At 39.7% G+C, this 72,089-nt stretch overlaps 1 pseudogene; it reads left to right on the top strand.

Annotated features, from left to right (window-relative positions):
• The first annotated feature begins 20,894 nt into the window (after nt 1–20,894).
• Nucleotides 20,895–23,114, top strand: LOC104875249 (annotated as a pseudogene).
• The last annotated feature ends 48,975 nt before the right edge of the window (nt 23,115–72,089 follow it).

Here is a 72,089-nt window from a genome sequence, read left to right on the forward strand (position 1 = left end):
AAGTTATGTTCTTAATGTGTAAGCAAAGGTCATCTGACTTATAGCTGACTGACCACTCTGAGTTCATCTCTTCTGTACATCTAGTTGGCTAAGATTTTAGAGCTGGTAGCTATCCTGATACCTAGGAGCACAGATGAACTTTTATTGAAATTTTCCATCTCCTTTTGTTTCTTTTGTTATAAGAAAGTCAGATCATCAATTTTGTTTGCCTACATTTTACAATGATTAGTAGAATACTGACATAGATTTATCTTCACCTGACTCGTGTGATATAAAATCCTGCCCCTTTCCCTTACACACACACACACACGCACGCACACTTTCTTGATATCTCCATTTCCATAGCAGCATTCAGGAAATGTGTGTTGTCAAATTAAGAGTAACAGGATACTCAGGAAAGGGAAAGTGTTGCTTATGCTGAGGGACCAGAGCATGAGGCACTGTTGGTATGAACGAATGGTCTGAGGACTGGGTAGCGTCGCGCTGCTGTATTGGTGTGGGATGGGACCTGTGTCTCTCACACAGAACGTTTGACATTTGCAAAGTTCTTATTGAGTCTTCAAGAGCTGGATCTGTCATTATTCTGTGTGAAGCGCTTCATGGTCTGCAAGAGGAGTGAATCACACTCTTTGCTTGTTTCCTAGAATATATTTTGAGTTCAAATGCAAGACTTAAGAGGCCCAGAATTCCAGAAGGTTCCCAAACCTCTGGGATCATTCTGGGACTCCTGGAGGTAAAGCCAGGAGGAGAATTTGCTTGAGAGTCAGGAAGGAAGAGGGAGTTTGGAGTTCTGCGTGCATGAACTAGCCAGAGAGAGAAGCAGGTTAAGCCCATCTTCCTTAAGTCACCAGTGGTCACAGAGAACCGGCTAATGGCCAACTGTGGTTGCGCTTAAGCAGTGCTGTGGTTATCTGCTTGTGCTTCATGTCTTTGTGTTAACCAGCAAGAACCCTAAGAGCAGGGACTTGTTCACAGTATGGCCCTGTCCCCCAGTGGAGGGGGAGCTGGAGCAGAGCAGGCCCGTTTGGATGCTGAATGAGCGCATGTGGGCTGAAGATGCCATTCCCACCAGCACGCTCGCTCGTCAGTGAGACAAGAGAGGCATTAAGCCCATTTCTTCCACTTTCCCTCCAGAGAAATCAAGTAGCGATGTGATCTTAAACTCTCCTGGATGTCACAATTCCCTTTCCAAGCAGGGCCCTTCTTTACCCCTTACTGAGGATTTGCAACACTGTACATATTTCCCCCAGCTATCACTGCACGTCCCAGGCAGGTCCTTGGAATATTTACCATGTGATTGGTGAACTGTTAGCATGTCTATCATCAGATGAAAGAACAAGGAAAATGTGGTATTTATACACAATGGAGTACTACTCTATCGCAAGGAAGGATACATTTGAATCATCTGCAGGAAAATGGATGCACCTTGAGACCATAATATTAAGTGAAATAAACCAGACACACAAATTTAAATATCTCATAGTTTATCCTATATGAGAAAACCAAAAATATAAAGAACAAAGTAAAAGATACAAACAGGGAGATAGATCTTTTGCAAATGTTGCGGGGACAGAGAGATGGAGAGAAAGGGAGAGGAAGAGAAGGGAAGGGATGAAAAAAGAGTTGAGATGTGTTCTGTGAATGTGCCAACTCCCCATGAGGAATGTGATCATTATGTACTGCAAATGTACCATTAAACAGGAAAAACAGGAAGAACGCCCTGCAGCATTTAATTCCCAGAGGAAGATGTTAAGTATGTAGTAAAGGCAGTTACATTTTCTTAAAAGGCTCACAGACTTAAACACTGGAGTTGGGGAGCCCGGAGCCACGCCTCTTGGTGAGCTGGGGCTTCTCGTACTTCTGCTATTGATCAAAACACCTTCTCAGATGAAGTGGAAAAGGAGACAAGGCTTGAATATTTACATGTAATTCTCTAAAGAGTGTTCCTTCATAGTGAAAGAGTGTAATTCGTTTTCTCTGAGGCCCTTGGGCCTGTAGGGGAGTTTTAGTTCTTGCTTGTTTTTTAAACTTCAAGCGAAAGCACCATTTCTGGGCTCAAGGGGAAGGTGGGAAGAAATGAGGAGCACAGCTGAGGATGGTGCTGTGAGACTGAGACGCTCCGGAGAGCGGCACACGGCCAGCATCCTCAGCCTTGGCCTGGCCCTTCTACCTGGGCAGAGAGCAGTGGACCGGAGAGATCGGAACTGTTCACTCCCAAGCAGATGTGCCTTTCTCTTGGGACAACCCCCGGGGGATGCTGGGCAGTAGCCCAAAATGTAAGAGGTGAAGCCGTGTTTATATTCAGATGTCCCCTATGCATCTGATGTGCTTACAGGTGGGGCTTTGGGAAGGTGATTAGGCACCAGGCACATAGCAACTTGGGTAGCCCAGACCACCCAACCCCAGAATCCACTACAGACTCTGTTCATCTGATTCAACTGCCTGCCAGATGTTACTCAGATCTTCTTTCAGTCCCTCCATGTTTCAAGCAAGCATAATGATAGCATCCATTCTAGAGGGCTGTGTTTAGTACCTCATGAGAAAAGCTAAATAAGAAAACTTAGTACGCAGCGAAGGCTTAATAAACAAGATGAGCTTTTTGGGTGAATGTAAGGAATGAGGTTCACATTGTTTGGTGAACAGCCAAACAGGAGGTCAATTTATATATTTGGGCCTAGAGAACTATATAGTTCAGGAAGAGGTGAGAGGTCAATGTACTTACAAAAACAGAAATCCAATCCCAGTGGATGTGGTGAGCTCCACCCATGAGGTGCACTGAGTCCCCAGGAAATTAAGCAACAGTAGCAATCCCCTCCCACCAGAGCACAATCACCATCGACTACGCTACCATAACTGCCATTACCACCACCACCGCCCTCAATACAAGCATCCGGACCACCACCAATGTAACAATTATTACTACCGTGCATCCCAATGTTTCTCAAAGAATGGTCCCTCACCATCTGACTCAGAATCTTCTGAGGCTCTTATTCAAATGATAGCATCCTGTGCCTCACCCTGAACTCTCTGAGCCCTGAATTTGTGGGTATTTTCCACAACTCTACATTTAATCAAGCTCCCTAAGGATGTGCAGGTAACTATAATAGGAAATCACTAATTTGAGGGAATGAGTCTCGGGTGATCCCGCCTGATCCTTGTCCACATCCTGTCCTGGGAGTCCTTAAGTTTCTGCCAAAGCCTCTTCTGGACAGATACTTGATAAGGTTCCAATGAGTGTCCAAGAGCAGACTTTCTAGGCATTGGTGAATGAAGGAAAATCAGAGAGCAAAGCTGAATGTGTGAGTGAAGCTTACACTGCACACAGACCAAGAGCGTCTACATTCTGACAAGCTACAACTGCACTCCGTCGCTCTGGCCTTGGGGTAAAACGAGGAACTACCCAGAGCTACATATTTGCTAGCAGAAGAGGCAGGACTAGAAACCATTTGTTTTGACTCTCCACCTGCTCTCACTGGGTTTCCAGTGAGCTGGTTTAGAATACAGGAAGTAAAGAAAACAGTAGCAAAAAGCAGACCGATTTGGAGGCAGCTTTGACTCAGGCCACGGGCAGGGCTGCATTCGTAACATATGGACAATAATGAGGTGTAGAGAGGGACCGGTCCTGGACAGAAGCACATGAGGGCAAAGAAAGGCATCTCAGCACATTTGGCTTCTCTTCCATTTCAGTGTTTCTGTTGAATTTGCCATCCTCGGCAGTCTCTCAGTCCTTGTCGTTAGTGCCCATGGGCTGGTTGCCCCAGTGTCCACCCTCCTGTCCAAATCAGCAGAGCCCTTTCCTACCTGGCTTCCCTTCTCTACTTCTCAAGCCTCAACTTCCATTGTTACTCCCTGGGCCTTGCCACTCCAGCCACGCTGGACTCCTCCCCATTTTCCTGGATAATCACACCAGGAGCTCCCCAGGTCAGGGCCTTAAGCATCTGGGTCCTCCTGCTAGATTTCTGCTCTCTTGCTCCTCACTTCCTTTCAGGGTTTGTTCAGAGGCCCCTTATTTAAAAGCTTTGCTTTGAAAAAACTTTATAAAAATAGTCATACCCCAGCATTATCTCTTCCTATCCCTTTATCATGCTTTATATTTCACTATCTGACATCATCTAAATATTTGGTAGGCAGTTTCTCTCTTTGTCTCTTTCCTCGTTAAAAAAGTAAATCTTTGACAGCAGGAAATTAATGTCTCTTTTATTTGAACAATGCCCAGCACACAGTAGGCACTCAATAGATATTATCTACATAAATGATTTGTCCATTCTGTTGGAGGTGTAAGCAATGCAACACACACAGGTAAAAGTTAATATTTCACACCTTTCCTGGCAATCCATGTGTACTGGACAATGACTTTCAGGAGAAATTGTTCTAGTACATAGAAATCAACCCCATGGTGAATATTACAATATTCTTGTCAGTCATCTGACATTGGCATTTTGAAGCACATGCTCAGCCACCCTGCAATTACCTCACAGTCGCCACTGTAAATTCAGCACCTTGTCCAAGCCTTGGCACATGATGGTTGTTCAGTAAGAGCTTGCTGAACTTGGCTGTGTGGGAGACCTGCTCTGTGTGTACCAGTCCAGCCTCATATCCATGATGTGTTCTGATGATTTCTGTTACTTCTTTTGCTTACAAAACTGTAACCTCACATCCGGACACAAATGGAGGTCTTGCGTCTCTTTGGACAATGATTTTGAGGTCTGTTATTGCCATTTTACTTCACGTGATGTAAAAAAAAAAAAAATGTAAGGTGGTTGTGCAAAGAACCAAGAGTCTAAGAGAGCCAAAAACTGTATATGTCGATGGGCAAATAAGAATTTCAGCTCAAATTCCACATTTTGCATGAGATTTTCCTAGTAAGCCATTTCCCTAAAGGGAAAGAAAACAGTTGTGCTAAGCAGTTGCACCTTAATTCATCTTATAGTTCAAAGATTCAGTTTTTAATCAGTGCTAAATTTATCAGATCTCACCTGGATTTGCAGTAGAACAGCTGCCAAGCAAACTGTGAAGGAACGGAATGTATCAACATTCAGCTAACACCAGCAAGGAAGTCCTTCCTAATCAAAAGCAGCAGTCAGCGTCAAAGTGAGCAATTGCCTCTGACAAATGGAACACCTTCCACCCAAAGCTTCTGTACAACACCCCAGACACACTTCCAAGAGCGATTTTTCACCCATAGCAAAGAATTTCCATTCTCTGGAGAAAGACATCAACATGAGGAATTCTTGTTTTAAGAAATACATCTTAGGTCATATTAATGGTTAACTTAGCTATTGCCTGTGAGTTCTACCTATTAGAAAGGCTCATTTTCAAGATCTAGTTCATTCTATCGCCTCTCAATTAATGCAATTTAATAGCTTCTGATTTAACCATCTCTTTCTTTATGGAACTCAAGGCTGTTTCATTTTCAAATATAATACAGAGTAAGACCTCCCTCTGCTGCTGACTCTATTTTTAAGGTCCCAGTACTCTTTACTGTCCTTTCCCATCTTATTATTCTTCAAGCACTTATCATCACCTAATATTCCCTGTTATTTATTATTCATGCTGAATTTAATGTCAACGCCACCAGGGCAGAAATTTATGCTTGCTTTGTTTACTCTGGGCATGCCTGACCTGTACGACGTGTTCAAAATATTAGTTGAAGGAATGAGTGAATAAATGAATAATGGTTTCAAAAGTTGGTTTCAGAGTCAAGCTATACAGAGTTAGACTCTGCTGCCTTCGGAAGATGTTTAAAGTTTTTAAGCCTCAGTTCCTTTTTTGAAAATGGGAATGATAATTGTATTAATATTGCAACCAATAACAACAATAATGACGGTGACAACAATAATAGTAAATGCTATAATGCCCTGAGTACCAAAGGTTTGATGCAAGAGATCCATCATGGTAGGCTACAAGCAGCAGCACTCGCGGGTGGCTCACTTACCAAAGTCAAGAAGCACACGGCTGCAGGATATGGAGAAAGAGCAGCTACACTGATATAACTTGAGGGAGAAAGTCCACAACTGAAATCCAGAAATGGAGGAATTAGCGGTAGAACAAGAAGCTGCTGTGAAGCTGCTTGAAATGAAGGTTTGAAGAATGCACCCTGTGGGGGAAACGTGCAAATTCCATGAAGAAGTCAAGAAAGGCAGCTGCCAACCAGCATGCAGCCTAGCTGCCTCTACTCTCTGTGCCTGCTAGGCCATGGTGTTCTTCCAGGGCATGCAGAGCATGAGGCCCAAGGACTGATATTTTGTGGGCAGGGCCTCCCCAAGTCAGGGCTCTGTGGAAAGCACAAGCCAGGAAGGCACTCAGAAGGCAGGGGTGGGATAGGACGGACAATCCCCAAGGGGCAGGGAAAAGCTGGAGAGAGGAACAATCTTGGCTCGGGATGGCACTAAGCAACAGCAGATCTATGACTCAGAGCAAAGCACGGAGACTTGCAGTGTGGAGGACCTGTGAGGACACATCACATCAGGTAGATACAATGCATATATCCATGTTGATAGAGACCCAATCACAATAGCTAAGCTCTAGAGATAGCCTAGATGGTGGTCAACTGATGACTGCTAAAGAAAATGCTATTATTCAGCCATAAATAAGAATGAAATCGTGGCATTTGTGGAAAAATAGATGGTTCTGAAGACCATCATCCTAAACAAAATAACCTAGACTCAGAAAGTTAAATATAACATGTTTTCTCCTACTTGAGAAACCTAAAAATAAGTAAATAAATACATTGATGAATAACATAAAGGACAGATGCTAGGGAACTAGATGGTAGATAGGAAACAGGATCAGAAGGAGGGAGGAGGAAAGGGAGAGGGGGGTGATGGGATTTTGAATGATCAAGTTATGTTAAATGCAAGAGCCACATTGCCCAAATGAAGCCCATCACTCTGTATTACTTACATGAGATAATCCAAAAAAGAAAGATACACTTATGTTTCTTAGGCACCTCATACGCCTGATTGGAAGGTGTCTGTGGTGCAGCTGTGTTTTCACTGTGACCCATCGTGTGAGGTCAGATGTGGGGTCTTTCACCTGCGGAGTCACACGTGCCAGCTCTCAAGAAGATCAGGATGTTGGACCACAATGAACTTCAGGTTAGGGATGCTCAGCCTGTGCTTTTATATTCTAGGAGAAATAAAGTCAAGAGTCACCCTTGGAAAACAACCTAGCATCTGTTTCACTGCAAACCGTACCTAGTAATTTCTAACAATCTGTGTTATTTAACTGAAGGTGATGTGTGAGCTCCCCCAAGGCTTGCTCACTCTCCCTTTTCTTCTCTCTTGTTGTTCTCTCCCCCTCCCCAACTCACACACGCTTGAATCTTTCCTTTTTCCTTGAAAACCTTTTCCGAAAAATATTTATATTTATGTATATGTAAGATGATATATGAAAATGTACATATTAGGCTCAGTTATAACCCAAGTGATATCTAGACATCTCTTCCCTTCCCTTACCTGTTTAGTACAGATAAAACCATATAATCACAAAAACTCAAGGTAATCTCAATCAGCTGACTCTTCAGAGAATAAATATTAGAAACAATAATCAGTAGGCAGACACGATACAGAGGGGAATCATCACACAAGGAGCCAGCAGAGCAGAATATTGCTCCTAATTACACTTTCCATGGCTGCAGTTAGCAGCATTCCCCTGAAGCTTACTCAGAGTACCGCCAATTTGGTCAGCAGGGAAAGCCCAAGCACACAGAGGGCCTCTTCCAGATACGCTGCACCCAGAAAATTCCCAGGACCCCTGTTACGAACCCTGCCTTTGGTCCTGGCAATGCCTCTGTAGCCACACAGGGATACTCAGACCTGGGGCTTGTCCGCTAGGTTCCACTTCCTGTCCTCACTTTGCAGATGCAGAACTAATGGAATAGGGGTGGCTGAATCTGCACGCCACACAGTGGGAAGGCAGGGCCCAGACCTGGGTCTCCCAATGCTGCATGTTCGGCTTCTCATGGTGGCTGTCATAACATTGCATATGTCGCAAGATTCTGCAAAATTATTAATTTTGGGGGACATATTTCTTTATGCTCACAAGAGTGTGAGGAAAGTGCCACTTGAGTTATACACATGTGGTCACAGTTTACACATGACTCCGCTGTACATGGAAGAAAAAAATTAAAACCGTGCATGTGAATGGCCACTCATCATGTTTAACAGAGGCTTGGATGCACAGGCCACAGGAGTGGCGATGAAGGCCATTCTTACTTTGATGATCATTATGGTGGGAACGAGAATGTTTTATACCCACACAGACTCACAGTGAGATCCAGGCTTGTTCATTTTCTAGATGAAGGCCTTTGGGTGAAACCAATTCTAGCAAGATAAGAGGGTTGTGTAAAACTACCTGTGGGCAAATTTACATTAAATGATGTATGTCCAGAGGGTGGGAGAATTGGACTAGTTGTTTCCCCCCACACAGACACACACTCATCTTCAGCATCTCCAGTGAGTGACCAAACAGGAAAAGCTGCTCAAGATCATTCTCCATAGAGCAAGAGCATGCTGTGGTGAGGGCTAAGCTTCCTCACTCTCATCCTTCCACACGGCTGTGGTGGCCATTCGTCAGTTTTATCACCTTGAAGACAGCATGGCTCATCCCGGGGCCTCACTCTTCTCATTAGACACATCCAGTGCATTTGCAAAAGGGTAAAATGTTAACATCCCTACTGTTATAACTTTGCTCTCCCTGGTTTCAGCTACCTGCTATGAACTGTGGTCTAAAGATACTAATGTTTGTCTTAATGCTTAAGACACAGAGAGACCACATTTGTGGAATTTTGATTGCATATTATTACAATTGCTCTATTTTATTATTAGTCATTGTTGTTAATGTCTTACCAGACTATATTTATAAATTGAGCCTATTCATAGGTGTTTGTGTAGAGGAAGGAGTATAGTGTGTAGAGGACTTGGTACTTTCCATAGTCTCAGACGTACGCTGGGTTTTTGGACAGTGACCCACATGCACTAGAGCTGTACTTATGGTCTGTCTGATTCTTGAGTTGAATGAGACTTGCTTTATGGTCTGATGTGTGGTCATTTTGGTAAATGTTGCACTTGAGCCTGAGAGCAAAAATATGCCTAAAAATTGTCCAGAGCACAGAATTCACAATATTTTGTTGGCCGGGTGCATTGGTGCATCTATAATCCCAGCTACTTGGAAGGTTGAGGGGAGAGGATCAAAAGGTCAAGGCCAGTTTGGGCGACTTAGTGAGATTCTATCACAAAATGAAATTTAAAAGGGCCTAGGGTGATCAGATTAAACTTGATTATTGCATTGTCCAAATCTTCCATGTCCTTGGCTGATTGTGTGTGTGTGTGTGTGTGTGTGCAGGACTGGGGATTGAACCAAGGGCCTTCACATAGGATTACATCCTCAGACTGACCTCAGGAGTGCTTTTCACTGAATTCACAAAATAAAATGCGTCCGCTTCTGGAAACGTCTAGATGTCTGGCTAGCAGAGTCTTTGCCTCCGTGGTCCCTCCCAGGCGGAGAGATGCTGGTGAAAGCACAGTGAGCTTTGCCTCTACAGCGTGTGTCCTGTGCTTCAAGCCCTGTGCAGCCCCCCTCCTAATGTCTTTGCTCTCAGAAGATGCCATCAGGGCGTCTAACAAGATTACGTAAATTGCCTGCCGATGGCCCCAGAGCACTTTATGTTCCTCCGCGAAACAGACAACCCACCTCTGCCAGCCTTAATCATGTACCAGCTCCTAAATAAAATAAAACAAAATAGTATCTTCTGGTCTTAAAGGGCGAGATGCTGCGGAAAACAAACACCTTGTTTTCTCTTCGGCACATATTTGAGGTGATCGTTATCACACTACCTCTTATCACTGCAGATTGGGTTTTTGCATTTTATTTTCTAGTTTCTCATTAAGGTCTTTCTGCTCCTCTCTGATGTTTGCATTTATCGTGTGTGAGAGACTGCTTGGGCCTGCATAAGATGGCTGCCCTCAACCTTAGCCTTTGCCTCGGTGGAAAAATCCCACTAGACTACATACGTGACCTTTGGCAGGTCTAGCCCTTGGGCAAACAGGAAATCTTACAGAAAGAATAGCCCTTTGTGCTAACCACAGGGTCACCGGATCTGGAGCAGGAAGCAGGTGGTATTTCCCCCGTCCTACTTGCCCCTAGGGATTGTGCACTTACCCCTCCCCACATTTGGTAAAATACTGTATGGTTAAATGCTTGAATGACTCATGTGATTGGTAGAGGATTTGCTTGAGCTGTCCAATAAGCTTGCTGAACCTTCCCCCTGGGATAACAGTATATAATCGTTTTGCTGAGCCAATAAAGCGCCTTTGATCAGAAACCAGACTTGGGCCGTGTACTCTAACTTCTTAAAGATTTCCTTCACAGACATTCAAGATCGGATCGGCCTCTGATGACCCACGAATAAGAGGCGGCTCTCACCTCCTATTCCCCGCGGGACGGGGTCCCCCCAGAGAGCCGCAATCGTGCAGACTTTATTCCCAAAGCACATAGGGTTTTATGTTATTCTTGAGACATGAAAATGATCTTTTGCTTTTTTCCCTTTGTAGTTGCCATTTCAAGTAAATGAATTAAACTAATGCATTAGTTTTTGGATGTGTAGATAGCAGGCCAAAGCAAACACTGCTGCCTTTCCGCTGGCCCCTGAAGGGTGGAGGTGAGGGAGAGACTCCCAAGCTCCTTCAAGCCATCTCTGTCTCCCAGCGCTGGAACCAGTTGCAGGCAGGCCTTTCTTACGTAGTAAATAAACTTTCCTTGTCTGCTCCCCTGAGATGGCATTGCTAACAGTCACAATTTGTGTACAATATAGTTTTTGTTGACTATTTATGATTTACAGTAGTATTTTTTTCCTCTGAAAAATATAAGTACGATAGCTAGTAAACAATAAGGTACTGCCATTTGAGATGTCCCGTATGTCTTAGCTTCAAGAACTAGTGTTTAGCAAATATTCAACAAATCAATCTGGGTAGTAGTCAATTAAATGCTACAATTTATTAGGGAAAAAAATCCACCAAGTTTCACCTCAAAGTGTATTGCACAGATATTCAAAAAAGAGAAAAAATATCTCCCTAAAAATAAGTGATGTAAGCAATTCTTTAAAAAGAGGGACAGTAAGGGCTAGGGATTTAGCTCAGTGGTTCTGCTGCCTGCCTCAGAACTCACAAGCCCAAGTTTCCACCCAAGTTCAATCCCAGGTACAAAAAAAAAAAAAAAAAAAAAAAAAAAGTATGAAAGAAAGAAATGTTAATTGAGCCAATAAATCAGGTTAAGTTATTCAATGTTATCTTTCAAAGAACATAAAATTCTTTCCAATAGAAAACCACCCAAGCTTCTCCACTCTTGCCTTCCGAACTTTCTTTGAATTTAACCAACAAAAGCAAACATACAGCTGCCTTTATCAAAACTTTTGGTCTCACTGCTGATGGCTGAATGACAGCAGGTTCAATATTTTCCACTCATTAAAATCTTCAGGAAGATTGGCACGCTGTTCAAGGAGCAATATTTTATTGCAGCAATCCACAGACTCTGGGGAGCCCATCTGTTCAGGACGTACAGACACAAATCTAACACCACCTTCATTCAGTATGGCCTTAGGTTTCCCCTGACTCCCCACAATTTAAATCCTTGTACCTCAGGAAGGAAATCACTCCCATCGGTTATAACATCACTGTTGTTTCCAACCTGCACATATCATTATTCTGCACAAATGGTGTGGACAGGGGTTTGTGGAGCCAAGTTTTTATAAAGCAACCTCAACTTCTTGTCTTGTCAGTCAAGAACCTACGATCTTCTCAAACAAAGTTATTCAGAATCTCAGTATGCGAGATGCCAGATGGCAGAGCTGTCTTGTTGCCGAGGGAAACGGGAGGTAGTATGTGGCGGCCAGGCATAACCCCCATCCTTGCCAAATCCTGAGCAAAGCTGAATCTTTCAGGTGATCAGCGAGGAAGCAGTACCATCTATGACAATGGATTTGCAGGCATTCTTTCCAAGAGATGCTTTCTTTAAGCATCAGAACCCTTCTTCTGGGCAATTTTATGCAGCATATTTTGCAGAGCTTTCCCCACAGTCTAATACTGGTGACTACTGGGAGGGTCCCCACTGGTCTCTGCTTCGCACTTCCAGGCTTAGTCTTCAGGACAGTGTTGATTTTCTTTCCCAACAGATTCTCTGAGAGGAGGCACAGGAGGGGACAAGGTGGCCTATGAGAGGAAGGCACTCATAAGCTGTGCTTCCCATGGAAGAGGCCAAGAGAGACAGGACGGGTGTAGAATCCTGCTTTTTCCACAGTTCAGAGGAAGAGGAGGAGGGATGCATGGCCTTACCTGAGGAGATGAGAGGCACAGATGTGCATTTGACTACAACAGGTAGCAGAGGTGGGATGCGGGTAGTTTTGTGATGCTCCAACTGAAGTTGCCAGATTTAGCCAGAAGGAAAAGAAAAACCAAAGGATGTACTTATGTATTGTTCATCGTTTATCTGAAATTCAGACCCAGCTGGACATCCTCTATTTTACCTGACAACCCAATCCCCTGGTCCCGCTTCTTCCTCCCACTATTCATTTCACAAATTGAAGTCCACGTAACATTGTTTTAACAGGGGGTGAACAAATTCAAAAGGAAGGAATGGTTGAAATTTTCCACCACTCTACAATAGATTTTATTTTTGCGCATATAGAACAATAAAGTGGAATGCATCTATTAAATATGAAATTTTAATTTTGTTATTGTTTTACATTCCAAGATAATCTGCATAGGGTAGATTGAATTTTGGGCTCTGATTCCATACCCTTTTCTGGTTCCATATATATATATTTCCCTGTGGTTTTGCAGTTCCTTCCACTGGAGGCAGAATATGTTTTCCTGCCTTTTTGGGTTAAGGCATTGGCCAGTGGGTGATGACCAGATGTACTGCATGACTGGTCTTGTCCTCGTGCACTCTGTGATGATATGAAAGGAACATGCCTGGACAGAGAGGTGCCCATTTGTCTGCAAAAAATAAGATAATCTGAAACAGACCTAAATTGGCTCAATGACCTGGATTCATGCCCAGCGAAACTCAGATAAGCTGATACATGAACTAGAGGTAAATGCTTTTTGCTGTATGATCAGGTTGGTACGCAGCATTTCTATGGCAAACACTGATTAATATATCTGCCTGATCACTTTCAGAATATCCATCAAGGATACCAGTTACTTCAAGAACCAGATTCACACTAGTGAGTACGACACAGACTTTTCCATTTAGGTAAGAAATTTGGGGGTAAAAAGCTGAGAAACAATGAATTCTCAGAGTTTCCCAAGATTCACAGAGAAACCACCCACTATGAAAATTGTCATCCAGATTGCTAATGGGTTTATCTCTAATCTGCTTAATTTACAAACCAAACGGTTTTTTCCCAAGATTTTAAAAAAGCATTTCAAAGATGAAAATGAGTACTAGCCTCCATGAGAAATTATAATGCTGAACATCTGTGCGGCAACTTACTATTAGAATAAGTGTAGGAATTGGTGATTATCATTCCTCCTTTAATAAATTTAACATTCAGGATGTATGTTTCAATAAATTTAGCATTTACAGGATAAATCCACTATGGGAAAGTTGGAGAATTATTTGTTTGTTCTCCAGAGATACCTGCTGCTAAACCTTCTTTGAGCCCCTCCTTAAAAAAATCAGTCAACACTCTAATTTCTGTGCCATGTTGCTTCTACAATGACACTTTTCAGAGTAAGAAAGCCTGGTACTTGTACTAATATTTCTAAACACCACTAGAAGGATTGGAGCTCTTTAAAAATCACACTTTATACTGTATCATGCAACTGGCCCTCATTGAAAAACCAAACCAAATTCTTCAGGAGGGTTCCCTTGTCAGAAATTGTATCAGGAACCACCACCAAGCAGTCACAGAACATGAGGCAGCCTGACAATTTTTTAACATGAACTATAAAAATTACTCACAGGGCGAGAACACCAAGTTAAATCAAGCAAAAATACAAAGTGATTCCAAAAATACAATGTGTTTTTCAGCAGCTGGTGTACAAGAGCTTAAATATTTCCTTAAATATAATATTCTGCCTAAGCTATGGTATCAAGTTAAGCATAGTAGGTTATTGAATTAAAACACTGCTCCTCAAATATTTCCACCAAAAACATTCTTTCAGGCAGAGGGAAAGGACCTCAATAGATCTTGTGTCCATTTAGACACAATGACTTATTGTAATTTAGGTATTTTATCTTAAAAACTCATAATTTTGCATTACATTTCCTGACATAGCCATGTTGCTTAAATTTAAAATAGCATTTCCAAATATCATCAAGGAAAACAAGTTTCTTTGAGGCTTGTTGGCTAATAATGAAAGATGAAGTGACAATTACTTAGAAATTACTTCATCAATTACTTAGAAAATTGGACTGTGTTTAAGAGCCCTAAGTCTGTGGCTTGGTGTCACAAGATTTTGAGAACTCAAAATCACCTAAATGTGAGATATAAGTGACAGCAGTTTCTTTTCTTTTAAAAACTCTCCAGTATGAAAAGTTAACAGCAATGAGTCAAATCCAAAGAAACTTGAGCATCCACCCTTTCACCCAGCCCACATGAGATCCCCAGAGTTCATGGGTCCAACCTAGGAGACCACTCTTTCCAACACATATCTCCTTGGGACTTTGAAGATAAAGCCCTACTATGGTTTGACATACTCAATGTACCCCTGCAAAGGCTCATATGCTAGAAGCTTGAGCCACAGTGTGATGATGTGGTGGAACCTTTGAGAGATAGGGCCTAGTGGGAGGTCCTTAGGTCACTTGACAATGTCCTATTGGAAGGAGCTGTGGGGCCCCTGCCTCTCCGTCTTCCTGTGTCAGGATGTGATCGTTCCCTCTCTCATGTATTCTGGCCATGATGAGACTCAGCTAAGAGGATCCTCTCCAGAGCTGAGCTTATGCTAGTGCCATGCCTGTGACCCTCAAAGACTGTGAAGTAAATATGATTTCTTTATGAAGTTGCCTGCCTTGGTTAGTTCATCATAGAAATGAAAGACAGATTGATAGAAACCCTGACTTGGAGAATGATATGGTGGGGTGGGAGGAAACAGGGGTGATAGCTGTGGGTTTGAGTGCCTGTGGCTCTGACTCCTGGAGATCCTTCTCCTTATACTCATCAGAAATGACACAAACCCCAATTTGGCCTGGCCTTGAGTCCTTAACAGTATGAGTTAACCCTAGGGATTTATGCCTTTAGGGGATAGGGACTAATCTTTAAAAAATAAACGGACTGAGTAAGGCCTTAAAATCCCAAATTAAAAGTCTAGATAGTATCTTCAAACCTAGTAGAAGGATGGAAACCAAGGAACCTAATAACGTGCCAAAACAGTTAAGAAGGTCAATCTAGAAATACTAATTTTTCCTTACATAACTTAAAAAAATATAATTCACATCCATAAAATCACCTTTTAAAAGTATACAAATCAATGACTTTTAGTATGTTCGCTAAGTTGTGAATCATCACTATCTCATTCTAATCATGCCCCTGCCAAAAAAACCCCTGTACCTATTAGTAGCTACCCTATTTCTCCCTTCTCATTCTGGTCAACCACTAATATGCTCTCTGTCTCTATGAGTCTCTTATTCTAGATCTCACTGGAATGGAATCATATAGTATATGGCTTTTTATGTCTAGTTTCTTTTCACTTAGCCTTGTTTTCAAAGTTCATCCATGTTATGACATGTTTCACTACTTTGTTCCCTTTATGGCCATTGTATAGATACCAAATTTTGTTTATTTATTCGTCAATTGATTGACATTGGTTTATCGACCTTTTGACATTTGTGTGTGTGTGTGTGTGGGTGGGTGGGTGGGTGGTGGGGACTGAACCTACAAAACAATTAAGGTCAATCTAGACATTCTAAAGTTTTCCTTACACAACTTTAAAAATTTTTAAATTTAATTTAACATTCACTTTTTTAAAAGTATGCAAATCAATGACTTTTAGTATGTTCACTAAGTTGCACTGAGCTACATCCCAGCCCTTTTGTAGTTTTTAATTTTGAAACAGGGTCTCTCTGGTTAGCTAAGCTGCTAAGTTGGGCTGGAACTCACCAGCCTACCTCAGCCTCTGAGAGTTCTGGTATTATCGGTGTGTCCTACTATTCCTGGCTACTTTCTGACTAATATAGATAACGATGCTGTGGACATTGGTGTACACTACACATCTTTGTGTAGATATATTAAAGTTACATGGGTATATACATAGAAGAGCAATATGGTAACTTCAACTTTTGGAGGAACTGCCAAGCTCTTTCCACAGTGGTATTTTACATTTAGGCCAATTTTTTGCATTCACATCATCAGTGCTTAAGGATTCCATTTTCTCTACACAATCAACAATACTTCTTAATCTGTCTTTTTAATATTAGCCATCATAGTGGGCATGAGGCATATACCTCATTGCGGTCCTGATTTGTTGCCCTAATGATGAAGGATGTTGAACTCTTTAATGCACTTACTAGCTATTTATAAATGTGCCTTCCTAGAAATGGCTATTCAAAGCTCTTCCTCACATTTTAATCACGTATTTGTCTTTTTAACTTTGATATATAAGGGTTCTTTATATAGTCTGAATGTTAAACCCTTGTCAGATATATGATTTTCAAATGCTTTCTTCTGTTCTTTACATTGTTTTATTTCCCAATAATGCTCTTGGAAGTTCAAAATTATTGAATTTTGAAGTCAAATTTATCTATTTTTAGTTTGCATGTGCCTTTGGTGTCATATTTTAGAACTCTTTCCAGATCCAGAATTACAAATACACCTTTCCTAATATTTATGTAGTTTTAGCCCTTAGTTTGAGGTCTTTAATCTAATCTAAAGTGTATATGATATAAGGAAATGGTTTGAACACATTCTCCATGTGAGGAGATCCAAATATTTCAGTGTAATTTGTTGAGAAACTATTGTGATTTATTGATATCCTTGGTGAAGATCAATTATACATAGAAATATAAGTTTATTTCTGAGCTATCAATTCTACTCCACTGAGGCTTATCTTTATGCCAGTATAATGTAGCTTGATTATAGTAGCTTTGTATTATGTTTGGGTATCAGAAAGTGTGCATCTTCCAACTTTGTTCTTCTTTTCCAATACTACTTTCACTTCTTTTCCAAGGAATTACTGGATTTCTTACATTTTCATATGGGATTAGCTTTTCAATTTCTATAAAAAAGGGCAAAATTTTGATAGAATTACATTACATCTGTACATCAGTTTAAGGAATATTTTCATCCTAATAATATCAAGCCTTCTAACTGGTGAATGTGAGACCTCTCTAGTTATTTTTTTTCTCTTGTTGAGTTTATTGGTACATTTTAGGTATACAGTACAGTTACATTCATCATTGGGATCTTGTACCTTTACATGACAGGTCTTGGTTCTCATTTTTTCCCCTTGTCGTTGCCCTCCCTTCATCCCCTCCTCCCTCTAATTACTTTTTCTGTATTTTTAATGATGCCTGTGAATTTTTTTTTGGTGAATTTCATTATTTTTATATGATTGCACATGAGTTGTTTTCATATTTAATTTTTATATAAAAATGATCCTGCAGCTGGTGGGGTATTGCAGATTCCTGAGGTGCTCTCAAGCCATTTTTATTTTTTTGTCCCTGTACAAAGGACTTGATTTCTTTTTAATGGTGCTAATCTGTTTAGCAGCCACACCCTCTTTGGCTCCAACTTTACATATGGCTCCTTCTGGGCCAATATTTAAGTTTTTCAAAATTTTCTGCTCTACCCCCCCCATTCTCACTATAAATCTGGCTAAAAGCAGCCAGCAGTAATCATGTAACAGCCTAAATGTTTGACTGTGTTGAAATTCCCTCCACTAGATTATTTAGTCTGCTGACCTTAATTCAGTCTCCTGGAAAGTCTCAGGACATGGACACAATGTAGACAAATTTTCAGCCAGAGTATTACACACATGCTCCCTATTTTAACTGTCAATGGCATCCTGAGCCTGGCCTTTACTTGCCACATTCTTAGGATTCCGGTTTTCTGAGCTCAGACCAAAATCACCCATCAGGCTATGCTTACAGCATTCTACAGCTTCTCTAGCGTGCATCTCTAAAGCCTTCTAACCCCCACCCCACCAAAATCAGTTCCAAAGACTTCTAAACCATACGGTCAGGTGTAATCACAGCAACAACCCCACTTCTCAGGTATGAATTTTCTATAATAATCAGCTTTCTTGTTGCTGAAACACAATACTTAACAGCTACAACTTAAAGGGGGAATGGTTTAACTTACTCAGTTTCATTCCATGATTGGCTGGCTCCAAGGCAGAGACATCATGGTAGAAGGACATGGTGAACCAATGTCACTTTTTTAGTAGTCTTCATGGTGGCTAGAAAGGAGAGCAGGGAAAGAGTGTTAGAACAGATGGGGTCAGGCACCAGACACAAAGCTGATGGCTATGCCTCCATGACCTACTCAGACACGACATCAGTGTGTGTTGACCAGTCTCCTGAGCAGATCTAAAGCCATTCAAGTTAAAACTCCACCCTAACCACAGAAATGAGACAGCGATTGATTTTCAGATATTGAAACAACATTGCATTTACTGGCAAAATTCCACTTGGTCATGGTCTATAACCATTTATACTTCTTAGATTTGGTTTGAATGCATTTTCTTGAGGATTCATGAAACTATATTCGTAAGAAATATTGACCTCTAACTTTCTTTTCTTTTGATATCCCTGTCTGATTGTGGTGTGAGGATATTACTGGCTTTATAGAATGAATTAAGCAGTGTTTTCACCTCTGCTATTTTTTGGAAAAAAAATAGAAATCAAATTTTTTAAAACAAGATGAAGTTTATACACATCTTCTTTACTCCTTCTACTGAGTACTACTAAAATCCTTGGATATTTTCTATAAAACAAACGCAAGAAGACACTGAGGCAAACCAGCAAAGGACCTCATTATCAAAGGAATGATATGGTGGTAAGTTCCCTGGGCTTTCCTTTTGCTTCATAATCCCATATTTGAAGCTTAAAAGGTTGGAGACATGAAAATGCCAATAAATATAGACAAAATAGAAAATAGCTTCAACAAAAGCCTGATCTCTCGAGCTACAAGAGCAGGAAATGTGCAATGTATCGAGCCAAAAACCTTTTAACAATAATTGCTCTATTCCAGCCACAAACCATAGAAACAAAACAAAACAAAAAAAACCCCAACCCTACAACTGCTTCCCTATCTACTCCAGCTAAGGAGTGAAGAGCTCACTCTTGTGACACTGTCACTGGCTCTACAGTTCCCGTTCTAGCTGGTGTCACAGACATGAAAGTTTGCAACCCAGACTTTCATCCCTGCTGTGTGGTTATGAAGTCTCCTCGCTATAGTGTCAGTGGGAACCGTGCAGAGACTGCCTGCGGTAGTGAAAAGTCAGAGGAGGTCTCATGAGAACGGAACACCAGCCCCAATCCAGCAGTAACAGGAGCAGCCCCCAAGGGAGTGCATGGAGACTCAGTGGGAATCCCCATCCAGCAGTAACAAAATGTTCTTCTTTTACCTGCTAGATCAGTGTCAGAAGAAACCAGGTAAAGTGGAAATGTTAAATAATATCCAGAGTTTCATAATATTCAAACATCTTGGCTTCAGTAGGAAATACCATCAAACCTGAGGCTAGGAAGATCTCAACTAAAACTTAAAAGGCCATCCATAGATCCCAACACTGAGAAGATAGAAATATTAGAATTACCTAACAGGGATTATAGAGTAGCATCATAAGAATACCTCAACAAGCAATTACAGAAATTCTTAAAGAAAAGAGAAAGTAGAAAATATCAGCAAAAGACATATAGGATATAGAAATGAGCCAACCAGTGAATATTTTAAAATTTAAAGTACAATAGTTAAAATACAAAGTCCAACAGGTGAATTCAACAGAACGGAAGGGGGGGGGAACAATCGTTGAACTCATACAAAGTATTGTAGAGAATGTAGATGGACACACTCCCCATCCTGATAGGAGCATTAATCGATACAGTCATGTTTGAAATCATGTTTTTTCTTGTTAAACACTTGCATACCCTTCAATCCTAGTAATCCTATTCCAGGGTATAAATCTAAAAGATCATCTTTTACTTGAACAACATGGATGAGAGCACTGAGGACAGCAAGATTCGGATCCTGGACAGCATATCGCAAGGAGAATCAATAATAAATCATGGAACATCCATTCAATGAGTTGTTATATCAGAGTGAAAACAAATTATTGCTACATGATAGAAACAGAAGATTCTTAGTAACAGTGTTGGGTAAACAAAGCAAGTACCCAGCAGACGCATAAAGTATAAAAACCTTTTTTTAAAAAAATAAGTTTTAAAGTAAATCAACTGCTGTGCTTTGAATATTCTTGCTTCTCTTTATCTCTTGTTTATTATTTTATTTGTTTATTTTTAAATCAGAGAATCAACAAAATCAGCAACACTGAGGAGAAAGCTGGGTGATAGGTTAGAGAAAACGCCTTGGTAGATGCAGATTTTCATTAGTATTCTAGTTCTTGGATTGAGTGGTGAGTTCATTGGTATTCATCATATTAAAATACATTCGTAAAATCTGGCCCAGGATGTAGAGCGGCTGTGCGTGATGACTCATCTGACTCGAGCTCAGTGGGGTAGAGTACTGAGAGGTAGATAGTTGGGGTGGTGGGAGAAGGAGGCAGTGAATCGCTTATAAATGGCGCCCAAGCAGGACTTGAAGCCCAGGTTCCAGGAGGGTGAGCACTGTGCTTTCACGAGCCTCTTCTTTATGAAGCAAAGTGTGTAAAAGTTGCCATAAAGGACAAATAAGTAAAATACTTCATACAGTACAGTGGTTGAAATAAAAATTGGAACGAATGGGCTCCAGAAGCCAGAGTACTCAAATATGTGGACACCAATCTACAGAAACAGCGAGAACTTCAAAAAGCTAATGAGGAGTGCAGAGGGAAAGATGCGAGGGGCTGCTCCAGGCAAGAAGACATCTATCTGATCTGCAGCAGAAAAATGTTGACGTGAAAACACTAAAGAATAAACCGAAAAACCCCTGGTAACGGAGATGGTGGCGGTACCCGTGAGACAACTCCGCCTCCTCGGAAGAAGGAGGCCCGGGGGAGATCCTGCTGTTGAAAATGAAGAAACTTATAAACAGAGTTGAAGTCAAAGATCTTGAAGAGCTTAATCTGTGGCTTGTGGATGACTAGGAGTTAATTACCAGACAAAAACAGCTCTTTTACGTTCCTACCAAGCAGAATGTGGATTCCACTCTGGAGGATTATCAAATTCTAAGAAATCTCGAGGAAACACAGATAATTAGGAGTTTGCTGTTAATGGAATTGTAGCAGGGTTAAAAGAATACTCCAGTGTAATGCTGGGCACTCAGCTCCTCTACAATTTGAGAGACCACGGTACACTGAGATCCTTGCCGGTCACCCTGATGCACCCATGAACCAGGTGTAGGGAGCCTCACGTCTACTGAGATTATTTGTACGCCTTGGAGCAATGTTGGCCTATTCACCTCTAGATGAGAAGAGTTGTGCTTTGTTACTGAATTATCTTCATGGTTTCCTCAAGCATCCGGCAAAGAATTCAGCAATTTTGTTTAGCGCCAGTGATTCTGAAGTGACCCCTCCTGAGTCCCATGGGGAAGCACTGAGGCTGTCTCGCCAGCGTCTGATCTCTGTCCACACGTTTCCGTTCCTAGTCCTTCTCACGTTCAAATGGTGTACTTTGAAGATGTCAGTGGTTAGCAGAGTTGGGGTTTGTTTTGATTTTAAACAGAAAATAAAAAGGGTTACGGCTCCTTTTCTCTTTTTTTCTTTTCATTGCAAAGTTGCTGCCAGTGTATTCAGTGATGGACAATGAAGAGACGTGGTGTAGAGTGTTTTATTGCTTAGTTGACAAAGCTGCTTTTGAATGCTGGTGGTTCTCTTCCTCTGACCCTACGCACTTTTATAATATGCGTTAATGCTATATGACAAAATGCTCTGACTTCTAGTGCCAAAGGTCCAACTCAGTGTGTATAACTTACTCTTCTATTTGAACTCTTTTTTTTTTTTTTTTTTTTTACAGTGCTTAAAGAGTCCATCCTTTGCAAGCCATCCATGTTGTTGCTTAGGAATTTTTGTCTTTGCTCAAATTGTTGAATGGTGAATTGTTTCATGGTTTTATATTTTTATCTAATGCACATGTCTAATTGTGTCTAATGAGAGATGCATGCATTATGTAGCTACAGTGTTCTGGAAAGTTCAATCTTTTAGGAACTGCTTTTCAAATCTTCAATAAATTTTTTTTCTTTAAATTTCAAAAATAAATAGATAAAACGCATTCTTAACTAAACAACATAAAAGGCCTATGAGTAAATTAAAGATGCTAATTTGACATGAATCAGGCCAATGATTCACCTATATTACACTCTTGAGGTCCATTTAGGAAAGAAATTCTGATAAACACTTTCTTTTGGCTAAGCCAGCCCGTATCTGAGTTATAGCCAGATTTCCAAGACTTTTTAGCTTTTCTGACAAATTTGTTTTTAAAAGAGGAGAATTTTAAACAAGTTGCTTTAAAAAAAAAGTCATACTTTCAAAAGTTCCCTACACTTCCCCATTTGAACACACCGAGACAGCAGCAAACTTCCTCAGATGAGGATTCCTTCAAAGATGTCTGCTGGTCTCTCCCTGGGTGCATCGCCAGTCTGGGTGTGAGTTACAGCTCCTCTCAGCTTCGCCTTTCCAAACATCTCCATCTGTGTACATGGCCATGAATGTTTTTGCGACTGATACAGTCACTGCCTGTCATATATTTTATACATCTTGTTGAGCATCTCTTCACCAGTTATTTTGCCAAAAGTCCCCTTTTAGCATCCTCACAGACAACATCACTATAAATATGGTGACCTCAGAGGAATAAAGCAAACATATTATTCATGTGCATGCCTTCAACCATCTGTAATGGAAAGTACCAGGTTAACCCCAGCCTCCTAGCCAGCTGCTTAAATGTATCTGTTGAACACGTTAAAATATGGATCATATAAAAGTGTCACTTAATAATTATGTCCTTTCAGGTTGGCAGCCACATGAGACCCAAAAAAACAGATTCAAGATTTCATCCAATGGTTGCCTTTTAACAAGAGGAAATGGGAGAGAACAGCAGTAACTATCTGCTCACTGCAGTAACTGAAGATTCAATACACTTTAAAAAATGTTCCTTAGCAGTGATTTTATTGTATGGTCCTAACCGAGGCACATCTGTTTCCAGTTACAAGTACTTTATTTCAAATTAATACTATTAATTTTTAAATCATTGGTTTCACGTTTCACGAAAATAGTGTTGTGGGCTTTCTCCACCAAAATTTAAAGCAACATTTTAATTAAGGAGCTAAAGTTACTGGTTCCACAGGTGATTGTACTCTCAGAAGAACAGTGGGTGCTCCTCTGTCCTAGTATGTGACTTTGAATGTGCCAGCTGGATTAAAAGGAAGGCTTCTAACTTCCTGTTTTCAGCCATAATTTTGTTATCCATTTGGAAACAGAGTGTTGAAATTATTTGCCATTTAGAAGACAAAGAACTATACTAATTTTTGAAAAAAAAAATCAAGGAGCAAGGGGACCTTATGGTATTGATAAAAATCAGTGCAATAAGAAGCAAATGTAAGTACAGTTGCAAGACTGTCGGTTGAATAACATCATAATTAAGGGAAAAAAGTGGAGCTAACTGATAGGAGTCAATGGCTTTTGGACTAATTACATGCTGAAAAACTCACTTGTGTCTATGGCGAAGAAGTACATGAATGCACACAAACAAGTAAAAATCAGACTCTACCTGTGGCTGCCCCCAGTGCTATTGGGAGAGCAGACACTGCAGATTTCTCTTCCCTGGCAGCCACAGCAGCCTGTGGCAGCCAAGGATCATTTGTCCTCATAACTCTCAATACCGGCAGCCTTAAGAACTCCAGGTTTCTTGAGAATTCAAAAAAATTTTCCAATCATTCACTCCTCATGAATTGTCCAATGTACATAACTTGGAGATCTTCCGAGTATACTTGTACATGCATATTTTAAAATATATTATTAATAATAATTCAAATCTGCATTTCTCCAAATTGTCAGGTAAGATTAGTTTTCCCAGGCCTTATACATATCCATTCTGGTACTTTCAGTCACCCTTGGCTAAACCAGAGATGTGCAATATTAAAAAATCAGACTCACAGAACTGCATATTCTTTCAAAAAAAGATTTTAAAAACACAGAGAAAAATGATGCCAGGTTTCTTTGGTAATAGGCTCCTTGGCTTTTAGAGAAATAAATTTAATCAGGGAGGGAGAGAGGGAGGGAGGGAGGGAGAGAGAGAGGGAGAACATGAATACAAATTCAGGACAATAGATAAAAAAAATAAAACTAAATGCTTCATCCAGATGTCCTGATGAACACCAGAATTACCACATAAACACCACTTCAAAAATATTCTATCAGAGTGAAAAGAGCTCAGTGTGCCCTGACATTTTGTTTAGCCTGGGATTTTGTTGTCAGGTAAAGACAAGTGCTTTCCTGTCTTGGAAGTAATTTCCTCCCTCTCTATTCAGATGCCTTGAAACTCTTACCAGGCCTATGACTGCCCTGCCTTACCCTGGGCTTTTTGTCAGTGCTGAATGCTCATGCAGGACATTGAGAAAACAGAATATAAGAAGTTGGTCACTGTCTATAAGTTGAAGTTGGAAAATATGTTTTTTCTGACTCCAGATATACATTGAAGAAGAGCTTCCTCTTTACCCAAAGGGCCAGGTCACTTTGAGAAGTGTTGGGTGCAGAATGCTGACTTGATACAGTTGTAAAGAGGAAAGCAGCAGGCCGGCAGGGTTTGAAAGAAGTACGTAGGCGTTGTCCCTGTGGGAACACATTAACCCTGGAGTTATAAATGTGGGCTACCTCAGGCTACTGTGAATGGGAGGACAGAATTCTAGAGAGATTAGATACATGAGACACAAAAGAAAATAAGTAAGTGTTTAGAAAAGGGTGAACACTCAAATTTTCTCTAACCTCAGCTGGTGCAGAAAATTTCCCAGTGATAATTGGGGCAGGAAGATAACAGGGAAAGTAGGTGAATGTGCTGAAGAACTCAAAAGTCCTCAATCCAGTTTGGGCTCTGGAATTTACCAGCTTTATGGCTCTGGCCAAATTATGCACTGTACGTCTCGGAAGTTGTGTAATAATAGCCAGCTTGTAGGGTTTGTGTTGAGAATTTAATGAGCGAATGCATGACAAGCTCTTAGTACAGAGCCCACTTCCTGGAAATGTCGAAAACACGCTAAGTATTATGAAGTTATTGTTCAGTAAAAATCTCATAAATGAATCTCAAGCATGTCATCAACATGGCACATTAACACGAGAAAAGCAAAGAAATGTAGATTAATGTTTCATCTAAGAGTCTAAGAAAAACATTTTTTTGTTTGTTTGAGCTAGAAGCCAGCAAGGCTGAAATGGAAGCTTAAATAGTGCAGAACACAAAGGGATTTTTAAATAAATGACATGATAAAAAGATATACTCCAGACTTTATGATGCAGCAAGTGCCCTTGTCATTAACTGCGCCTGGTGACAGGATCCTCACCTTCTCATCCAATTCAGTTCAGTCGGCATTTGCTTGCTCTGCCTGCCTTTATGCCAAAACTGGAAGAGTACACCGCAAGAGACAGCTGGATGAAGGTATACATCAAAGAATAGTCGAGGGCAGATAGAGCAGTTTGTAGGATCAAATTAAAATTGGGCATCTTAAGCTTTTCCTCCCCAGCCTATGCAGTGGGGATAATAGCGCTCCCTTCCGAACAATCACTGTCATGATGCAGCGAGAGGAGAAGTGGGTGCACGGCAGCGACGATGGCGATCACCGTAAACTCCGATGGACACTCGCTCCTTGTTCCCATTCTCTCGCTGCCCCTTCTCCATTCCTTCTGTTGGGTGTCATCTTCTGACCTCTCCCCATCCTCCCTCACTGGAGAGATTCATAGAAGACCATCGTTTTAAACGGTCAATAGGCATCTCAACACACAGCAAGTGGGGAACCAACCAGAAATTTAATCATCAATATTATTAAGTAGTCCATACATAGTACTTTTAGACAATATTTTCAAAAACAAAATGAAGGCATGAAAATACAGCATGAACAAAATACTAATATCTTAAGTAAAGACAGATCAGTCTTACTTGATTTTTTCCCCGCTTTGCCTCTGGGCCCAGTGTGGTACTGGGCTTTGTCCACCCCCTCCGGAACTGCAGTCAGGCAGTCGACTGTATGCTAGCTATCTTCATTAGTCAGAAATAACAGACTCTCCACCATTATCACCCTTTCCTCTGTGTGTGTGTGCACATGCGCGCGCGCACACACACACACACACACACACGCCCCACAACTTATAGTCTTCTTGTCTTTCTTATCTTAAACAATGGTGTCACCATTTGCAATCAGTCAAAAACTAATGCCAGAAATCTTCTGAATTCAGTGTTTCCTTCACTTCCCACAGGAATCTCTCAGCAGGTACTAGCAATACTAATTTGGAAGTTGATCTTGAATCAACCTCCCAATCTCGTTTCTCCAAATCCAGTGCCCACTGCAGTCATTTCCTCTCTGAGTTGCTGCACCAGCATGCTAAGAAGTGCCCCTGGTTCCTCTCCTTCCTCCTTGCACAGAGCCAGAGGCTGCCCTCCCAGGACACTTGGACGGTGTTCCCATGCATCCCACACAAGTGGCCCCCGCTTACTTGGAAATGCCGCCCACAACCTGGCCCTCCGGCCCTCACACCCGCCTTCTCCGCTACTTTCCTCCTGTGCATAGTAGTCTGGAAATCCTAGTCTTTCCTTGGTGCCTTGAACAAAAAGGAGCAGAGAGCACACCATACCCCATGACCTCTGAATTTGTGGCTGCTTCTGTGCGGAATGCTCATCCCCGTGCACCCCGGCACTATAGAGCAGTTTGTAGGATCAAATTAAAATTGGGCATCTTAAGCTTTTCCTCCCCAGCCTATGCAGTGGGGATAATAGCGCTCCCTTCCGAACAATCACTGTCATGATGCAGCGAGAGGAGAAGTGGGTGCACGGCAGCGACGATGGCGATCACCGTAAACTCCGATGGACACTCGCTCCTTGTTCCCATTCTCTCGCTGCCCCTTCTCCATTCCTTCTGTTGGGTGTCATCTTCTGACCTCTCCCCATCCTCCCTCACTGGAGAGATTCATAGAAGACCATCGTTTTAAACGGTCAATAGGCATCTCAACACACAGCAAGTGGGGAACCAACCAGAAATTTAATCATCAATATTATTAAGTAGTCCATACATAGTACTTTTAGACAATATTTTCAAAAACAAAATGAAGGCATGAAAATACAGCATGAACAAAATACTAATATCTTAAGTAAAGACAGATCAGTCTTACTTGATTTTTTCCCCGCTTTGCCTCTGGGCCCAGTGTGGTACTGGGCTTTGTCCACCCCCTCCGGAACTGCAGTCAGGCAGTCGACTGTATGCTAGCTATCTTCATTAGTCAGAAATAACAGACTCTCCACCATTATCACCCTTTCCTCTGTGTGTGTGTGCACATGCGCGCGCGCACACACACACACACACACACACGCCCCACAACTTATAGTCTTCTTGTCTTTCTTATCTTAAACAATGGTGTCACCATTTGCAATCAGTCAAAAACTAATGCCAGAAATCTTCTGAATTCAGTGTTTCCTTCACTTCCCACAGGAATCTCTCAGCAGGTACTAGCAATACTAATTTGGAAGTTGATCTTGAATCAACCTCCCAATCTCGTTTCTCCAAATCCAGTGCCCACTGCAGTCATTTCCTCTCTGAGTTGCTGCACCAGCATGCTAAGAAGTGCCCCTGGTTCCTCTCCTTCCTCCTTGCACAGAGCCAGAGGCTGCCCTCCCAGGACACTTGGACGGTGTTCCCATGCATCCCACACAAGTGGCCCCCGCTTACTTGGAAATGCCGCCCACAACCTGGCCCTCCGGCCCTCACACCCGCCTTCTCCGCTACTTTCCTCCTGTGCATAGTAGTCTGGAAATCCTAGTCTTTCCTTGGTGCCTTGAACAAAAAGGAGCAGAGAGCACACCATACCCCATGACCTCTGAATTTGTGGCTGCTTCTGTGCGGAATGCTCATCCCCGTGCACCCCGGCACTTGCTCACCGGGCGTCCCAGTCTGTGCTTCAATGTCACCCCCTAGGCTAGGCCTCCCCTCAGCTTTCTTTATAAAGCAGCGACCTCCATTCTCCTCCTACCTCTTCATGCTGTCATTCCCTCATAGCCCTGCTCATTACTTGATCTATTCTATGTTCACGTCTATATTAGCTAATATTCTGTCTCCTCTGCTAGTTGTCTAAGGGCAGAGACATTCTTGACTTCATGCTTGCAGCTCCTCCAGGCACAGAATAGGGACTGTCACACATGTGAATACTAACAGAGGATCTAAAATACAGTGTTTGTTAAAGCTATTTGTAACAATACAAAATTAGAAACTGTTTAAAAGTTTGGTTACATCTCAAGGTCTAAGTGAAATAAATGTTCAAGGTGCAAATTAATATATATAGCTGCACACATAAAAAGATTAAAAGATAGATTAAAATTTTGTTTAAGCTATGATCGTCTCTGAATAAGGCAACTGAAGATCATCATTTTCTCTTCTTTGTATTTTCTAGTGTTGTCCATTTATTATTACTTTTATTAGATTCTCTTTATTAAGTAATTTGTCATTTTGAGGCTTTAGAATAGAAAAGCACATGCAGCAATGAATAATATTAATAAAACTTTGAAAGCATAAAGTTGTTTGTAGGAGACTGAGGAGGACTAGAAGGGTACTTGTAAAGCAAATCTGTAATTTATAGTCACCTGAGGTATGTGTTTTCAACCCATCAAAACAGGAGAATGAATTAGGCTAGTGATTGAAGAGGATGGCAGTAAAAGAAGCCAGCACAGAGTTTGCTCATTGTTTTATTTTCATACTTACTACTGGAGCCAAAGGGACATGGGTCAATGCGTTAGTATCAGGAGCTGTATTCTTTTTTCAAGAGCTCCCTATGAAGAATTGTAAAATAATACACACATAATAACATTTGAATTTCAAACATAACAAATAACTTTTAGTACACGCATACCCTCAAATATTGCACGGGATTACTTAAATAAAAATTAGTCGTTGCTTACCTGAAATTCAAGTTAAATGGCCGTTGCATATTTCTACTAGCTACATCTGGCAACCAAGCCAGTTTTGAAGGAAAAAGCCCACACCTTTAGAAGACTAGGAGGAGAATCTAACTCCCGAAGCTGGGTTTTCCCACCTGCCAAATCCTTGCTTATACGGGTGCCAGAGAGAAGCACCCCAGAGGTTTAAACCCTAAAAATGTTTTGCTCACCTCTATGTTGGACGTGTGCTTTAGACAACATGGAGAATACGCAGCACAGAGGTCTCTCACCGAAGGGCTCCATCCTGAGCAGGAGCTGAGGATCTGGAGTTTCATTTTGAACTCAATTTGATCTGCCCCTTGCTACCCATGTGTCCATGTGAGCTTGTATAAATTGTGTAACTGCTCTGGGCCTCAGTTTCCTCACATGTCAAATGGTAAAGAAAAAATAGAACATAGCTCGTGTGTGTAGAACAGAAACATAACTTACAGAGAACTGAGAAACAGAACTAAATGCTCACAATTATTTTTAATAATATTTGTTGTAAATGTTAAGTTCTGAAACAGGAAACTGAGTGAGGGAGATGTTATATACAAGTCAATAGACACTTGTCAATTAAAGTATTAAAATAATATGACTATCAATTCTGAAATGGGCAAATTAGACCAAAGAACAAAGATGCAATGAGTAGAAAATAAAAAGTAAGAAAGCCCAAATAACATTGTCAAAGCAATTGTAAATGAACTATAAAACCTGACATGTCATGTTTAAAAGTTTTAACTTTAAGACAAAAGAATACACAAATATTGGAAATACAATATAAAAATGATAGGAAAATACATATCAGAGCACAAGACTCTAAGACGTATTATACACAGAATGAAGATAACATAAAAAGATGGTAGAAAAACATATCAGAACACATGAGAGCCAGGAATAAGTTGAACTCTACACAAGAATACAATAATCTATATCCAAAATGTAGGGTGTATATCCAGAATGTAGGGAGTCTACAGGAAAAAAACAATCTAATTTTCAATAACCAAGCTACACAGAAAAAATAGAACATTTGAGAGAGACTATCTACAGATTATAAGAGACTTGAGAGATGTATGAACCTATTGCAATGTTAGAATATTACTTGGATCCAAGGGACTTAAAAAGATAAGACAATCTGAGATATATGAACAATGACAAACTGAACATTTCTTAATGTTAAATTAAGAGAATTAAAGCATGGTAATGATATTATGACTCTAACTTTTATGAAAGTGGCCTTGTCTCTTAAGAATAAATATTGAACATTAACGATGAAATGATACAATGCCTGAGGTTCACGTCAAAATAATCTGGGTTGAAAAAGTACAGATAAGTAGACGCAGTTATATAAATGAAAAAGTATTGGCACAACTTACAAGATGTGGAAGCTGATTGATGGATAGATGAGATATAAAGACAGATGTGTATCATATATGGCATACATTTGGCAGCAAAAGAAAGATATATCAGGCAAATACCAAGCCAAAGAGGATGGACAGCAGCATCTATATCAATATTAAATAAGACAGATTTTTTAAGGCACACTCTTTACTGAAGATAGAGGTTCGTGGGAAAGATGAACTTACTAGGATATATACCAGACTGCAACTATATTCAACTAATACTATTGTTTCACAATATATTTGAAAATTGGCAAAAGAGGGGAAATTGACAAATCCATCATCAAATGATAAAAGTGGGTTATTTCCACATAAGTCTATGGCAGATAAAAGAAATTAAAAATCAATGAACCTTAGAAAACAATCACTAGTTCAATAAACATATGTTTAGCTTATGTAGCTTGGTTATTGAAAATTAGATGATTGTTTTTTTCCTGTAGATGCCCTACATTCTGGATATACTCCCTAAAGAAGTGAATAATGCATTTTTTCAGGCATATATGTAATATTCACAAGCATTAGCTATATACCAAAGTATTAAAGAAGTCTCATTTTACATGCCTGTATTCCCAGCACTCTGGGAGGCTGACGCAGGAGGATCACAAGTTTCAGCCCAGTCTGGCAACTTAGTGGCTTAGCAAGACTCTGTCTCAAACTAAAAAATAAAAAAGGGCTGGGTGTATAGTTCCATGTGAATGCTCCAAGTTCAATCTCCACTACTGCAAAAGAAATAATTAAGCCTCATTGTATTATAATTGTTACAGTGGAATTCACTGTGCTATTTCCCTGCATGCATGTATCAGGCACTGATGGTGTCCACCACCCTTCTTTCTTCCCCCAGACACCTTTCCAGTACCTTCTGGGGCCTAACTTGGCATAAAAATAAACTAAGTTCTCTGGTCATAATACTGTAATTTATAAATTAATAATAATAATTTCAAAATCCATATATTTGGAAAATTTTAAGCCCATTTTTAAATCACTTAAAGGTCCAAGATAAAAAGACTTGGGAGATACAGTTGAAACATTATGTGGAGGTTTATAAGCTCCTGGTACAGAAGAAAGACTGAAAATCTATGAGCAGGGCATTCATCTTAAAATAATATAGAATCACCCCCAAGAACTTGGAAGGGACAACTATGGATAAATGCAGACATTATGAAATAACAAAAAACAAGAATACAATAAAAAGGAAAAATCAAAAAGACTAATAACATTTCTTAATCTCCAGCCAAGCAGAACAATAAAAAGAAAAAAAAAGTACAGTAAACAATTCTAGACATAAAAGATGGATATGGTGTAGATCTAGCAAAGATTAAAAGGATAAGGATATTAGTAACAGCTAAATTAAAAATAACTAATATAGATGAATGTATAAGAAATATGTCTTGGTCAGACTAACTGGAAGAAAACTTCCATCTCCTCTGAATGGAGGGGACACAGGGCCCCACGTGAGTGAACCTCGCGCTAAGGGAAAAAGCAAGTTGCTGCACAGTAGGAGCAGCGGGATGTCATTCACATACAAAGTCTGCAACCAAAGTCTGCAAGTAAACAAGGCTGTTTTGAGTTGTTGCATGTATAATAAGGTACAAAGAAAGGAAAAAGAGTGATAAACCTCAAATTTGAGAGAAATACTTCCAGAAAGACAGAAAGGGATGTATTCATGGAGAAGAAGGAGGGACCCCTTGTGATATTAATAATGTTCTAGCTCTCAGTTTGACTTACAGGAACAGAATTTTCTGTTTAATGATCATGCTTTACAATTGCAATATTTATTATGTTCCATGTTGTTTACTTTTAGGTCCAATTTGTACTATAATATACAAATCTTGAATGTACATTTGGTGATTTTCGCATCTACTTGTAGCCATATCAAGTCCTTTCTATATCAAATATTTCACAATACAAATAAAAACTCATTCTGGGGTTTGCCTGTAATTTGAACCCTTTTTGAAATCAAGTTCATTAACAGTAAGTTCATTTCCACTTCGTTCTTTTCTCTAAGGATGTGACTGCTCCAAAAAGACATCTAGTATTTTGGCTAAAATTTCATGTCACTTAAGAATTTGCTCGAGAAGCTCAAGAGTGACTTTGCAGAATGGAAAGCTTTGTCACCCTAAAATTAAAAAAGTTGTTTACAAAGCACATGTCTTGAAAAATGGTCTTGCTCCAGGGTTGGTACACCGTGGCCCCGTGAGGAAGAGCCCTGAAACAAGGGATCTGGTGGCTTTGCAAGGGCTGTTTCATTTTACTTTCCTCCCACAGGCTCATCGCTCTCTGTGGATGGCTAGGCTGGCTTTCTAAATATCACTCTGCTCTCCGTTCAACATATCACCTGTAAAAAAAATTACCCAGCCATTTAAAATATACCAGATTCAAGCACAAACTTAATATTTTAATCTGTGTTGACTGAGGAAAGGTTAACCAAACTTTACCACATCCCTTCCACGTTAGTTTCCTATTAGCACAACAAAGCACTTGAGATAATCAACTCATACGGGGGGAAAAAGAGTTTATATCCGCTCAAAGTTTTGGAGGCTCCAATCCGTGATTGGTTGGCTGTTTTACATCTGCGGCAAGGCAGCACCTCATGGTGGGAGCACAGATTAGAGCAAAAACATTCACCTCACAGCCAAGGAAGATGATGAAAACGAAGAGAAGGGACTGGGTCCCACCATGGCCTTCAAGGGTGATCTAAAGGCCCCCTCCAAGACCCCACCTGTCAGAAGTGCCACCACCTACCCACAGTGCCGCCCTAGGAACCAGGTTCTCAACATACAGGCCTTCAGGAAACAGTCAACATCCAAAGTAGGGCATCTCACATGCACACTAAACATGGACCGTATAGTGATGAGGATTCTATCAGTTTGCTGAAAAAACAGCTCATAACTCAAGCAATCTGACAGCCAATAAGACTTGAAGCAAGCCATGATGTGATCATTAGGAAGGATTTTGACAGTTACTGGAGGCCATGCAATAGACAGAATCAGTAAGAAGGAAAAGTTGCTCATTTTCCCAGTGAAATGGTTGTCACCATATGTCAATTGATTCTACTTCTGTTTAAGCCCATCCAACCTTGGAAAATTTTTATCCTAGAGAAAAAGACATTTTTTGCCCAAATGCAGAAGGATGAAGCATAGTGCCTTTATCTTGTCACATTAAAATAAATGCAGACCTCCTGTGGACTTTAGGATTGTGTACTGTTGACAACTTTGATTTAGAAAAAAAATTTATATGCAGCCTTTCCTAATAGAATTGATCAATTCCATGTGTTTAAACTGGAATTTGTAACTACCCTAAGTTCAAGCTATGTCTCCGTATGTAACACAACACACAGCAAATCATGTTAACATAATGTGTACTTAATAAATATAGTCCCTTAGAAGATGGCATCTGGAATCGTGTCTGGCCCCAGCCTGACTTAAGGAAAAGAGCACAAGGCAAAGGAGTTAGGGGAAGGAAAGGAAGTTGGCTGCCACTATCAAAAACAGAGACTATGACAGCATTTTTACTTTTCTTACAATTAATTCACTCAAAGCAATAGAAGATGAATATTGTTCCAGTTGCTCTGATTGTTATTACTCTTGTTTTTGTTTTAACTGGTGAATAAGTAGACAGTCAGGGAGCTTGTTAATTATTTAAGACCACATCAACCTAAGCTGACAGGATTTACCACTCGTTTCTGACTCAAAACCTCACACCATTGTCTTGTTTTGTTTTCCCCACTAAGATGCTGCCCATTTTTCTCTATTATATCCAAGAATCTGCATTAGACAATTAAAATAAAATCCTGCTGTTCTCTGGCTCCACTCAGAGGGATTAGAGTGGGAGATGGTATTTTTTATTGCTCAGTTTTAGGGTTTCTGCATGATGATAACATTCTCCATATCCAACCATGAATGAGGACTTCATGCAGCTCCAGCCAGCCAGGGCTCAGAGCTCGATGGTGAGGCCTATTCTGTCTGGGATGCACATATCCTGGGGAGAACATGCATCGGGTTGGATGGGACTTCCTGGTAGATGGACTTCACTAGGATAATGAGAACAACTATTAAGATAGAAGAGTTACTTTATCTGCCTCGTCCAGAGTTGAAGATGACTGTTGATCATTAAAAGCTGAGACAAAGCAGGGAAGAGACATTAACCCAGGACCACCCAATCTCATCCATGAGAGCTGATCTGCTTCGTCAGGCGTCTGGTTTACATAGAGTCTTCAGAGCTTTCAGGAAGTGCCTGGAAGCAGTGCATAGTCTAGAAAATTTGCTCAGAGTTTAAGATACCTGTAATTAGAGCCAACAAGCAGAGTCAGACTTAGACTGGTCAAATCGAATCTCCTGACTTCGAAAGACAAGAACTACTGAGAAGCACAATAACCCACCTGTTTCTCCTCAGGTACATGAAATAATTTCACTCAAGCCTCATTTGTTTGTGCCAGGGTTTGTCTTTCCCTGTTATGTCTGTTCTAAAGTGTAATCCTCTTGTGAGAGACTGTAAACTACATTCCTTGAAATGAAGATGAGCTTTGTCGATCATAAAACCAGGAAAAACAAAGAGGAAGAAGTGATGCTGGAGCTTAACTGATCTCTTGTGACTTTTCCACTTTTATTTAGGAAACCACCAAAAAGCAGGTGTTTGGTTGTTGTCACATTGTTACCAGTGAATTTAGTGGCCCAGAGGAATACTCCCCAATGTCATGATGAGTAGCTGAGGGAGGACACCGAGGGAGGCTCAAATCCGGAAATGGAGCTGGGAAGAAAGGCTTCTAAGTTAAAAGGCTTTTCAGCAGACTTCCTGTTACCTGGGAACCAGATCTAGTGGACCTCAAAGGTGTTCTGGCTGCCAAGCCACTGGTGTGCATGCAGGTACAACTTATTAGAAATGATGATCACACCCAGATCTGATTTTCTGCACCTTTGTGGCTGATTCTTTTTCCAAAAAGGAAAAGTGTTCTATCCCATCACTTGGAAAACCCAAAGATATAAAGTTCACCACAAATTAAACTAACCTTGGATACATACACTTTCTGATAACTGCACTTTTTCAATAACAGGATCTCAGAATTTTATAGCAGAAAAGAACCTTGGAGATTACACACTCCAGCTGTTCTCATTTCACAAATGAGGTAACCAGCAAAACCTGTTTAGACCTGTGCCACTGTCTTGACCTTTCAACAAAAACATACACACTCATTTTCCTTTGTCCTGCCTCAAACCTTTACAGAACAAAGAGGCAGGGAGGAAAAAAGGCCTACAAATTGTTCCGGAAAACTTAATTAGAAAAAAATTATTGTGCCTCTAACCATTTTATTTTGTGTAGTGAAAATCTGAATACAGTGGACTCTCTCGAGTTATGACCTGCCTGACATACGAACAACTTGGGTTATGATCCAAATTTTAGTTTTAACTTACTACCAAAGTCTTGAGTTACAGCCCAAATGCTAGCTGCTTGTGCTTCCAGACGGTCTCAGATACAGATTGAACCCTTAAAGAGTTCAGGAAGGAACCTTATGAAATTCTTTCCTGTTTGGGGTTCATTGAGAAATCTTGGCCAGTGTCTCTCTAAGGACACTGAGATCTGCCTGTGTGCAGGAGAGAGACTTTCAATTGGCCTTCTCTAGAACACCTTGCCAACCAGCCCTCTCGAGCAAATTGAGTTCGTAAGTCAAGGGTCCACTGTAAAAGGACTATTCTTATTAAGTATTTGTTGTTTTTCATAGGCTTCTTAAGCCTCATTGACATATAGGCTTGATGTACCACAGCCTTTTTATGGGTTATTTGAATTTGATTCATCTCTAAATCAAGTTGATTCAAGGTATGGGTTATGCAACTTGCATTTTGCTTAAAAAGCCAAGGGTCATGTGAATTCAGCAGAAGGGCCTGTTATATTATCTTGTTCTGACTTCCTAGTGCGCTCCCCTCCATCTCTCTCTTTCTCTCTCCCCCAGTTTTTCTTTCCCCCTCTCTCTGGGTACATGTGTCGCTGCCATCCATCTCTACATCTGTGTCTGTTTCTCTTACACACACACACACACACACACACACACACACACACACACACACACACACAGAATAGCACAGAGATCAAGATTTCTAGGTTAATGATAGCAAATAAGAAATCTATAATAGGTTTTCTTACAATTTCCTATTTAAATACCAAAGAAGATCAAATCCTTTAGAAGAAGCCAGTATGAAACTCTATGCAAAGAATGATTCTAATTATATCACTGAGTAACATGTAACCCTTTCTCTATATAGCCATCAATTCTGCAATTTATATTGTTTGTGATAGAATAAGTTATCTAAGTCAAGGTCATAACACCTTCAAAGCTCAGGGATTTAACACAGCAAAACAATTGTTTCTCATTCACCAGAGTAGTATACAGATGGGTCAACTCAGCTTTCTCTCATCTTGTGTTGTCCTCACCTGGTACATACTGTCTCCAAGGTTTCAGTGGTGTCTGAGGAAGCACACAGTGCTAAACTGCTTTGGCCCTAAAGTGAGCCATGCATTCTCTGAAACAAGTCACACAGGACAGATTTGATTGCAAGAAGACCTGAAAACAAAGAGGAAACGTGTGGATAGATGGTGAACTTTACTATCTCTGCCACTAACCTTTTGGCCACAATCTCTGAGACTCAGAGGTCATTATCCAACCCTACGAACTATTCCCTAAGTATGAATTCCTGAGCCTCACTAACAAAACATGTAGTTATCCTGTGATTTATCTTGATATTGTGTAATTTATGGATTAAATTATAAAGTAAATCATCACACCGTATCTCATATTTTAAAAGTTAGGAAAAGGGATAGAAAAAATTAAATTAGTTAAAAATCTAGAAAGTACGCACGGACAGCAATAGATGTCCTTATTGTTAAATATTATATCCTTATTTCCACAGCTGTTCATAAGCGTGTAGTGGATTTAATGATTTTCTTCTTATACTCTCTGTTTTTATGGCTTCACACAGGTTCTATACCTAGTAAGAAGCCTAAAACTTCATCATCAGAGTTTCCAGCCCTTGATAGGTCTGCCTATGTGTCGTTATAGATCTCTCTTAGCTTTTCTGGAGGTGACAATACCAAGAATTGTTCCAGAAGATCTCCTCTTTTCCTGTCATGTTTTCTTTGCAGCCATTGTGTATGGCCAACCCGCATGCTCCTTGACTATCAGGATGGATGCATAAAATTAATATGATATCCTCATAAATTCCATATTTATGGTGTGCCATAGGAGCTCTAAGTAGACCAGTAGCAAATTTCAACACAGAATTTAAAGAAATACATTTAATAACCCATAGTGGCATTTACAAAGGGAACTATAAACTGGAGACGGGGAAATACTGGAATATGGGGAATTACTGAACAGAGGCTCTGATCCCACTCATCCCTGAGAACCTAGGCCCTATGCGTTCCATTGGTTAGGTGATGAATATTGGTCTGAATCCATCTCACGGTTGACTCCATGCGTGGTGTGTAACCGCCACTGTAGCAATTTCTATTTCTGGTGGCCGGAAGGATTTCTGCTTCAGCACTTCGTGCCACAGAAGGAAAAAATATTATAGGAGAAATATCGAGTGGAAGCCTGCAACCTCTCAATTTCTGCACAATTTATAGATTGAAAGAGGAAAAAACAAAACCAAACCATATTGCATGCCCTGGAGAGATGAATGGCCCGAAATGTGTTGGGATGGAGGTCCTGTCATCTTCCCATTTAACTACCATGTTTAGCCTGGCCTTGGGACACTTGTGTTTTGGAGAGTTACTATGGATTACCCATCAAAACCGGAAGAAAGAGGTGGCTCCAACTGCAATTGCAATCTTGATCTCTTTCCTGGAGCAAACCACCATAACTTCTGATAGAATTCAGTTATGTGTCTGATAAATTTTCTTTCTTTATTCCAGTAACCAGACATCTAGAGCTGCTTATGCTTAGCAGGACTATAAATATACCTTCGCTTCCTAGATGTAAGACTTTGCTTACTTTCTACGGAGGTTTGATTTGGCACGTAGGGTCCTTGATGTTTCATTACATGGATGATTTCAAAAAATCTGAGAAATAAAAAGTAGCTGAAAATCTAAAATCTTTTAGTAAATTACATGCCAAAAAATGGGAGATGAACTCATAAACATTTGATAAAATTTTAGTAATCAAATGGTTGGGCACATACTCGGATATCCCTCCAAAGGACAAACCATATTTTTATTTCTTGTACCCATAAACTGAGCAGTACAGTTATGGCTCAGTTACTTGAGTACTGAAGTCAGAATACTGCAGTTAAGTCCTGGCCCCACTCCTACTTCTATGGGTCCCTGAGCAAGTTTCTTCTCTCCTCTGTGACTCAGTTTCATCATCTGCAAAACAGTACTTGTAATGGCACTTTCAATAATAATTACATTTTTTCTTTACGTGTGCTTTAGAGTTAAGCTCTGATATAATTCGAAGAAGCTATCATTTATGAAACCAAATTTAGTGCATGACAAATATTTGCAAACTTGAAAAACATTATTCTAAAAGAATAAGAATATCACTAAACTTCTGAAAAATGACTTGCATCTTAGAACAATGACTCTGACTATGATCCCTGAAGGCCCAGGAATTCCCCAAGTTTTTCCAGAGGGCCCGAGAAGTTACAATCACACCTAAGCGTTATTTGTCCTTTCTATTGTGCTGCCATTTGTATTGATAGTGCAAAAGTGACGGTGGGTGAAACTGGTGTGTTTGCAAGAATCAAGACGTGGCAGTCAACTCAACTGGTAGTTATTGTATGCATCCCCCTAAACTCTTCCTCCCCAAGCAACAAAGTACATGAAAAAAGAAAATCCAGTTTTCTCAAAAATATCCACAGAAAAATGGTGTTTTTTCATTTTGTTAACTAGTGAGAACACGTGTTACTAACATTTTGTGTGACAGAATGGAAATTGCATTTACAACACTGTTATGTATGAAGCTCCATCATTGTCTCAAAAGAAATCTCTAGAGTGAGTGTTGGAGCCGTGAGCGGATCTAACCATTTTTCTCACTGAACACTGTTTTGATTGGAAAGAACAACTGACAGACAACATGTGAACTGTGGTTATTCACACTGGGATATTTGACAATCCTTTTCTCAGAAATAAACAAAGTGAGCCAGGGACTTCAAAGCAAACGACCGATAGTGATAGAACTTTTGTAAATCGTCTGAAACCTACAAAATGTTAAGGAAATACAGAATAACTGCTGTCTTTCGCTTCTGTAATTTGCTTTGCTTTACTTGTTTTTCAGAACAAAATACCTGAGGTTTCACCATTAAAGCTTAAAGGCACATAGCCCAGTTTAAGATTAACAGATGCTGGAGGTGCTTAGCTGCACCCTAGGATGAGACCAGATGTTCAAGCTAAGATAACAGCTGCCAGGCTCTAAGCCCTAAAAACTTTCTGTAAATCATATAACTATAAAGGAGTTAAGATGAGAGGAATGTCACCAGTCCTGGTTTCCTAACCCTGACTCCCATTCCTGCGGGCTGCAATAGCTAAAGATAAACATCCTAAAAGCAAATGCTACATTTGGGCTAACATTAAACCGTTTTATGACCATGATTTGATGGGAACTGTGGATACTGGAATGTCTTATCACCTAAAATGAATCCATGATTGTAAAACTCCTATAAAAGGCAGATTGTAACCCAGCCCAGGGTCAGTCATTTGGCACAGGCTTGTGCTAGCAAAGTAAATGTTTTTTTTGTTTTATCAACTTCTTTGCCTCTGTGTGTCACTTACCAGTTCCTTCTGCAATACCACCAGTATTTGTTGTCAGTGGTAAAATTCAGAGTTTCAACTGAAAATTAACACTTTGGAAAATCTACCACCACCATGAGCACTATGAGTTTCTAAACACTTTAAAAGAAAAAAAGACTTCTCTGATGAGATCAGTGAGTTATATCACATGGGAAGAAATGTAGAGCTGAGTGAGCCACTAACTAAAACGTGATGTTACAATATGATGCACGAGTGAACAATACAAGCAAACTGCAGCTAGAACAAATTAACACTTTGGAAAATCTACCACCACCATGAGCACTATGAGTTTCTAAACACTTTAAAAGAAAAAAAGACTTCTCTGATGAGATCAGTGAGTTATATCACATGGGAAGAAATGTAGAGCTGAGTGAGCCACTAACTAAAACGTGATGTTACAATATGATGCACGAGTGAACAATACAAGCAAACTGCAGCTAGAACATTTTCACATAATAGTACAAAGGTTTCATTAATACAGTTTCAAATTCCAGATTGCAATAAACCTTTAAGAAACCACCACATCTCAAGTTTCTACATAGTATTAAAAAAGAAACTTCACAATGATCTGAAAAAGCTAGCAGACGAATTCTCCATTTTACTGTTATAGGTTAACTTCATGCGCTTCCACCAAAAAAACATAGGTTAAATGCAGGGGCAAAAGTGAGAATTTCTCTCTCTTTTATTAGCCTAGCCAGTAAAGAAATTTGCAAGAAAGGTAAGAATGCCACTTGCTGATAATTTTTCAGAGAATATAATTATTTTTCTTTAGAATAGCTTCCTTTTGTTAATATGGAGTGTGTTTGGTGTTTTGATTTAAAATTAATTTTTAAATTTTAATCTTGAACATGATAAAGGCTGACTGCTGATACACATATCGAGTTCTTTGGGTTCTTGATAATTTTTATAAGTATGCACACTAAGCAATTGCACCACTGCAGCTCCAGCTTGATAATTTTTATTTTCACAAAAGATTCTTTTAAAAAATGTTAGTGTCTGTGAGTGATGTAGAATAGTGGGTTCGCTCTGGCATTTAGTACATGGATACAGCACACGCTGATCATTTTAATCCCCTATTGCTACCCTTGCCCTTCCCTCTCCCATCCCCTTCCTTAATCTTTCCCTTCTGCTTTCCTGTCATCTTTTTGATTTCTTTTATTTTTAAATTCCACATATGAGAGAAAATATGTGATATTGACAGTCTGTATTATTTCACTTAACATGATGATCACTAGTTCCATTCTTTTTCCTGAAAATTACGTAATTTTTGTCATTCTTTATGCTGAATAATATTATATTGCACAATTTCTTTATTCACTCATCTGTTGACAAGCACATAGTTTGTTTCCATAGCTTATCTATTGTGAATTATAATATCCAGAATATACAAAGAATTCAAAAAACTTAACACCCCCCGAAAAAACCCTACTCAACACAATGGCAAATGAATCGAGTGGAGGTTTCTCAAAACAAGAAGTACAAATGTCCATTAGGTATAGAAAAAAAATGTCTACCATCTCTAGCTAACAGAGTTCAAATCAAAATATAATGAGGTTGCATGGCACCCTGGCCAGAATGACTATCATCAAGAATACAAGAAGCAATAAATACTTGTCAGAATGTAGAAATAAAGGAGCCCTTTTACATTGTTGGTGGGAATGTAATGTAGTAGAGCCGCTATCAAAATAAATATGGATATCCCTCAAAAAACTAAAGTACTACTACCATATAATCCAGCCTCTTACTACTGAGAATACATTGGAAAGAAATCTAGCAGTATGTCAAAGAGATACCTGAACTCCCTTCCCTTGTTTATTACAGGGCTGTTCACAAGAGCAAGACAGGAAATCAAGTTAAGTGTCCAGCAATGGATGAATGAATAAAGAAAATGTGGTCTCCACATACAATAGAAACTCTGTTCAGACATAGAAAGAAGGAAATTTTGTCATTTATGACAATGCGAATGAATCTGGAGAATATACTAAAAGAAATAAGACAGACGCAGAAAGACAAATTGCACACGATCTCGCTCCCATGTGGAATTTAAAAATGTTGATCTCATAGAAATGGAGGAGAACAGGGATCAACAAAGGCTGGGGCAGTTGGTGGTATGAGGAAGAGGCTGGTCAAAAATATAAAATTTCAGCTAGAAGGAATAAGCCTGAGAGATCTATTGTAATTTCTTGAAAGGTAATAAAAGGGTGGAAGTAAAATATATTAGGTAATGTATTTGCTAATTACCTGATTCAGTCATTGCTCGATTTATATACACTGCAAAACATTACATTGTACATGACAAATACACACAGTTTGATCTGTTAATTAAAGTAATAACAAGCTGGGTGTAGTAGCACACCCCTATAACCCCAGCATTGGGGGGCGCTGAGGCAGGAGGATTGTCTCAAATTAGAGGCCAGCCTAGGCTACATAGTGAGCTCAAGATGAGCTTGAACTACATAGGGAGACCCTGCCTCAAAAATGACAAAAAAAGTAATAACAAAATAAATACAAGAAATTTTAAAATACGTAAAAATAAAACTAGATCTATAAACTTTTTGTTTTGTTGGAAACTTAAGACTAAAGAAAAGCCACTTGAAAGGACTTGATAGCAAGAAACTTCAACTTCTTGAAGAGTCACTCCAGGGTCCGGGCATGCCCTAAAAAAATCTTGTAATCTTGAGAATAAGTTCAAAGTAAGTTATTTTTCCCTCAAATCTGGCAATAAAAATCATCAGAAAGTGAAGAACATTGATTATTTTGGTTGGGTTCCCATTAAGCTTCAATTCTTTTCTTCTCCATTTTTTCTTGGCTAAGACAATAATCTGTAGCAAGCCAACCATGGATGTTTGCAGATAATGAAAATTATCAATTGGCAGCTCTGCTGTATTTCTTGACAAAGGTGTTAGCTGGGTCTTGGCCACATGAGTAAGAGAAAATTGAGGAGAACCTTGGTCCTGAGCAACTTCCAAGTTCACAAAGCGACAGAAGCATCACAGCCTTCCAAACTGCATGAGGAAATGGAACAAGGTGTTATTTCTCAGACTATTAGTTCAACTTCAGTGGGGTTTTTGGCAGGATAGTATTGGAGAAGATTGAAGAAATTTAATTTGTCTATAAAAATACTGCTAGAATAAAGGCTGTACAATGATTAGCTTAGTTGTCTTTTTCTGTAAAGAAGGAAGTTTATGTGTATACACTTGGAGAATCAGAAGAAATGAGCAGCTCTGACTCCCTTTCTAAACCTGGATTTTGACAATCCTTTCTCTTTAGGATGAATAGCTACATTTGTATTTCTTCATTCAAGATTTTATATGAGTAGCTCATCTGTGCAGAACTTTCACCAATGTGTCTAATTCTTCATCCCCTTCCAGAATCAGCCCCTTTCCCCTTGTTGAAGCAGCCTCTCTGGTCCTCCATGATGAGTCACAGCTCTCCTTTAAGCCCTCTCAGGACTCTGTGCTTTGCTCTGATGTTAATGTCTGCCATTGTGTAATGCGTAGGACCTTCTGTAATGTGCTGCTTAATATCTGACTCATTGATAGAAATTCTAGAGGGCAGAACACTATTTATCTTATTTGCTGCTTATTTCCACATTATAGATACCTAAATATTGAGTCAAATCCCTAGTGCAGCTCCAAGCTCTCAGTGCAATGAAATACTATGTGTAAGACATCAATCTCACAGATTGGGATGCAGCAAATTCTCAACTTTTTGAACCTTATATCAACTTTGGGAAAGAGGTAGGACACGAATCACATACAATTCTCCATTTTTAAGTAAGGAAGTATAATCATAGAGTATATGACTGATATCCCCGATAACAAGTGGAGGCCAAACTTAAACTGAAGTCTTCGGAATCACTCTTTCTAATGAGCTGCTCTTTAAAGGGAGCACAGCAAGGGTGTTGAAGGTGCTCGGGCCTCTGCAGCCTCCACCCAACTGAGAAAATCCATCCAAAGTAATCTCAGTGTCTGACCCAGCAGCAGTATCAATGCAACTTAGCTTCATCATCTTTGTGGCAATGGCTATTTCCCATCTAGCACTCACGGTCCCCGTCATCAAGACTGGACTACAGTTAAGACTGTCATGGCCTCAGGCGGACAATTTGTGTAGCTCAGTTTCCTTTGCATCAGGGTGAAACTATTTTATCCAAATTAGGACCAATGAGATAGAAGAACAAGTGATGCATGAGTTTTCCAGGAAATCTGCTTCAGGAAAGCTGACTCACCTGAAATGCACCTTGTCATAAAATACAAGCATGATGGCTGGTGCCCTGCAACTTTTCGGAAAGTGGGGAATGTGAGATTGAGCTTGTTGCAGAGGATGATGAAACAACAATAGAATCACAGATGATGACGGTGCAGCCACCAGACCAGTTGAGCTGCCTGTCTCAGGATTCCCTTTTCGTGTGAAAGAGAAATAGACTTCTATTCAAGCTCCTGTGCTTTTCATGAGGCAAGTGTAACCTTTAGTGAGATGATCATTTACAAAGCATTAAGGAAAGTTAGGGGTTGGGCCCACTGTTATTTTCAATCCTCCGGGTAAGATCTGAGAAAACACGTATTTTATGACACATTTTAAAGAAATACCTTGGGATTTTGAATTGCAAATATGCAACGCATCAGTCTAAGTCTCTGTGACGTATTCCCCTTCAGAGCTCATCCGTGTAAAATTTGTGCCATAATTTGGGGTCATATTGGTTTGTTACAACTTTCAATCAGTCACATCTTGGGGGAAAATTCTATACCAGAGCAGTAAGATAATTTCAAAGCAGTTTCTCCATTTGTAAAGGCTATGAACAGGGAATTTAAAAGCACAAAGGTGCCTTACATATCACTTGGTTCATCTTTCTTTAACAGACAAGAAACCTAAGGAACAGTTACGATGAACAGTTTCTGTTACTTTCTCCTTGCTTTACTTTACCCTCCTTCCAACCCACAAGTACACAAGGAAGGAAACACGAATTTGATTGACCAAGAGTCCGAGTCATTGGTGTGGCCCTTTCCCTAGTGAATGGGGCCACAGTTCATCAATGGGCATCGAAGCCCACTGTGAACTATTTCACTACCTGCCTCCTTTGTGTACCCCAGGGGGTAACTTACGCCGGGTCTGCCTCAGTGGGGCAGCACGAGAAGCCATCGCTGCCTTCCTCTTCTTTGATTTTCTTTTTCTAGTGAAGCTGTGTGTCAGGGAAATTAGAATCTGCTCTCAGCTTCTGAATGGAGCAGCCCACGTGCACACCTAACTGTTGGAATGGAGCGGCTTCCCCTACCACAGGGGCCACTGGAAGTGGTAAGATTCTAAAGCTTCCATTTAGGCGTAGGGCAAGGTAAGTGTTGCACATTTAGGTGGTCAGCTAAAAATTCCTCCCCTACGCCAGCTTTTACTAACCAGTACCAGAAATATGGAGTGCCAGTCTTGCACAATGACTCTGTTTAGGCTGTCACCTTGAGTGTAGGGTGGAATTAGGAGCAGAGCAAATATTATTAGCAGGCCGAGGTATGGGTCAGGGTCTCTAATCTCAATATCAGAAACATTTTGCGAACTCTGGTATTACCCGCTAAATTACAGTCTGTTAACCTGACTTCATGACGTTTCATCATTAAACAGATGTTGACTGGAAGGGAATTATCTTTGTAAGCACTATGCATTTTGCTCTCCTTTATGCTGACTGGCCCTTTCTCTCAGAATGCAGTGATGACTAAGAAAACTTAACCAGATTCAACTTCCTTTATCAATATTCACTTTTTTTCTTATTCACCCTCTGCTTCCTCTCTCGCATCCCTGTTTCCCTCACCTCTGACTTCTGTTCTGCCCATGCTCCAACCCTAGCAGTAACAGCTCACACAAGCTCCTCTGAGTTTGCTGTGCATGTGCTGGACCCCAGCAGACACTCCTGAAGCTTCAGAACCATCTCCCCATAGTCCCTGTTCTACCACCTTCCTGATCCCAGTCAGTCATGCAGCCCTCCTTACTCACATCCTTCCTCAAGCAAGACGTTTTCAAAATGATCTACATGGTGCATCAACAAAGATCCAGAAAGTAAGCATTTGAAGCTGTGCAAGCCATCCAATCTCTGTCCAATCTCAATTCTAGCATTGCAGCATGGCATCATGTAGTATTTATGTAATAGCTCCTACACTTCAGATCTGGACTGTCTGGCAAAGGTTCCCGTGTTAAGGCTTGGTCCCCAGTGTGGTATTTTTGGAAGAGGTGGATCCTAATGGAAAGTCTTTAGATTATTGGAAACCTGCCCTTGAGGCAGGCAGTAGGACCCTAGTCTCTTCATGCTCAATGAGAAGTTTTGCTCTGCTGTGTGCCCCCACCACGATGTGCCCCCTCCATGATGGACAACAGGTCCAAAGCAATGGAGCCAACTGGCCATGGACTGACATCTCCATCCCTCCTGAATAAACCTTTTCACTTTATAATTTAATTGTCTCAGGTATTCATTACAGCAACTGAAGTCTAACATAGATAAAGTATAAATTAGTAAGTGTAGCTTTGTTCCAATAAACCTTTGTAATACACACTATAATTTAATTTAATAAATTCATGTATATCACAAAAACACCTGTTCTTTTTTCCTTTAACCATTTCTAAATTTTAAAAAAAGTTCTTGCCATTTGTAAACAAACAGGGCTAGATTTGGCAAATGGGCCATATTTTGCCAACCCTGATATACATACTCTCCATTGTGAGTCTCTTTGAATGCATTTTTCTTGTCTGTTTGTAAAACACACTTTGAGAAGGGCATCCATATTACTGCTCCTTTTTACTCATACTCTGCTATCAAATAATTCAACCCTTATAAGCCAGCTCAAATCAGTTTGGCAGCAATAGAGAATATACATAAAGTAATATAGTTTCTTCATAAATAAGGGTTACTACATGTCAAATTTTCCTCATATAAATTTTTGGAACAAATATTAATCTTGAGAATTTGCATCAATTGAATGAAGGACACGCATTGATCATAGCACAGTACTGGCTTATTCCCCACAGACGATAATCCAAATCAAATCCCTAAGTTCTCCTTAAAATACTATTTGATTGTTGACATGTCAAAATCTTTATGGGCTTCAATATGTCTCTCCCATCATCCTTCATAGTAATAAAGCAGTGCCACAGCAGGGCTCAGACAGTGGAGAATGTCCAAGGGAAATGGGTATGCAGAGTCCACTGGCATTCAGAGGGAATACTTCCCAAAGGTCTTCAAATATCAAAATGTGCAAGTACCACTCAGTATATACTTTCTAATAAAGTGTAATAACGCGTAGTTGAAAAATCATAATGGCTTTTTTCAAATCCTTTCTGAGTAATAATTATGGGACCAAAGTCATTTATGAGGCTATTTATTTCTTTTCATGAGAGTTCCTTCAACATAAAGGAGAAAAACATCAAAAGTTAATGTTTACTTTCTGGATAGGCCCACTCACTAGCAAAGTGACTCAATTCTATATGTTTGAATGGCAGGAAATATTGCACAAGTTAATTAATGTCTTAATAAAATTATGAGATGGGTCATTTCATGAATCTTTGAGGATCATAGTGAAGCTGCCAACATTAAATTCATGAATGTTAAGATGACAGGAACAAAAGGAAGGCTTGTAATGCATTATGTGGGAGAACAGTTAGTGATGCCAGATAAATATAAATAAATGGCTTTAAAATTGTCCAAAAAGAGAATGGGCTGCACAGGTAGACTTCTTCTTTAGGCCGTGACACCTGAAGGAATGATCATAATTATTATATATCACAAACACATCCTGAGCTTAAAAAGAAAGAAAAAACCCTTCTTATAAAACTTTCCCAACAAAATCCTAGGGAATACACCAAGGTTTATAAAACATAATGGGTTTCCTATAAAAGCCATTGCAACTCTAAGAATTTATGGCTGATATTATTTGGCTACAAATGAGAATTAGAACAGAAGAATGAAACTAATTCTGGAAAAACTTGACATGATCCCAATTTTCCCCATTTACTGACCCTGATGTAGGATGCAGGCTTTCCAAAATGTCAGAGAAGATTCTCTGCGAAACTGAACAAGTGAAGTCTGTGGAGCTCAAAAGTCCTCCTGGGGACTTGTCTTTTATATCTAAGGAAAACATGAATATAAGCCGGTATCCCTTCTGTTATCTGGAGGATGGGGAGGGTGGAAGACTGAGCACGGACATTGCTCCCTGATACCTCTAACCATTGAAGAATGTCAAGGTGAGGAGTGAACACCACCAAGGAGTTTGCATCCTCTTCTGGGGAATCAGGGGGTACATTTTTGCTTGCATGTAGAGAAGATGTCAAACTGAAATATGACCAAGTGTGGTGTAAGGAGCAGCATGTGGTGCCAAGTTGAGAAGGGCTAGACTTCTGGATAATTTTGGTGTGAAATTGGCTAGGACACTGTTCCCAGATAATTGGCCAAACATCAGTACAAACATTACAGTGAAACAAATTTTCAAATGAAATTAACATTTAAATCAGCCTAATTTCAGTAAGCAGATTATCTTCCATAATGTTGGTGAGATGATGGCAGAGAGAGAGAGAGAGAGAGACTGATGTGTGTTGTAAAAATTCAGATCTTTTCTGGGTCTCCAGTCTGCTCTGCAATTTTAAACTTACCAGCCTCTGTAATCATACAAGCCAATTCCTTCAAATAAATCCGTCTTCATGTATACACATTCTGTAAATTCTCCCTCTCTAGAGTATCATGACAGATAAGTCATCCCTCCTGGATCTCTCTGAATTCATGATTCCATCCCCGTCATTTGCCTTCCGCAAGCTCAGTTTTTCTTCTGTGTCACATTAACATACCAGACTGGATCCCAATCCAGTCCAAATTGTCCTCAACTCAAGTCTGTGTATGTACATGGAATGAGTTTCAGCAGTTTTGAGTTAATGGGCCTGGTAGGGGTGAGTAAAGTGGCACACAGCACAAGGAAAAGTAAAAATAAGAACAACAGAAATAGCATTTAATGTTAGACATCCTCTCTAAAAGCCCCTCAACCATAATTACAACCAAGTGTTATTATTTTTTTTTGTCTATCATCACTACCAGTATTATTTGGCTCCTTTCTTATCCTAACATACATATTAAATAAATTTCAGAAAGTAGAAAACATGCCAACCAGATTATCTTCTGTGAAAGGACACTAAAATTTAATAATAAAAATGCTTATGGAAAAAAAAGTTATTCACTTGGAATTCAAAAACATTACTTAAATAAACAAAATTAAAAAGAGAAACTATGGACTATGTAGAAAAGCAACCAAAGAAATGTCTGTGGGAATCATTATCATAAAGTGAATTTTTTAGAAACTATAATAAAAATGAATATATTCATATATTCAACTCATGAATCAAGAAAGTAAATCATAAGACAAACTTTCAAATAGTAGAAAGAAAAGACCAATGAAAATAGAAAAGTTTAATGGGATCATTTAATTAATAAACACATGGTAAAAGCAAAAGAGATTTCATTGAAAAGCAATAAAATAAGAAAAGCTTGTGACATATCTGTTTAGAGAAAGAATACATAAATAAGCAGGATTAAAAACAAAACAAAGAAGAGGCAGAACTGCCTGGAACTAGCCTACAGCTCTCACCCCAGCCGCCTAACCTCAGCAGCAGACCTGTAGAAGGCAAAGCTGCATAGGTGCCTGCAGCCCCCCACAATACCCCACCCACATACCTCTGGCCTCCTGGCTGTGCTGGTACCTGAATTCACACCACAGAATCATGGGGGTGGGGCAGGCAAAAAGGCCATGAGCTCTAGACTCCATTTTGATTTAATTTGCACAGTTAAAGGTGATAGGTTAATAACTACTATAAATTGTCATTTTCTTGTTTGTTTGGTTGGTACCAGGGATCGAACTCAGGTCCTTGTGCTTTGGAAGCAGGCATCAGCACCACTGAGCTAAATCCCCGGCCCCAAACTGTCATTTTCTAAGCTGTGCTTGATGCTTTTGTGTTGCTGATTGTATCACTTGGACTAAAATGTTGGGATTGATCTAATCAGTGGTCCTTCCTGGGATAATGAAAAAGAGATTGCCTCAAACTCATTAGAGACTCAAAATCTAAAGACAAGCTATAACAGGAAGACTGAAGTATTAACCCCGGTACCAAATGAAGGACAGTACCAACAAAACAAATAGAAATGGGAAGACATTTAAACAAGGCTCAAGCACACACACAGACTTCCAGCTTACCAAGGGCAAATTCTGGGGAAATGAGGTGGAAAAGTCTAATAATCAGCCACCTGGACACCCTGAGCTGATAACACAGGAAGTAACAAAATACATGAATGAGGCTCTAGAAAAATTCAAAACAGAAATAATTTCCCGATAACTACAGAGAGGGTGAGCAGAATGAATGACATGATTAGAGACTCTAGAACAAAAACAGATTAAAAAACAAAAAAATCAACTCAGGACCATGATAGAAGCCACGAATGCCCAGGATAGGAAAGAAATGGAAACCATGAATGCTCAACATAGGAAAGAAATGGAATCCATGAAACAGATTCAAACAGATATACAGGAGATTAAAAATTCTGTTGAAAGTTTACATAACAGACTAAACCAGTCTGAAGACGGGATATCAGGTATAGAAGATAGGATAGAGATCAATGACCATGAAAATAAGGATCTCTTAAAAATAGTAAGGGAACATTAGAAATCAATCCAGCAGCTCCTAGATGATACAAAGAAGAATAATATAAGACTGATAGGAGTCCATGAAAAAGCAAGAGAAAGAAAGTACAAATGACATAAAAAAACTGTTCACACAATTAATGGCAGAAGACTTCCCAGACAGAGCAAAAGAATTTGACATAAAGATAACTGAGGCATATAGGACTCCAACTAGCCACGAACAAAAAAAAAAAATCTACACCTAGAAATATAACAATCAAGATCATGGAAACCCAACAGAAGAAAAAAAAAATACTATAAGCAGTTAGAGAAAAGAAACAAATCACATGCAAAGGAAAGCCCATCAGAATCACAGCAGACTTTTCAACTCAAACCCTCAAGTCAAGCAGAGCCTAGAGTGAGGTATTTCAAGCCCTAAAAGGAAATAATCTCCAACCTAGACTGATGTATTTGCAAAGCTATCTTTCAAAATTGATAGGGAAATAAGATACTTCCATGACAAAGGACACCTGAGAAACTTCATGAATATCAAACCAGCACTCCAAACAATTCTAAATAATATTCTAGAAAAAGACAAGGAAGATCACAATTCCATGAGGCCCTGCAGAGCAAATACAGCAGGTAAGGCAAGAAATGAAAGGGAGAGGGGAAAACATTAAAAAGGCCCAACAACAGGATAATAACATGATGATGATAAGTCAATACTTATCAATGTTAACAGCCTCAATTCACCAATCAAAAGAAATCAACTGGCCGAATGGATTAAAAAGGAAAATCCAACAATATGCTGTATACAAGAAACACACCTACTTCAAAAAGAAACTCATAGACTGAAAGTAAAAGGATGGAAAAGAGTTCTCCATGAGACAGGAACCTGGAAAAAAGCGGGAGTAGCTATCTTATTTGCAGACAAAGTAAATTTCAAACCAAGACTAATTAAGAAGGACAATGAAGGTTAATACATCCTTGTAAAGGGGACAATCCAAGAGGAAGAGATGACAATCATAAATATATATATATGCACCAAATATTAAAGCCCTCAACTACACAAAACAAATATTAAGGGACATGAAAAACCAAATAAGCACTAATACAATTGTAGGGGGACCTAAATACCCCACTGTCACAAACAGACAAGTCATCTAGACAAAAAAATCAACAACAAAATACTAGAACTGAACCAAACTTTTGAACAAATGGACTTAAAAGATGTCTACAGAGTGTTCCACACCACAAAAATCAGAATATACATTCTTTTTGGCTAGACATGGGTCATTCTCCAAAATGGACCACATACTAGTTCATAGAACATGTGTAAGTAAATGCAAAGAGTTGAAGTTATTCCATGTATATTATCAGACCATAGTGCAATTAAACTGGAGATCAATAGCAAAAGAAAGCCCAAGAACTCCACAAACACATGGAAATTGAACAACACTCTCCTGAACAATCAATGGGTCACAGAGGAAATTAAAGAAGAAATTAGACAGTTTTTACAAATACATGATAATGCCAGTAAAACATACAAGAATCTATGGGACACAACGAAAGCAGTTCTATGAGGAAAATTTATAGCAGTGAATGCCCACACTAGGAAAACAGAGCAAGCTCAAATAACCTAATGCTGAATCTTAAGCTTCTAGAAAAAGAAGACCAAGGGCTGGGGATTTGGCTCAGTGGTTCCATCTCTTACCTCACAAGAGCAAGGGCCCAAGTTCAATCCCTAGTATCAAAAAAGAAAAAAAAAAGAAAGAAAGAAGGAAAAGAAAAAGAAGACTAAGACAAACCCAAAGCTCATACAAAGGAGAAAATTATAAAGATCAGAGAAGAAATCAATGCATTGGAGAGTAAGAGAACAACAACAAAAAAAATCAATGAATTGAAGAGTTTGTTTCTTGAAAGAATAAATAAAATCAATAAACCCTTAGCCTACCTTTAAAAAAAAAGAAAGAAAGAAAAGGCTCAAATACAGGCAATTAGGAGTGAAAAATGTGAAGTCACAACAGGTCCAGCAGAAATCCAAAGGATCATCAATACCTACTTTGAGAACCTGTACTCTAATAAAATGGAGAACACAGAAGAAATGCACAGATTTCTAGACACATATGAATTACCAAAGTTGAATGAAGAAGATATAAAAGTACTAAACACCCCTATTACAATCAGTGAAATTGAAAATGTAATAAAAAGCTTACCAACTAAGAAAAGCCCAGGTCCTGATGGCTTCAGTGCTGAATTCTACAAGACATTTAGAGAGGAACTACTGCCAGTACTGTTTAAACTCTTCAATAAAATTGAAAAGGAAGCTGTACTCCCAAATTCATTCCTGGAAGCAAGCACCACCAAAGCAAAGAAAGACCCAACCAAAAAAGAGAACTATAGACCAACCTCATTAATGAATATAGATGCAAAAATCCTTAACAAGATACTGGCAAACAGAATGCAGAAGGTCATCAAGAGAATCACACATTCTGACTAAGTGGGATTCATCCTAGGGATGCATACACAAATCAATAAATGTAATGCACTCTATTAACAAAGTCAAGGACAAAAACCATATGATCATCTCAATAGATGCAGAAAAAGCATTCAACAAAATCCAACATGCATTCATGATAAAAAAAACCCTCCAAAAATTTGAATATAAAGTCTCTACTTCAATCTGATAAAAGCCAACTATGAAAACCAACAGCCAATATCATACTAAATAGTCAAAAACTGAAATCATTCACAATAAGACAGGAACAAGACAAGGTTGTCCACTATCACCACTCCCGTTCAATATAGTTTTGGAAACATTAGTGATAGCAGATAGACAAAGAGAAAGAAATAAAAGGAATAAAGATAGGAAATGAAGAACTCAAATTGTCATTATTTGCATACAACATGATACTCTATATCGAAGACCCCAAGAACTCCATCAAAAATCTTCTAGACTTAATAACCAAATTCAATAAAGTAGCTGGATACAGGGTTGACACACAAAAATCAATAGCTTTCATATACATGAGCAGCAGACTCACTGAGAGAAATGGAGCAAACTATTCCTTTCACCATAGCATCCAAAAAATTGAAATACCTAGGAATCTACCTAACAAAGGAAATCAAAGATCTCTGAAAACTATGGAATTCTGAAAAAAGAGATTGAGGAGGATATCAGAAAATGGAAAGACAACCCTTGTTCCTGGATAGGAAGAATCAACATAGTGAAAATGGCCATACTAACAAAACTGCCATATAGATCCAATGCAAACCCAATTGAAATTCCAGCATCATGAACCTTGAGCAAACAATTCAAAAATCCATTTGCAACAGGAGCAAACCTAGAATACCAAAAGCAATTCTAGGCAATAAAGACAAGGTAGGGTATCACAATTCCCAACTTGAAACTATACAACAAAGCTACTATGATAAAAACATTATGGTACTGGAAAAGAAACAGACTTGAGAACCAGTGGAACGGACTAGAAACAACTCCAGACACTCAGCCACCTCCACTCACTCACTCACTCCTCACTCCAGACACTTAGCCACTCATCCCACCTCATTGGGAATGGAATTTATATGAGAAAATTTAAAAATGGAAACGAAGTCTTTGTAAATAGGGAGGGATGGAGAAGTTGAAGGAAGGACAGGGGGATGGGGAAAAAATAAGAACCAAGACGGATTATGTAGAGATGCAAATTTCCAATGATGAATGTCATTATATTGTATACTTAAAATGTATCAATAACATTTATTTTTTTAAAAAGAAAAGTTTGCAGAGGTGTAAGCTGGTAATTCACAATGAACTGATTTTTGTAAAAGCCTGTGCTCAAAACTAATGAAAATAAAAATTACCCTCACTAGGACTCAAAATGCAAATAAAAATGATAATTAGTTTTCACATCAATTTCTAGACATTATAAAAACAAGTTGAACCAAGAATACTTTCAATTTGCTCTTTTTTTTCCAATTTGCTCTTAATAGACTATATTTGCGCACTTTGCAATCACTTCCAGGGATAGCTAAAAAAATTTTACAAGACTTTATCGGGCATGGTTGGTCCCCAGCAATATTCAAAGCATTTGGAGTGGCATCAACATTTCAACCCTTGATCATGAGTGTCACAAGTTCAGAGCACAAAAAAACAGGCATTAAACAAGAAAATAAAAAAATCCCTGATATCGCTGATATATGTGAAAGAAATGTTATAGAACTTTTATAAACTTAATAATAATGCTAAAAACTTTGCAAGACATTGCCAGTAGTGAGTTATGGATCTGAAAGAAATTTTTCTAAACTACTAATCTTATTTTTAAATGTTTAGATTGTACTAGAGGAAAAACTGGACTCTCTAGTCTCTGTAGAAACACTGTAAAATTGCCCTAGAAAGATGCAATCTGAGAATATAGATTTAAAAATATAGGAAAGGTGCATGTGGCACTCCTTCTTGATGTTTCTTGACTATTTGAATACTAAGTTAAGAAAATATGAAGGCCATAATTCCACTGGTGTGACTTTGGGCCAAGACTTTAGGTTTTCTTATTCCACAATGGGCTAATTTTCCCACCCATATTTGAGTGCTAAGATTTGGACCAGCACAATAGCAATTGGTTCCACCAAGAAGGGGGCCAAAGACCGGGAACCTCTGTCCTTGTGTCAAATCAAAGGAGCAAGAGGAAGCATTGGACCTCATTGGCCTTGGAGACCACTGCCTAAGCAGGTGGAATGTATGTGTCACCTTGGGGTGTCACCTTGGCTGGGGCCCTTAGAAGCCAGGAAGTCCATTACATTGATTCTCAGGACATCGTAATGTGTTCAGAAGCCCTGGAGACAAGAAGTCAGCTGCCAATCTCCATGCAACCTAATCTTTGGTCATAAACGTCAGACAAATAGCCTTGGAAGTCCCGACAGCTCATCACCGGGGATGCAGAGCACCGAAGTGGACTCAGTTCTAAACATGGTGCAGTGAAAGCGTCATTCGATGCCCCCTGCCAGATGATGAGGTGCATTCAAGATGTTAATGGAATCAGAAGAAAAGCCTGCCGCACACAATTTGTCTTTGCCAGTTGGCTTAACTGACTTTTTCCACAGCCGAGAGAAAGGATCCGAGCCTCTGTAGCCAAATAAATCACACAAACCACCCAGGCAGAAACTCCACTTTATTCCCAGGTTATTTGAAGATGCTTATCTTCACATATTTTTATATGTGCCATGAATGGATGATTTTTTTAAACTTGTCTTTTAAAATATTATAGACATTTACAAAAAGCTGCGAAAGTAATACATAGATTTCCACGTTGTCTTCACTCACTTTCCCCTAATTGTGTCACGGTAAGTAACTAGAGGATCACCACATAAAATAGAGGATAGTTAAATGTGAACTTCAGAAAACAATTTTTTTTCTAGTATAAATTCATCCTGATGTTACGTGTTGCCTATCTATCTGAGGCTTAAATTCAATTACATGCCCTGCATTTTTACTTGCCAAATCTGGCAATCCTAACTGTAGAATCAAAAATGGGGCAATTTTGACATTGGTACAGTATACACAAGACTATCGACCTTATTCAGTCCATCCATTTATAAACATACAGTTTGTAATTTTTAATTTCAAGAAGAAGAACCAGAATATTTGAGGACATGATGCTGCATCCAGGTAGCTGCCCCTACTTGCAGCCTGATTTGCCCTGTGCCTGGTGGCTTTCTAAGGGCCTGGATGAGTGACCAGGCTGTGCAGATGGGTGGAAACCAATAAATTCAGGGTTCACCCTCATCTAGAGAACTTGATTCATTTTCCACCTTCCTGGGGTAGCCTCCCCCACCGAATTTACTTTGTTTTATTTCCCTAGCTCATGATTTCCCATGTGAATAGCCACTTTCCTGCTTTATAACAAGGAGAGTCAAATTCTTTCCCTTGGGCTATAATTTATATGCTGCAACCCACAATTCAATATTCAATCTCTTGGATGATTATCTTTATTTTCTTTGTGAACAGAGGTGCTAAAAATAGGAAAGGAAAGCAGTGCAGGGAAAACAAATCAAACTTCACTTGGCCTAGGCCATGCAGCTTTCTTGAAGGACCGTTGGTCAGAGATACAGAGGTGTGAGCAGCTGAAGTCAGCAAAAGGAGAAGGGAGGCTGCAGTGCCCTTTAAAGAGGAGCCCACGTCCCAGCCAGCCACGTCAGCACAGCACACCTTTAAACACGAGGGTATCACATGCCTGCTGAGGAGTTGAAGAAAGACGGCTCCATAAAAGACATATTATACAAAATGGTGCCCTGAGCCATAAGAAAAGCAAACTGCAAGAACTTTGGCTCTTGCATGGCCGGAGAGACCAAACAAATCTTCTGGACCCAGGCACCCAGACCCTGCTCCTGTGTGAAGTCTCAGCATTTAGACTGCAATGAGCCAATGGTGAGCTTTCCACAGCATCCCACAGAAAAGTGAGGAAAATGAGAATTCTCTTTTTCATAGATAAACATTTCATTTTAAAGGATGTCCTTGGTGGTCATTTCAAGGGTCATTTATGGTCATTTTCTGTAACAAGATACCCTTTGTATTATGAAATGATGATAATAATGACCAGAGGTTTTGTCCTTTGCTCTTCTTCTTTGGCAAATAAAATTAAAGGTGAAGTCATCACTTTGGATTATAGTCACCCAATACCACACCACGAAAGAATAAGCACACATCCCTTGGTCATAGGGATTGGCCGGAGCAGCTCTCCACCTACTTCTCGTTCTCCTGTGTCCACTGCGCTGTGTGGGGCAGAGAAGCAGGAGGGCAGCCCGAATCTCCTAGGCAAAGCACATCACGTACATGAGTTCTAAATCAAAGGACAGAGAAGTGCACGCCATCCTCCCTACGGGAGCGGGAAGAGCTGGGATTCCTAGTTCATTCTCCCATGGATGGCAGTTATAGCAGCTCCCATTTTCTCCCAATATTTGCTGATCTGAGAAACACAACAGTTTGAGAATCACGGCCTCAAAAGACATCTCTAATCAGAAAAAGAAAATAACATAACGTAATAAATTGTAGCTTAGAAGAAACAGAGGTAAGAAGCATGTGATTAGAATTTATTTCTACCAATACGATGGGTCCTCACCTGGCTCTGCCAATCCCAACTGTTTGTTCTGGTTGTACAGCTCCTGTTTTACGAAATCTGATGCTTAATGGGGCAACTTACACTGATTGTACTGTACCTGTCACGTGTTTAAAGCATCTGTGATGTAGTGATAATGGGTTTGCTTTCTTATTGCCCATCAGAAAGAAATGTACTATGCAGAATTCTGAGCGAGATCATAGTTAGCAGATTAACCCAAGTGCAGTGGATCCAATTTCCATCCAAGGGAAACAAAATCATTATAAATTCATCATCTAAATGTCCCTCTGTGACAGACTGCATTGTTTCAAGCTTATTCAGGTTTTGACTTTGTCAATAAAATACTGAAAATACACGAATACCTTTTAAACTTTTGAAAAACATTTTTGACAAAGACAATAAAATAGACTGGCAATCTGTCATTCTGGCCACAAATCAGAAAGTTAAAAAAAAAACATTGAAAATTCTGTGAAACCCAGCAGTTTGAAAATTATCCACTCACTTACCACAAATAGGGTTTCTGGAAGACCCGATGAAGACACGTGGCCTGAACTTAGTTCCAGGACTCATTTCTCACTTGTGAAGTTATTTAACTTCTGTCTTCTTACTTAATGCCTCTCCCTGTCTTCCTCTCTCTCCTCCCCACCCCAATTTACAAACTAAGAGCTGGAAATGGGATCTACATGTGTGACTGTGTGTGTTTTGAAGCAAGTTTGAACAAAACAATGCAAACCTGGACATCATCTCATCCTTCTGGGAAAAATATTGTTCAAACCTTAGCACTAAGCCAGGAAAGAACAGCTGGCTCTTAGCAGAGGCCAAAATGCCTTGATTTTCTTTGTCAGAAGAAAGCACTAAACATACAGCTACCTGTATCCCAGCCAGAATGCTGGGTACAATCACACAGGAAGGCAGCAGAGGCCTTTTGCTTTGTGCCCAGCTGCATTTGCCTGCTAGTCTGAAACGGTGTGGGCTCTGCGGTTTGCTGCTGCACAGCTGGACTTCCTGGAGTGTCTGCTTTCCATCATCCAGGGGTTGGTTCACTTTAAGAAAAGGTCACGTGGACACAACATTCATCACTTTCACCAAGGACGCACCCAAAAAGGTGTTGGCTCATCTTGCATCAAGTAAAAGCCCTGTTGAGGGTCAGGAAGAGAAACTAAGAAGATGAAGCAGTTGAAGAAATGGGGCTCCCTTGCCCAGTAAATCTCTGGGCATCCAGTGTTTTGTGCCATTTTTCCTCCAAAAACAAATAAACTACGTTCCTCTCCTTCAGGGCAGGTGATGTGTCCCATAATTACCAAGCGGCTCAGCTGTCTGACTGAAGCCAGTGATGCCCCTGCCTGGCTGCCTGGTCTCTAAGAAAAGCAGAAACAACATTTACCTGAGAGAAAGATGGACAGCAGGGAGCTGCAGAAGTTCTCTGGCTCCACAAAAAGAAATGGGAAAGAAAAGGAAACAGGTGCACATCTCGTGGTAGTGGAGAAGCTGAATCCCAGCCAGCAAAGAATAAGCCTAGAAGCCACAGGATGTGCACGACGCACTCCCCAGATCTCAGCAGTCGGCAGCTCTCCATGTGTCTCAGTGGGGCTGGAACAAGCAGACTGAGCAAAGCGTCTCCATAAAACTCTAGACACAAAACTCTAGCCCTTCACATCCAGTTAGCAAAACTACTGCCAATAAATGAATCCAGGAAGGAGAGTGGACGGTTCCTCTTTTAAAGAGTACCGCTGGGTTTAGAGACAAGCCGGCACGGTTCAAGTCAGGATGTACCAATGAAAACAGGTGGCTTATGAAAGCATAGCTGGAAAATTGTCCTCAATGCTTCCCCTCACCTCTACCTCTTCCTCAAGCTTTTCTAAAGTCAAGGACCTGCACTGGTATCACCCAGGCAAGATATGAGAAGAATCCTGGGGCAAGAGAGTCGGTGTGATTCCTACATGAAGAGACTTAAAAAAGTTTGAGACGAGTCTGGGCCACATAAGGAGACTTTATCTCCTGCCATGGTCTCCAGTGTTGTCTCTTTTCCTTCATTTCTGCCAGCTACCAATATCCCTTTCCCAACTGCCTCTCCCACTGTCTTTTCCCTATCACCTAACCAGACTAAGTCAAGTCATAATGATGATTGTCACCTAGCCCCAGTCATTCCTCACCAGCAACAACAGGCTCTATCTCTGCCTCCTTGCTGAGCAACAGGAGTTGTGCCACAAATTGTTGCCTCCTTCTCCTTCAACCTCCTTGAAGGCTGGGTCATGACTGTGGAAACTGGAAAGTGTGTTTTTGCAGGCTGGTGTTAAAGTACTCCGTCTCCAAAGCCCCATCTCTGGCAGGAGCCCACTGTCCACTGTGACAGCATTAAGGCCTGAAGGACTACGGGGGAAACAGCCAATGGTCCAGTTTTATTTTATTTTTAAGAGCCTGGGTGACATGGGTGGGTTTAGCATTCCTCCTAGAAAAATAAAACACAAAAGTCCAGACTGCACTGACCTTACGCCCTTCCTCTTTCTCAAAAAATCTCACATCGGATGAGAAAAACCTGAATTACATAAAATTTACAAGATCAATTGGTTGGTGAGTAAATAGTGTTATTATTGAAGATGCTGAGAGCCACGTTTTATTATTCCATACCCTTGTATAAGATCTTTGAAATATGGGATGGAATTGTTTTGAGCTGCTTCACTAAAAGGAGGTGGACCAAAAAGAGCACTTGCAAATTAACATAAAACATTTACTGGGAGACCTGCTGGCACTGCCAAGGGAAATGTCTACAATTTTTATTACTGAGAATTCCCATAAAATGTGTGGTTTGTGGTCACTTTTACTGTACTCTGCTATGAACCTTACCTCACACCATGGGAGCTCTATTTAAAGATTTTTATCAACTATTCCCAACAAATAATTAGAGCCTTCCAGAAGCTCCTGGTGATTAGGAGATGAGTGACCAAAGAGCTAAAGAAAAGAATCAATTAATTTCATTACATGTTTTGTTGAAGAACTGGAGTTCTGTCTGCCTATAACCCAAGTGCTTTTAACAAAGATAACAAGTGAGAAGAACCGCTTTCAATTTTTAATTATCCTGCCCAGTGCATACTTCCCGACCTAGTCTGAGTTCCCCTCCTGCCTCCCTTCCAGTCTGTTTAGGATGCACTGTTCCATCAAGGTCAAATTCCAAAGGCAAGGCGTCTGCCTCAGTGTTTGCCTCATAACATTTTCAATAAATGTTGAACCCTCTGGGTCCTAAAGGCAATGAAAGATATATTCTTTTAAGTTTGCTTATAGAAAAATGACTGGCTTTTCATGTATCACCGGCTTCAGTGTTTAAAAGGCAGATGGGGAGAAGCTTAGAATTACTGAATCTGCAGCAGGAAGAAACTTCTGGTGTTTGAAGTTAACCCTTCCTTTTAAAATGCACGGAGTGAACTGGCTTCTTAGTCTCAAATAGTGAGTTTACCACAGCAGCAGCATCGGACGTGAGACCCTGGCTTTCAGCATCACCTTTTGAAGTCATTATCTACAAAGTTTACCTGTCTTCCTTGCCCTGCGTCCAACCAGGCATGGATCTTAATTAAGCCTCTGAAGCGTAGCTGTTTCCTGGCCTCCGCTCCCTGTTGCTGGTGTCACTGCCTGGCCTCGGGCCCTCTCTGCCTCCTGCATGGACCCTGCAGGTCCTGCTCAGCTGCGCTGGCACCAGCACTCCCCCACCCTAGCTTGTTCTCTGTGAGGCTATAGGATTTCACCTAATGGAACCACTGGAATCACAGGTGGCCCCTCTTGAAACCCTCATTTGGCTTCCTGTTGTCTCTGATGTCAAGTACAAGCTCTTTTTTTAAAAAAATGTATTTATTTTTTAATTAATTTTATTGGTCCATTTAAGGTATACAGTGCAGTGACATTCATCATTGGAAATTTGCATCTTTACACAATCCATCTTGGTTCTTATTTTTTCCCCATGCCCCTGCCCTCCCTCAACCCCTTCTCCCCTCCCTATCTACAAAGACTTTGTTTCCATTTTTTGCTTTTTCTCGTGTTAATTCCATCCCCATCCTTCTTTTCCTCTACCTCTCCCCTTCCCCTTCCCCTTTGCACCGTTTCTTCATATTTCCTGTTATCTATTCTACCCTTATGTCCTTATTTACACTTTCAGTTTCTCAGACGAGCGAGACTATTTGGCATTTACACATGTGTCAACCTTAAACAGCAATCTAAATAATATAGATCAAACAAATAAGAACAATACATTCCCCCAAACTGAACCAAAAGTTAGATGGGGAGTCAGTATAATCATAGATCCCTCTGGTCTGAGGAGTAAAGAGTTTATGTAATATTATGATTTAGATGTATCAAAAAGACACAAATATTCATCTCTTATTTTAGTATAACAGAACAGTTTTTACAAGGACAAAATACCAACTTTTTAAAATGTTACGTGTCATGATCTACTGGTTATGCTGTGGTAACAAACAACTCAAGATTCCAGTGGCTTAAAGCAGCCAGGATTTCCCACCCACTCTGCATAGCCAGTATGGATGGATAAAGGGGTTTAGAGTCAGTTTAGGACTTGGCCTGATAGAGGTTTCCCCTCAAGCAGTGCTCGTATGAGGGTTAGAAAGTCTTTGACCAGTGATTACAAACACAGCATTTCTACCCAAACTCACTGTGACTCTGTTTCAAAATTTAAGAATAATAATAATAGTTTTTGTTGTTGCTATTGTTGTTTTTTGGTTTTTTGAGACAGGGTCTCACTATGTAGTTTAGACTGATCTGGAACTCACTTTGTAGCCCTGGCTGGTCTAGAACTCGAACTCACAGCAATCCTCCTGCTTCAGCTTCCTGGATGCTGGGATTACAGGAGCGAGCTAACATGCCCAGCTAACAATAATAGTTTTCTTAAAGGGCTGGAGATCTGGTTCAGTGCAAAGACCCCGGGTTCAATTCCTAGTAATACAAAAAAAAAAAAATCCACCATTTGTGTTTATTTACAATTCAACCTTCTCTCTTTTAGCTAAAGGTAGTAGGAAACCTTATGGATTTTCTGTTAATTGCAGCAATATATTAAAAATTATGGTTAAGGGCCAGGGTTTTAGCTCAGTGATTCTGCCTCCTGCCTCACAAGCGCAAGGACCTGAGTTCAATCCCCAGTACCCCCTCCCCCCAAAAAATTATGGTGAGCTGGGCATGGTAGCGTATTCCTTTAATCCCAGCACTCTGGAGGCTGAGGCAGGAGGATCGCTGTGAGTTCGAGACCAGCCTGGGCTACATAGTGAGTTCCAGTCTCAACTACATTGTGAGACCCTGTCTCAAAAAAAGCAAAACACAAAAACAAAAAAAAAAATATGGTGATTTGTTTTATTTTGTCCCTTTTTAGCCCAACAATTCTCCACAGTATAGTTTATTGCACTATATTACACTTTAATTTTGTTCAGTTTGACTTACTTTTCTTCTCTAGAAAATAAAAGGCTAAGCTAATTTATTCTTGCTTCATTTGAAAATATAAGAATTCATAAATTACTTGTGTTTAAAATCCAGTGGCTTAGCTAAACATTGTTGAGTTTTTCAGGGGTAATTTAAGACTTGCTGTCTGACCTGTAGGGTAATTTGTACGCTAGACACTTTGCTAAGGGAATAGGATTAGTAGTGACCCGAGGTTTGCTAATGTTGGAGAAACACAACATAATAATATGATTTAAAATAGATGTTTTAACATTATCATTACCTAATTTCTGTCACAACCTACAGATATTCAGAATCCAAACAATAAAATGTATGAGACTCTTCATTCCTTTCCTCCCTACTATAATTTTTCAAAGACACACACACACACACACGTGTGTGTCTATTATATGTGTGACTTCTGGTACTTCTAGTACTGACTTCTGGTATTAGCTTCTAGCACTTTTCTTATTCCTATTTGCCTTCCAGTCAAAAAAGTCATGCTCATTTCTGGTCCGGGGTTGCCATTATTCATCCTCAGCAACTGGATTCCATGCTGGAATGTGTTATCTGTGTTAACATCTTTAATTTTTAAAAGAAAGCTAAATATTCATATTTTATAAGAAATGCCCCAATTTAAAAATTATATTAAACTATTCGAGGTTTACTTTTAAAAATACTGCAGGTCTGGGGATTTAGCTCAGTGATCCTACCACCGTCGCAAGCACAAGGTCCTGACTTCCATCCCTGGTACCAAAAAAAAAAAAAAAAAGTGTGCAACCCAGCAAAATGCATCTTAACAACAGCTAGGGACATCAGGCCACAACCTTGCTACCTTGCTTACACTTGATTCTGTAGTCTTTCACCAAAGAACTTGATACATATTCCTGGGTCCAAATTTGAGCAATCTCTCCAAGTAAGTTGATATAAACTCCCAGGACTCAGGGCCACTGGGCAGAGAGGATCTCGAAGTGACAAGTTAAAGCTACCGCCTCTTCCTCATTTGAAGGTCCAAAGTGCACACACATGCAGCCCTTTACTTCTTGAAAAGGTCCTGCATAATCCAGACACCTATGAGGTGATTTTTTGATATTTTCTCTATTCATACTTTACCTTCTACCCAAAGAAGTCGTGCTCATTCTCAGTTCAGAGCCTTTGACTGTGATAATCTCCTCCTGCAGCATTTCCTGTCCCCTGGAGCTGGTTAATTCCTGCCCATCCCTTGGATCTCAATTTAAACACCCCTTCTTTCTCTTTCTTGCTCTGTTTTGTTCTTCGAGACAGAGACTTGCTGTGTAATGCAGGTTGGTCCTGACCTCACTAGGTAATTCAGGCTGGCCTTGACCTTGCAATTCTGCTCAGCCTCCTGAAGGCTAGGAGTATAAGCATGCATCTTGCCACCCGGCTCCCATTTTTTACAAATGCTTTCCTAGCTCCCCAGGGTAGATTATGCTGCCCTGTGACACAAATCATGGTAGCCAATGTGTTCAAGGGATTTGAGAAAAGAAGAGAAAGATATTATCAGAGAGGCAATAACACAGCCATCTTTTCTGGATAGAATTGCAGGGGAGGGGAAGTCTCACATGCCAGGAAACTTTCCAGAAGCTTACTTCGGTCCAGAGAGGACAGCAAGCAAACTCCAAGGGAAAAGAAGGCTGAAAAAGGATGCTTCACAGACGATGTTGCTCAGCAGTGCAGCAGGGAATCTCCTAAGGGCAGTCGCTTCTCAATGGCCAGCACACCAGCACCTACGATGAAATTTCATGGGCTATGTACAACATGTAGGTTCTCAGTGGGTGACATTCTGATCATTTGTACTATTTTTAAACAATTAGATATGCAAAGATTAAAGCTTGACAACGGAAAGCTTCTGAGCTAACTGGTTTTAACCATACAACAGAGACTGACAATGAGGGGAATTGGACAGAAAGGGCAGGAAGGAGCATCTGTCTACTGACGTGCCTCATAAGGCTTTTTGTGGCTGAAGTCTTTATGCTTTATGGATGGATATACATAGTGTCTCAAGAGCACATGTTCCCAAAAACTTAGGTGCTGAGTTACTCACATCAACACAGCCGAAAGTGGTCAAAAAGAGGTGGTTCTGCAAAGGCACAAGGTTCCAAAGCCAAATCCCACTCAGAAGTTCACCCGAGGCGACTATTTCATAACGTACTTTGTCTCATCTTGTGCGGTTTTCATTTTATAGATAACCAGAGAAGATTTTACTGTATGAGTTAGCTTTCTGCTGCTGTGACAAAATATCTGAGAAAAATTAGCTTTGAAAAAGGGAAGATTTATCTGGGTTTGGGTTTTCAGAGGTCATGGTCAGCTGTAGTGAGCCACATGATGGTAAGAAGCCTGTGCCTTTGACTGCATTTAAATTCCAAACCATAGCAGCTAATAAGAACAGAAAATTGTTTCAAAGGAAAAAAATGTTCATTTCTGTCTGTTCCAGATAGCTCCAAGCAGATTTGGAGGAGAGCAGTTATTCTTCCTAGATTTTAAAATGAAATAGACTAGGAAAATTGCAGATCTCAGACTAAAGAAGAAAGGTAAAGGAAATCATAAAGTCTTAATCTACTTTATACTTAATCCATAATTGTATTTTTGACTCTTGATAATCTGAACACAGTGATACCAGGGTTCATGAATTTAATTCACTCCACAATTATGGAAAAGATAACCATGTTCATATTAATGCAGGAAAGATGGCCATGATCTCGTTTGTCACCTAATGCAGAGCTCACAAATAAAAACCAAATTTTGCATAATGCTTCTCTTTGCAAACCAAACTGTTTGCAAACAAAAGTGTTCATGAACCAAGGTACCACTGTAGTTGGATTTCAGATTGCAAGGAAAAGATATATCTATATATAAAAATTGGAAAGGTAAATGATGGAAAGATAGGTTTATCTCTATATCTATACACTCATGTAAATGTGCTAGTCCAACCCATTGTCTTAAGTCAGCTTAGGCTGCTATAACAAAATGACACAGACCAGATGGCTAATAGAACAAGAACTTATTTCTACAGTTCACAAGTCTGAAAGTTCAAGACCAAGGCACCAACCTGGTCAGGCTGACAGGATCAGGTTTACAGAGGCTGCCTTCTCACTGTATCCCAGAATGATAGCTACTTTTTCTTTTGTGTCTCTTCATATAAGGACACTGAGTACACTTATGATGGTGCAGACCTCGAACCTAATTAGCTTTCATAGATCTCATCTGAAAATACCATTTTACGGTGGATTGGGTTTCAATATATGAATTTGCATCCTTGGAATAAATCCAACTTGGTCAGGATGTACATTTTGAGGATATACTCCTAAGTGAAAGAAATAAGTCACACATGCAAGTACTGAATAGTTTCTCTGGTGTGAAAAACTATAATAGTACACAAGATACTAATGGAATAATTAACGATGTGAAATAGGAAGAAAAGTGCTAAAGGTGTAGGGAAAGTGGCAAGGGAAGGGGAAAGGGAATAAGGGAAAAGAAAAATATATGAGAAAATGAAGAAATGGAAATAAAGTGTTTGTAAATGGGGAGGGGAGGAGGGGGTGAAGGGAGGGCAGGGACAAGGGGGAAAAAATGAGAACCAAGACCTGTCATGTAGAGGTACAAGATCCCAGTAATGAATGTAACTGTACCATATACCTAGAATGTACCAATAAACTCAATAAAAAGAAAAAAATACATATATATGAATTTGGAAGATACATAAAAATCCATACTAAGTTTCAAAATACGTTAGTCTCAAAATCACTGCACTAGGTGCAATCCCTTGCAAAGTGGTGCTGGATCTCCAGAAGGCAATGGCTCGAATCTAGGCCCTAGAAAAGGATCAACTAAGGGCCATAAGTTTCAAGGTTTCTTGTTGGGGTGGCCAGTTCCCCAAGATACTGGAGTTTTATAATGTTCTTTATTTTCTGAAATGGTGCTTTTCAAAATTGGATGTGTACCAGGGTCCCCGGGGCAGCTGGTTAGATTTGTAATTCCCAAGCTCAGCTGACTCTGCTGCATGAAGTTTGAAAACACTACCTTGGAAATATTGTTCATAACTAGCAACCCGTGACCCTCATTGTCATATGTGCTGGCCCATCACTCACGTTTTAAAAACTCTGGGAAAGGAAATCGTGGTTGCAATATCAAATATAGTTATCAGAGAAAAATGAAGCATCAAACTCAAAAGGTAAGTGGCAGCATGTATAAATGGCAGATGATGTATTGTTCTATGGCACCAGAGAACCAGTAAGTGGCCTTATCACTTAAAAGCATGTCATGAAGCCAGAGTCTAAGCCACTCTGTCCAGCAATATTCTGCTTTGCCATGAGAAACTTATGAATCACTGCTCACCCAGAGAAGTCTAAAGTATCTCTTCCATGATCGGATACGAGGGTGGGAGAAGGTGTTTTATTTTTACCTTACCAAATTTCCTTTCTAACTATTACAAATGAGAAGTAAGGAATAATAAGTAAAAACTAAGTCAGAAAGTTACAGGCACACTGCTCAATATATCCCACACATTATTACATAAGGACTGTATCCTATCTACTCATACGCTCTATGGTGACACGGAATAAGATTATGACAATTATAATAAGAATATATTATTAGTTACCAAATGATGTTACTTCTTATCCATGAAATCAAGTCATAGGTTCACCTACTTCATTTCCTCCAGGTATTACATAAACAATCGAAGAGGAATGTACTTTTTATGCAGCCCCACACAGCTTAATTCATAACACCATTTTCTGGAATTCTTCTATTTCTTCTGCCCTGAGCTCTATCTGCAGGCTCCTGAGATAAAAAGCTTTTCTTCATTTTAAAACTGTAACATGGCAGTCCCCTCCTTCTCAAAAGCAGTAAGAATGCACAAGCATTAAATCATACCAACTCATTGCTTTCTTGCCTAGTTGGCTATGCTATTTTGCTTTAAATTGGGATTAAAAAGTAACTGCTGATGGGACATAAGTAAAACCAGACAGACATTCACTGCTGTCGTTTGATCCTGGAATGTCCTCCGGAGGCCCATGTATGAAATGTACTGGGAAATGGTGGAAGCTTTAAGAGCTGGAGTCTTCTGGGAGGTCTTCTGGTCATTGAGGTGCATCCTTGGAGGGATGATGAAACTCTGGCTCACTCCTCTTCCTCTCCTCTCCTTTCTTCCCTACCATGAGGTGAGCGATTTCGTTCTGCCACACATTTCCATGACGACGTGCTGTCCTACTATAGGCACAGATTACCAGGGACCAATGACTGTGGACTAAAACTCCTAAAACTGAACCAAAATAAACCTTTTATCATTATGAGAGCAGCTCAGATATTTGTTAAGGCAATGAAAAACTAATACATTTACTAAATGTGCTAACGAACACTTCAGATACAGGAAAAAGAGCCCGATATTCAAAATTACTTCAGTCACAGAAGTAGAAATGATAGAGTAGTTCCTCAATCACCTAATGTTGTTTCGCTTTGCACTAAAAGCTGTCACTCAGCATCTCTTTTCTGATGCAATACACTAAATAATTTGATATTAATTAGGCACAGTGGTAGCCTAGGGAGTGCATTTCTGTCTCCTCATTATCAAGCAAGTGCTGTCTACTATGGGCAGTAAGTTATCAGCCCCAATATATCATTAGCTTCATCATTTTAGCAAATCAGTTCTGGCTAATAGCTGAAAATTGGTTAAATGGGATGTTCTGTGTCAGGCAGCCCCAGGAATGATGAGAAAATAATGGGTCTCTTCTTTAGGCTAAAAAGAATAATTAGCAATAAAGAGTTGCCCCAGTTCAATTAGGTAATGATTTGCCAACACGAGGAGTGATATATTAGAATACAGTGTCCAAATCAGGATTGATCTGAGGCAATGTGAATAAGCAAACACAAACAGAAGGACAGTCATTAGCTGTATCTTTTTCTTCTATTTAGTTTAATGTCAAAACAGTTATCAGTCAAAAATCTTAATAACTGAGAGAGCAACAATAAAAATTTTTCTGTCTTAAGAAGTAGGTCTTTAGACCTTTATAGTTTGCAAATTTCAAAGATTTATTACTAATTTTATTAATTAAAAAATCCACCTAAAAACACTGGATCAGGAAGCATACTAAATAATTTGAAACAGGTGCTAACAGGCAAAAAAAAAACCATCTTCCATATATATATTTCCCCAATTGAGTCTCCAACAAGACCGTGAGAACTGACACAGAGGAATGAGGAGCTGACTACGGAAACTCCAGCACGCTCCAGCGAGGCAGCACTGTACCAGTCCCTTTGTCCACGTATGGACACCAATTTAAATTGTCACCTGTGATTTTTTAAATAAACTCAAGCAAGTGACAGTAGTTATCGTGTATACTTTATACCAAAAGACTGACCTCTATACTGCATAAGAAACTCTTCCAAATTTCTAAGAAAGTGGTAAATGATATGATAGAAAAGTAGTTTAAGAATAGGTAAGTCATATGGGGAAAATAATAATCTGCTGCTCGTATTAGTCAGAGCCTTCTGTCATTGTAACAAAATATCTGACACAGGCTACTTACGAAATAAGGAGTGGATTATTTTGGCTCATAGATCTGAAAGTTCAAATCCAAGATTGTGTGGACTCACTGATTTGAGACTCAGATGAGGCCACCATATCATGGCGGGAGTGCATGTCTGAGCAAGTGTTCATATCTCAAGATGAGAGAGAAAGGCGGGGGGGAGGGAGAGAGAGAGAGAGAGAGAGAGAGAGAGAGAGAGAGAGAGAGAGAATATGAATATGAAGCTCCACAATGTCTTTCAAGGGCACCTCTGAAATTATCACAGCGCCTGCCAAAACTGCCATCCTGGGGGCCCAGCCTTTTCCTGTAGACATTCTGGGGACACTCATTTAAACTGTAAAACTAAAAAATAGCCAAAGGAACTCAAGAATCCTTGGGTTATCAATAAACAAAGTTAAAACATTAAACTACCATTTTATACTCATCAGTTTGGCAAAAATTTAAGATCTTACACAGGATGCTGGTAAGAACAGCCCCATTAATTGTGTGGCTATAAATTGGAAATGAAATTTTGTAGAGTAATCCTGTACTTTAAAGTAAAATTCCAATGCCTTCCCCTCTGAGATTCTATTTCTATGTAGGAACACATGGGAAAGAATTCTTGATGCAATTTTTAAAATTAAAATAAAGACAATGACCACTAATAAAGAGCTCATTTACCTGCCATATAAGGGAAGATTCATAAATCAAGAAATTCATGTAGTTGTTTTCTAAACATGGCAAAAAGAAATTCATGGAGGTTGTGCTAATTACAAATCAGCACTTCTGCCATGAATAACATCAAATTAATTTATATACCCATACACTTCACTAAAAGAGGATAGTAGTAAATGTTTTTTAAAAAAGCTCAATAGCTAAAACCAAGAAGTTAAATTTAATGTTTACTAAAAGGGACTGTTATATTAGTCACATATAATCTCATTAACCAAAGCAAACTGCTCATTTTCTATAGAAGTCCTTTGGGAAGAGCCCACATTGGGCAGTGAGGGTGACAAACACAGTATTATGTCAGTTTTAGACGAAAAAGCATAGTCTAAAATCAGGTTGGCTGTAGAAACAGGTCTTGTGTTAGTTACAAAGATGGGTGCAGATTAATAGAAACATGTTGTCTGGAGCAAGTGTGACTCCAACTGGCTGCCTTTCAAATTAGAAAACGTTCACTAATTGCCCACTTCTGAGGTCCAACCACTAAACTGGGGTACAGCTGACTTAGAAGAAGGATTTAAAACCAAATCTGGTGTTTACTTGTTATGATAGCTATAGCCCTACCATCAAATAAATATATGTGAGCCAGTTTGATATGTATTTATTACTTCTAAGACTCTTGTTTTTTTTTTTATCAGGAAGAGGAAGTTTACCTTTAGATAGTTAGAACCAGTCCTAGTGAAACAGATTTGGCATATTACCTAAGCAAGGGTTACTGCAAGTGCAAAGTTCTTCTTTTACATTTGTCATAGAAAAATCTTCAGATCAAGTGTATGTTTATCAATAGAAGAGTAAATGTATTATAGAATGCACATTTCATTAAATATTCCACTTATTAAAATGAACCAGATTCAAATATATCAACATAAATATCTAAAATTAAATCTTTGACAAAGAAAAAAAACTGCATAATATTACCTGTACTGTAACTTATGTGTTTATGTATGGTTCATATAATTCTAAAATAAAACATAAGGTTGAGTAATTGCTTTTTAAACAACTACACAGGTAATAATCTAAGGAAAAATTTCTAAAACCATGAATTTTTGTCTATACTGTAAATATAAAATTGATATTAAATCTGTACCACTAACTTGAAATTACAGGTACAGGAAGTTTGAAATAGAAACTTCCTTTCCCCATCAACTTCTGACTGTGTCATTCTTCTCAATTTCAGTAATCTTTGGTTTATTACAGGTCAATACAGTCTTCTCAGAAATTTTCCCCAATAGATTTTCT

This window comes from Fukomys damarensis, unplaced genomic scaffold (genome assembly GCF_012274545.1).
Source record: "Fukomys damarensis isolate Sample0158 unplaced genomic scaffold, DMR_v1.0_HiC HiC_scaffold_11, whole genome shotgun sequence".
In the NCBI taxonomy this organism is placed as follows: Eukaryota; Metazoa; Chordata; class Mammalia; order Rodentia; family Bathyergidae; genus Fukomys; species Fukomys damarensis.